Source organism: Cupressus sempervirens, chromosome 2, assembly GCF_028749045.1.
Source record: "Cupressus sempervirens isolate cs-2001-9-10 chromosome 2, ASM2874904v1, whole genome shotgun sequence".
NCBI classification, from domain to species: Eukaryota; Viridiplantae; Streptophyta; class Pinopsida; order Cupressales; family Cupressaceae; genus Cupressus; species Cupressus sempervirens.
The window spans coordinates 572,835,223-572,907,311 of NC_143119.1; the positions used below are offsets into that span (position 1 = coordinate 572,835,223).

General features: G+C 34.9%; 1 protein-coding gene and 1 long non-coding RNA gene across 3 annotated transcripts; one reads left to right on the top strand and one right to left on the bottom strand.

The window, feature by feature from the left end:
- Positions 1-19,173: 19,173 nt before the first annotated feature.
- On the top strand, positions 19,174-46,308 carry LOC149574729 (putative GPI-anchored protein At3g06035). 2 transcript variants are annotated; one of them, XM_089814548.1, is made up of 3 exons: positions 19,174-19,290; positions 19,394-19,683; positions 45,537-46,308. In XM_089814548.1, exons 2-3 carry the CDS (start codon positions 19,602-19,604, stop codon positions 46,034-46,036), a joined length of 582 nt encoding a protein of 193 aa, XP_089670674.1. In that variant the 5' UTR covers positions 19,174-19,290; positions 19,394-19,601; the 3' UTR covers positions 46,037-46,308. The 2 variants fall into 2 exon arrangements, with proteins under 2 accessions (XP_089670674.1, XP_089670673.1); XM_089814547.1 differs by lacking the exon at positions 19,174-19,290 and having other exon boundaries at positions 19,297-19,683.
- Positions 46,309-46,624: 316 nt separating this feature from the next.
- LOC149574730 (uncharacterized) lies at positions 46,625-48,207 on the bottom strand. The gene is made up of 2 exons (XR_016359657.1): positions 47,689-48,207; positions 46,625-47,311 (listed from the first exon to the last, which is right to left on the bottom strand). It is a non-coding gene; the product is annotated as an uncharacterized LOC149574730 (long non-coding RNA).
- Between the last annotated feature and the right edge of the window lie 23,882 nt (positions 48,208-72,089).

Below are 72,089 nucleotides of genomic sequence, written 5' to 3' on the forward strand. Positions count from 1 at the left end.
CTATTGATGATATACTCCACAAAATCATACCCAACATAATGATTTGGATCCTAAATATCCAAAGCAATGATATATATGTAGCTTGGGGCATAATTTGTGCCATCAATTCCTATCATCGTATTTATCCCAAAGATTGTGTATCTGAAATACATGCAAAAGAATTCAAGTGGCATCAAGTCCCCTACCTTCTTTGACATTTCAACCTTCTCTAGTTTTGATTGAGGAATGTGCCTCTTCATGATGTTTCCAGTAAAGAAATTCTTGGAATTTTTAAAAGTTTCATTCATCTTCTCCTTTTCAATTATCTTTGTCATAGGCCCTCCTAGGTCAAAAACCTCAATGAAGATCTCCCAATCCAATCTACATAAAATACTCATCTCTTTTCTATGAAAAGCTTTAGTTGTTGGATTGTAGGATTTTATTAGTGCCTTTATTATATCAACATCCACTATGACTTTTGGCATTATCAATTTCACCACATTCCTAACCCACTAGAAATTTCATTTCCATTATGATGGAAATACTAGGAATAGTAGAAAATTTCATTTCCATTTGTATCTGGTACAATGGCATCTATGCAAAAGGAATATGTATCTCTAAAAATATGTGCATTCAAAGTCCAAACATGAGAAGACCTTGGAAGAAAATATACCCACTCTTCTGCATACATTATTGCTAACTTTGGCTTTTCTTGTTGAACGGTTTGTGAAGATTCTTCCACGTCACCTTGAGCTATGATCTTACCCTCTTCTTGTGTCATTTCTTCTTTAAATTGATTCTTTACAATAAATTCTCTTAACACCAACTTTTGAAAGCTCTAAAAATCTCTGGAAGCTCTAGAAATCTCTTAGTGCTCAAATTTTATCTCTAGATTATGCAAAAGACTGTAACTTAGAATGTCATTATATCAACTTATTAATAAAGAATAATCAATAGAGAAGCATTTATGTCTATTTATGTCAACGTGTGTGAAAAATCTCAATTTATGTAAAAGTGCCAAAACCTTCTTGTATTGCTACCTTTTCCAAATTCTTTATGCACTTTTGACAAGGCATTGCTTTTAAGTCATAAATGAGGCTCTTTAACATTCATTTCTTATATTAAAACCTATCATTGCAACCTTACAACTCCCTTTGATTGCCATTTCTAAGTCATTGTTTGCCTTACCACTCAAACATCAACAACCAAACGATCATAGCTTTACACCTCTTTCTCCACTTCATGGTTCTATCACTGCTTCTAGTCATTCACTACATGATTGAGCACCTTAAACATCTAACATCCTTTTTATCTTTAATCTCATAGTCACTCAATTTCACTAATAGTCATACTTGTTGCTTGTGACCATGCAAATTCCTCTAGCAGTCATAAAGTCATGGCTTTGTGGACCTTTCAAGCTTTTAGGTTTTTATTCCTACAACCATGTGATCAAAATACTACATGTTGTTTGACCTTAAGAATTCGTCAAGTTGCAACTTGCTTTATCTAACAATAACTTTACTTCGTGACTGTGTGAGAAAAGGATATTTATGCTCATTTCATTTGGTCACCGCTTTATAGTCTATCTTTACTAACACTTCTTTATCATTGCAATTGCATGATCTGCTAGATTATGCTTTGATCTTAATTGGTTCACTTGGTCATAGTTTAAACTTTCCTTTTGATCCTTAACCGTGCGACCCTATGAATGAGCATTTTAACCTATTTTGCCACTTTGTAGCTTGTCTCAAGCATTTTCTTCTTATCAGCACAAAGGTGTGATCACATATATCTTTCTTATAAGTTGACCGCATCATTGAGTCACTAACTTAATTATACTTATCTTCTTTGATAGCACAACTGAGCAATCAAACATTTCATGCATTTTATAGTAGTGATCACCAGGTAACAACGTGTTCCTTTGACTACTTAGTTAACATCGTGGTTGCATGATTTAACAATTTCTTAACCCTTTGGCCTAGTCATAGTCTAAGAATTAGATATCTATCTTAACCACACAACTCATTGAACAAATAATTTATGGCTTCATAACTACCTTTTGCTTAGTCACATTCCATTCTGCATAACATGACTTAACTTCCCTAACCATGCAACTACGGATAATCTCAAGTAATTTAACTCGGTCACTCCTTCGTAGTCAAACCTTCTAACAATTTAATTAGGCCTGCAACCATGCGATCAAAGGTTCTTTATGAGCTTCTAACTATTTCACTCAGTTGCATCTATCCTTCAAACTCTACCTTCGGATGCCTCAACTATGTGAACGTAACAATTCACCCAATTGCAGTGATAAATCATTACATCTTTCTTATTCAGGTGACCACATGATTGAGGTTTGATTGATAGTTTCACTCAATCACAATGCAAAAGTTAACTAGACACTTTCTCTAACTATGCAATCAAAGGAAACGTCATTGCTTCGCTAGGTCACACCTTAAAAGGCAATTATATTATGATGAGTTTTAATTGTGTGATCAACCTTGATCATTAGGTCACACACAAAATTTTTTCACAAGATTTCATTAAATGCAAAAGTATTAAGATGAAATACAACCCTTTTGAAATATTTTTGAATTTAAAAGGCTAAAAAAGGGAAAAGATTTAATAAAAGGGTTTTTCACACTAGGGAAAACAATTTTATAAAATTTCAAGGAAACCCTAAGCTTCTAGAAAAGGCTAATTTTATCAGATTTAGGGTTTTTACTAAAAGATTAATAGCATATTTTAACAAACCCTAACTGCATATCACAATTTAACACATTTCCATGTTAGAAACTTGGAATTTAGGCAAAGTAAAAATAAGGGTCAACACCCCCCCTGGTCTAAAATATTTTGGCTCATATCTTCCAGCACTAGAGGAGTCATTCGCACAGTTTCTTGTCCTGACAGAGGTGAAGGAGGTTTTTCTTTTTTCTAGGAATAGGGAGAGGTAAGCCAATTGGGCCCTATGGGAGATGAGGTGTAGTATTTCATTCATTACCAAAATTCTCCTGGCATGTTGTATCCATTATCTCTCCTTCCTCTAAATGTGTCCCAACATGCATCCAATCAAAATTGGACAAATAAAATATATCTAACTTGCTCCCCATTGTTGACTCAGTCCATCCCTCCTATTCTTGATCTATGACATCATCGATATAGATGGGTTGGTCTATAGTTGGGGGCATCTACATAGCACTTCTTATCCTTTCCTTTTCAGTCACCCATGTTGAATGTGTCATCTTATTAAGAGGGAAATTATCAATCTCATCCTCTTCTTTCTCTTCCTCCTTGGCCTCAGGGATTGTATCAAGGAATTGAGGTGAGGTAGTTCTATTCTTCTTCAACTTCCTCCTTTTTGCCCCTATAACCATTGTTTCTATTTCACTCTTCTTCAAAATTGATGTGTAGGTCTCTATTTGTGCTAGGGGTTCTTCAGGTTAAACTTCCTCTACCTTACTAGACTTTCTCTTCTTCTTCCTCTTTACCTTGTCATCTCTCTAGATGTATGCTATCTCTCGTGCATGCCTTTATATAGTCTCAAGCCTTACCGAGGACTTCTCTTGGTAGGTAGGATAGTAACCTTGGCCCCTTTTCCTTTCTCTAGCCTTGGAGGTGCCTATAGGGTTTGGAAGATTTGGTACTTTTTCTAAGTGGAAAGGCTTATTAACCCATTCCTTTGTAAGATCAGTGATATGTCTAGCCCAATGCTAGATATCATAATTTTCCTCTCTCCCTACCTTTGCATTAATAATAGGATGCTCAAAGATCTTATCTTTTTTGTAGCAAGGGTCTACTACATTGGGGTTGTTTTTGTTCCATGCCTTTAGAGGTATGCTCATACAAAGGGGCCTCTCTACAAGTAGTAGACTCATCCTAAAGTAGTTCTTAATCTAAACTTTGTAGTTACCTATAAAGTTCAACTAGTGATCTTCAATAGTAGCATCAAGTATGAACTCATTTCCTACAATGTATTGGATTATCCAAATATTGTCAAAATAAGGGTGGGGTGCTAGACAATCATCCAAAGGGTACTAGTCCCATTCTATCTCATAGGTGGTGATGTCATGTATTTGCTTCACCTTAAAGGGTTATATAGTGATCAACCACACCCATGTCTTCCTATGCATGTTCTAAACTCTATCATATGTAGAAGCCAATTGTCTAGCAATATCCAAAAGCACAAGCCTATATGATGGATAGTGTTGAAGCTTCTTGGGTCATAAGAGAGTTCCAAACACTCGAATGTATGTGAAAGTGTTGAATTGGATAAAATATCCACCCACTTGTGTTACTCTGATTACACCTTCCATAGACAACCTCATCGTATAATCTCCTTCAATGAACCATATTATAGCAAAATTGAAGGCATTATTCACCATTTTGTATTTTGGGCTCTGGTTCAGGAGCTTCTTTCATACCAACTATGTGTACACTACATAGGGCCACACAATAGGTTCTCGCAAGCTTCCCCTTTTGACCAAATCTAGATAATTAGTTGCTTTGGTAGCCAACAAGTAGACCACATATGATGTCATGTAGAATTGAGGATCTGCTTGAACTTAGGTAAGTTTCTCATCTAGGGAACAACTAATTATGGTGCCCAAATCAATCTTAAGGGTCCTTATCGTAATGATCTCTATGAAGTATACCATCCAGGTCTCCAAGTGGTTGGTCATAGGAAGCACCATTACTTGATGTAGTAGTATCCTAGGTGTAAGAGCAATCTTGCATCATCCAAAAATATATCCTTTCAGTTGTTTCAATAAGGGTTTTCTTAATGTAGAGTTGTTGTCTATGGAGGCTTGCTACCTAGTAAGTCAATCATACGAGCTCAAAATGTTCTAATTTCAAATTTGAAGGTTCATTTTAGTCATATCAATTTGTCAATGGAGTTTCATGGTTGTATTATATGTATTTGTGAAGTTATTACTGATTTTTGGTGTGTAATTTTGGTATGAAAAAATTAGGATCAACTTTGAAGGCCTTAGAGGCCCCAGATGAGTCCCAAAAACTCAACGGATGGGCACTTGCACAAACTCGAACCTGTAGAGGTTTCCAAAAAGTGGTGATAATAGCCAATCAGAGCAATAGTTCAAGAGTTATGGTCTTCTAAAGTTGGGCTACCCAAAATTTCTAAAATAAATGTCAAAATTGTATTTGGCTGACTCTATATGTATTGTTAGGGTTTGTTGGCCCTAGGTATTAAGTTTGAGTTCCTAGAACCTTTCTAGGTGGCATAAAATTGCCTATTTAAGAAAGACCCAAACATTGTTTAGGATAGCTTTGAGTGATAATTTGCAACTTTGTCTTGCAGATTACTGTAATGAAGGCACCCATGTGGGTTAGCATATTGTAATTGTGAATTTTGTAATTTCGCATTTGCGACAATAATAAGAAGCCCATATTTTGTTCTTGCAATTATTTTTGTTCTTTGTTTTTGTTATGTGTTTATGGTATTAAGGGGAGCACCCTTCATCATTACTCTACTCAAAAGAATAATGTAGTAGCCTATGTCATCGATCATGTAACTTAGGCCATGTCTACTTTTCCTTCTCTCTAATTGGGTGAGGCCTAGTGATGATATACTTTTCTTGCACCATGTCTATAGCCTCTCGTTTATGCTCTCTATACCACTTGTCTGTTATGTCATAGGTGATATTCTGATACTGATCCACAATAGGTAGGTGAAGAACCTTTTCAATGTTTTCTTGGCAAATGACTAGAACAATCTCTCTTGTTACATACTTCACCACCTTCTCCTTGAGTAAGTAATGTTGAGCCAATATCATAATCAATTTAGAAGACTATATGTACACTAGGTGTGATACCATATTTACTAACTTGCTTAGGATTATTGACAAGATCATATTTGATTTCTTGCATGGTTTTTTGCATAGGACCAAGAACTCATTCCAATTGACGTGTCCCAAATTTGTGTCTCAAATCTCAAAATACAAATCTATAAATCTTGGCTTGTTTGGTAAATCTTGAAACTTAAAGGTTATCAGCTTTGGTGTAATCTTCAATTTTATAGATGATGAGGATACTATGATGACCTACACAAAAGATAAACATCAATTTACTGGTGCTAGGAGGTGAATGCAACACTTCTTAACTAGACCAAATTGGAAAAATTTGATAATAAGAGTTAAAACTAAAGAAAAAAGGACAAATTGTGCACTAGTGCACCTATGCAGGGTGCACTGTGTGCACTAAAGGGGGCCAAGTTTTGTTGTACACACTTGACATAGTTTCTCACCTTTGCGTGAGTTGTTTGGGCATGGACTATGTGTAACATGCATGTGGTACCTAGTGCACTTGCATAGGTGTGTTAAGTGCAATATTGTGCTGCAAATTACCTTCAAGTTGAGTGAAAAGTAGATCTTGTGTAGGTCTAAGGGTGCACTTGTTGGATGCTCACATGAAATAATGAGCACTAATGGGGGGTTGACCCTATTTATAGGCATGCACCTAGTGCACCTTATCAAGGTACACATGTGCTCTCAAAGGAAAAGGGCTAAGGAAGCACACCTTGTTAGGGCGTGTATGTGTGCTGGGTGTGTAGGTGCACACCTTTTGCCTTAGTACAAAATTTGATCTTCTTGGTTGGTAGATTCCAAACAACGCTTGTTGACTTGACTCCTAGACCTAACATATAGAAGTTTTGCTCCCTGAGGCACCTCAAAAGGAACCCTATTATGAGGAATGAGCTTCTGTGAGTTAAAGAAAATAAAGGGGGGGTCCCATTTTCAAATTTGAAAATGGGGCATGTGTTGTGAAACCACAATAGTTGGTTGGGAGAGAAGATAGGTCTTTTAGTGGAAGTTCAGAGGCATTTTTGGGCTGTTCATCCACTCTCCAATTTTGGGAGACAATTAGGAGTGAGAAGAATTTGTGAGATTTGGGAGAAGATTGTTGTTTTACTAAGGGGAATCTCTGCTACAACTAAAATTTGTTAGAACTAAATTCCACCAATGTAATTGAGAAGGGCAGGGGGGGGAGGGGGGGTGGTTGTCAATTATATAACTATTTTAACAATTATCAACCTTATTAAGCCTTAAGCATGTGAACAAAATAATCATCAACCATAACAAGATACTCCTACACAATAACACCAGATATGTTAACTAGGGAAACCTTTGATCAAAGGGAAAACCCCGATGGGGATGATACCCATAAAATGATGTACTAATATAAATGATCCTTGTTAGAGGATGGATGCTATTAGGAGTCAATAAAATACAATCATTACATATTAATACCATGTTAGGAGACTTTGAATCTGTGTTAGGAGATTCCAACCCTATTAGGAGTTGTAGAAGGCAGATGGACCCACTATCCAAACAACTTCAAGGACAAGACCACTAAACTCACTATCCAACTGATTTTTGTATTATTCCTTGTAGAATAATACAAATAAACTATACTTGTACTTCATCTTCCTTTGTCTTGTAAACCAGACTTCTTTTCTTCTGATCTTGATACTAGATCATGAACTTTGCATCCAATAATCCCTTGGATTTCTTACTCTCTTTTACCAAATACTCTACTCTTATTCATACATTTTGCACTTCATCCACACATAGTTCTCACTTTACCAAAAGGAAACTAACCTTCCGTTATACCATGTCCTCAAAATAATTCCTTGAGTTAGTCTTGAGGCTTTCCTAATTAATTATAATAGGACCTCATTAAGATAATTAATTATTTCACAATTACACAACACTGTTGGCTCACAATCTTTACAACTTCTCACATGTGCGACCTCAAACTTTGTGCACTCATTGCTATCATCAACAAACTATCTTTTGTTATTGTCTAACCTCACATATCACAATTCTATCTTAGTAAAGAGATACAAATCAATCATTAGAAACTGCTTTTCAGATACTCTGTCTATATACTAATCTTTGTAAATCAAGCATATCTTTTGCATGTACTTGACTTACTTCATGTAAACTTAACCACATAATCAGAATATAACATCGAACATGTCCTTAACCGCACTTGACTTGATCATTAATTCTCTATCTATACAACCTCAATCTCTAGCTTCTACTTTACTAGTCTTCACATAAATACTACTATGTTGACATCACTGACAAAGACAACCATGAATACAACATGTCAATCATGCTAATAATCTCCCACATGCTCTAGCAATGCTTAGGATACTCCCCCAAAGGAATACCATCAACATTAATTCTAACAATATTGTCATTAGCCTCGACTCAAGGTTGTTTCAATCCTTTTTGTTTCACGTGTCTATTAGATATTGATTTGAATCTAGAACAAAATGTATGTGAAGTTATTATTGTGATTATGTATTTTACGGTCTTGAGTTCATGGATTGTTCTTGGTTTCTTGTCTTGTTGTCTTTCCATGTGATATTTTGGGAGTTCAAGGCAAACTCACCCTTGGGAGGGAAGAGTAGCCTTGGGGGTGAATGACATTTGAAAACCGTTGAGTGTAGTGTCCCTCCTTGTATAGGAGAGGGATAAAGCATAGATGTATGAGCTCCATGTGTCATTTTTCCTTTTGAGCATTTTGGGGGGCACATGGGATGTTTTATGTGAAAGGAAGGAGGTTTTACTATGTTGATGGGTTCATGATATTGTATGGTCTATTAGGACGATTGAATTAGATGGTTATTATGGAAAGATGAATCAACACCCACCCTTATGAATATTACCAATAGTCATAGATGAAGATTGTTATCAAAATTGGATAAGGGCCTACATGGTGAACTCGATATGATGTAATGTAATGAGTTAATTATTGTGCATTTAGTATTAGGTGGATATGTTGATATTCACGAGGATGGATTTTATGGCCCAATAAAATGTAATGGATTTATTCTATGATTGATTTTGAGACTATGTGATTATGCAAATATCCTGATTACCTGACATAATTGATACACCTTATAATGTATTATCTCATTATGATAATGGGATAATATTAGTAATCAAACTATATTTACTTGAATCAAAGGATATTAGTTGTGATGTTTATGTTTCGATGATTTTGGCCTAAGATATGTATTTGGAACTAATTTTCATGTTGGATGACTTAACAGTAAAGATTCAACATTTCATCATTATGATAGAAAATGGATTATGATGTGGTTCAGAATGTTAGTTGGATCATTTGATTAGATATTAATGTTGATATGCATATTCTGATATTTTAATATTTTAAATGCCTTATATGAAAATGATTAGAAAATAAAAGTTTATTATGATGCTAAGGTGAATTATTTAATATGAAATTGTCATGCACCTATATACATGCATTTATAGATTTTTTCATTGGGCTACTGATCTTTGATTTTAGTGTGCAGGTAATTAAACCATGGAAATTAATTGGGAAAACAAGGTCCAAACTTATGTGGACATAGTATAGCCAAGGTGAATCTTTGGAAGGATTCAAAGCCTCATTGTGATATGTTTATTTCATAAATATAAGCTTGCATGTGTGTAATAAATATATATTCATGAATGAATTAGGGATATGTCATTGTGGTGTGTAATGTGTTTTAATGCATCACTTGACACTTGTAATTGTCCATGTGTTGATGACATGTCACCTAGGATTTTGGTCATGAGGTCACTCAATCTTAGTCCAATTTCCATTAAATGTTTAAGACCCACTTGGGAGAGAGTGTTAGGATGGGTCACAATCATATTGAATTTCGAATTCAAACTTGTAAATAATTTTAGGGGGCCTAAATGTAGTCCTAAAGTGTCATTCTTTTTTAAATAAGCCACCCATATAGTAGTATAACATGTTAGAGGCCTAAATTTGACATTTTAGTGTTTAGCTAGCCTAGGGGATCCCTTAACCAATGTATTCTTCCACCAATTCAAAAATTGGAGTTTTCCCATGAGTGTACCTCACACTCCCACTTGGTCAAAGTTTCTTTTTTTTTAAGGGACAACAATGTAATAAATAGTGGGCTTGATGTTTCTACCAAAAATGGGATAGTAGAGAGTCTTTTTAGAGGAGTGGTGACAAACTAGTGAAGTGTTCACCCACTCTCTAAGTTTAGAGGCAATTAGGGTTTGAAAGAAGGAAGGACTAAGGAGGAGGGAGCTCTACAACAACTTTCATTTTGCCTTTAGCTTGGACCAAGGTTGGTACCCATGCCATAACTCTCATTGCACTTGCTCAATGACGTTGTTCTTGTTCATATTGTGTGAAAATCCATGTCATGTGTTTGTGTTGAGATTGTTGGTATGTGCCATTGTTGTGATGGATTTCTCTTGCAAATTTTGTTTCCTTGTTTTTGTGTGTATGAGTGTTAATAGGTGTGAAGGCTTCACTCACCATTGGGAGGGAAGAGATGCCTTGGGTGAAGGGATTAGTTGGGCTCAACATTGAAGTTGAGAGATTTTCCTCTTGGAGAGGGTTTTGTTGTCCATGGAATATGGGCTCCATTGAAGCCATATGTCTTGGTTGATATTATGGGAGGTATAAGTGTATTGAGCTGATGAGGAGGATGTTTTTTGATAGCCTTGAAGAGGCATATTTATTATGGGAGGTATAAGTGTATTGATGTGATGAGGACAATGTATTTGATAGCCTTGTATAGGCATTATGAAATTGCAAATGTATATGTTTATATGGATATGACATTCTTCTCTTTGGAGAGCCAGTCTTCACCCATTGTTTCATTATTCCAATGGTGAATCATTGTGTTGAACCTTAGATGGGTTTGTATATGTATTGTGATGTTATGCTGTGTGCATTGTTAGTTTCTTGAGTGTAAACTGTTTGAGTCTTGTTTCCCCAACTCGATGGGTGGCTTCTTAGAAGCCTAGGATGGGAGGTGAGCCTCCATGGTTCTTCTTTGTGATATATTGCAGATTTTGTGCTCAAGGAAGCAATGGAAAAAACTTGGAATGATCTTCTTGTAGATGTTTCTTGAAGGATAAGACTTTCCATTTGGCACTGTACATGTATTGGAGAATCTCTCTCCATCTTATTCATGTTGTTGAAATGAATGTATACTTAGTAACAAGAAAGGGATATGTCATTTGTGTAATGAATTTGAAAGTTGAAACCTTCATTAATGTCATTAAGTATTGCATTTGCATGTCCATGAAGTAAAGTATTGAACTATCATTGATAGGTGTAGTTGAATGCATCATGAAATCACTTCAAGAAAGTCACTCCATTGTACTCATTTCTGTTGAAAATCATGTAATTGTGTAATTGATGTTATTTCAATATAGATTCATGTAATGTCATGAGGAAGTGCATTCAAGTATGTTTGATTTAGTGGAAAATATTTGTAATGCATTTGGCTCAATAAGTAAATAACTTCATAGTTACAATGAACTTGTGTTGAGATAAACTAATAAGTCCCTTAGATGAATTGTTCATCTGACACATCTTATATAGATCTCTTCACTCATGTAGATAGAAATTCCAAAATTAATCTGCATCATCTTAGTATTACTCTGATAGCTAACTAAATAATATACTTCTTAGCCACTTAATAGAATGTTAGCCTTAACATTTAATTTAAAATCCTAACATCCTACTAGAGAGTAAAATAAATTACGTGATTACACATGAAAAGAACAATGGAAAACTAAGTTGTGTACACCAAAGCAATAGGTTGGGAGAGTGAAATAAACTCTCTAGAAAATGTATGGGGAGTGAGAAATAATTCCACTCCCCAATTACAAAGCAATAAAATAGTAAAAGAAATAATCTTTGATACTCCCTAAGTAGGAAAGTAATAAAATAAGACTAGGTTATAACATACCGAGCACTACCAAGTCAAAATGGGGAATGTATAAAACTCATAAACACTCGTGACTATACTTGGAGAATAAGTCACCATTAACTACATTAAAATAAATATGTCCCATCGATATCATTCCTTGAAAAAGTAAAGTAAAAGACTGTATAATAAGAATAATAATTAAAAATAGACAAAAAACAAAAAAGGGAAGCAAACATATGTATACGTTTTATGTATTGAAGGAGGGAGGAGAGAGGTGGTCCCTACCACTCTCCATCATACACGTCACATTCCTCCCCTCACCCCTCACATCTGCTAAGGTACTCGTGTATGGGAGAAAGGAAAACATATTCTAACCATTGGTTAGATCCACCTAGAGCATAACGCCTCTACTAATGCCTAAAGAGAATGGGAAGGATTAGATACTATGGGAGTTAGTTCACGCGAGTGCATGGAAATTGTAAGGTGTGCCTAAACTTGGGTCTTGCGTTTCATGCCAAGGATATTAAGAGGAAGGGAAAACAACACTTGGGGATATGGAGTAAGCAAATGTAGGAAAAATGGAAAGGGTGGTTAGCCACATGGCCTAGGAGGGAGCAAAGTTGGGTGGAAGTAGATAGGATATTAGGGTCCGTTTGGCTGCGGGAATAGGAATACATATTCTGGTATACATATTTTGGAATACGTATTCTGGAATAGAAAATGGGGCTACATATTCCTATTTTCCATTTGGTTCAGCTAATATTTGATGGGAATTCACGGACCCCAAAATTTATGTTTTCTAAAATTTAAAAAAATGGAATAAGAATACGTATTCCAATAACACCTATTTTGGTGGAATTACAAAACTCCATTTTTGGGCCAAAAATGGAATACGTATTCCATTTTTACTTCGTATTCCAATTCCATTTTGGTGCATCCAAACAAGGAATTCAAAATTTTTGGAATTTACATATGCCTATTCCGCTTGTATTCCACTCGCCAAACGGGCCCTTAGGAATTAGCGCATGGAATGGGATTAGATTAGAGTATAGTGGGAAATTAAGAAGCTCACATGGCTTGGTAAGTGGTGACATGTAGTTTGTGGGGAAATAAGGGTTTTTGGGGAAAAGTGGGATTTAGACATTAGAGGGTGTAGGTAGGGTTGTTAAATGATTATTTTATTACTTGGTTGCATTGTTGGTTAGTGCAAAGTATAGATGGCACAGTTAAGATTTAGGTTATTAATTAGTGATTTGAATATTTTATTAGGGGGGTAGTGAGTATGTTTATGTGCATTAGTTTAGGGGATAAAGTAAATTGTTAGTTTAGTTATTAAGTAACACCGGTAAAGTAGTTAAGAATAGTTTGGTGTTAAGAGTTAGTGGAAGCTAAATTATAAGTTAGAAATAACATAATATTGAAATTGAATATTAGATAATGATTGTTGACAAATGATGTATGGTGAGTTAATTAGTAAGAGTAAAAGATGGATGGATAAAAGTACATACTTGTGTCACCTTTTTATAAAAGAAAAAGGCTAACAAAAGTATAATTGTTCACCTTCAATGACATAAAACTGATATTATTATTTAAAATTTAAAAATGAATTAAACTAATGAAATGTGTAGAAATAGATGGAGTTTAGGATTATAATTTTTAATAATTATTTGGAATAAGAATTGATATATTTTCTTAATTTTTTAAGACAAATTTTTAGTTGCTAAAAAATGTTGAAAATTAGGGGTCTAGTTCCCACCACAAAATTATATGGAAATATAATCATTTCCCTTTGATGTCAACTTTTGTTATAGATAAATATATAGCTAGAACAATCAAAAATAAAAATTGGCTTTAGACCTATATTTTCTCTTTTATAACGATTCAAATTTCAACTCACTTAAAATTCATAGTTTTCATCTCCCACCACATTTTTAAAAATTAATCTATTCTAACCAAAACAAAAATTATACATTCTGGAAGAGGACTCTCTCCTCTAGAACGTCATATAATTTTTCAATTTTTTTGATATGATTTAATATTTTTTTCCTTCTTAAAATCAACATCTTCTTGAGTGTTAATATATGTACTTGTAGAAATTTTTGATTATAATGTACTATATCTAATTAAAATACTATAAACTCTATATGGGAATATTCTTGACTTTGAGCTCTATAAAATGGTGTTTATATGTTATTAAAAAAAAATCATGAAAAATAGTAAGATTATTGAAATGCCAATTTTTTGAAATAATTTTATTTCTTGAGTAATTGGATACAAACTAGTATAAAACATGCATTTAATAGACGTTTCCAATTGGAAAAGTGTGAGACCATATATAACTTAGCTATAATAAATTTATCAAGATCATATGTTTGAAAAAAATGATTTTTAGATAGAAATACTCAATTTCAGTCGTTCTAATAAGTCAACCTGAAATGTGACACAACTTTGTACTTTTACCCAAATAGTTGGGGTTAATTAGTAGCATAGATTTGTGGGTGATTATTATCCAAATCTAATTGTTTTAAGTTATTGGTTAATATAAATAACTAAGTTAGCAATTAGATAAGTTGGTAAATGAGTGAAATAAATGATAGGTGAAAATAGGTTTTGCTAGTCCATAATGCTAGTAGTAGTGGTTGTGAAATAATTAGTAAATAACTTCCATAACACAACTAGTAGGCTATTAGTGTGGTTAGAGTTTCATTAAATAATAAAGTGTAAGTATATCAATACTAGTAGACATTAGTAGTACATAATTAAAGGGTTGATAGCCCTATAGTAATGTAAGGGTTTATATCATATTGTCTTGATGTAATAATTAATCTATACACTAGTGTCATAATGCAAAATTTGTATATGAATACTATACATGCCAATATCCTATGAAATTCATACCTAGAATGTAAGAGTTCATTAAAACATTTATTTTGAGATATGAAATTTGGAATGGAAAAATAATGAATTGAGGTTGCCTTATAAATGTTGGAAACATATATATGTACTAGAGCAAATATGATTATCTATCATCGATACATTGCCATAATTAAGTTGTGAACTTATATAAAGAATTGATATCCCACACTTATGAATACAATGCTATTTCCAAGTTAGGAGTGATATTGCTTATCAACACGTGCACAATGAGGCCTTAGGACAAACCTATTGCTCTAGAAGCAATTATAATCTAGCCCATGTATCATAACCTAAACTCCAATAAAGGGTATATGATCTCCCATTAAATTAGCTATGTAGTGATACAAAAGTATTGAATGAGTGAATCATCTAACAATGTCACCAAACTATTTGATGATCTAGTTGCAACATGCACACATCAATATGTGATACCTTAAGTATAGCTTTAAAAATAATAATAATAAAATTAAAAAAAATAAAAAAAATTAGTTGTGTTTTTGCCCTATAAATTTGGGTATGACAGTTCCATGTGTCATTTTTTCTTTTGAGCATTTGGTGGGGTGTGCATAAGGGATGTTTTATGTGAAAGGGAAAAGGAGGTTTTAGTAGGTTAAGTCTTGTTGAAGGCTGTGTTGTGTGCATTATTGACCTTCTCCTCGTAGATATTTGGTCCACCTTCACCCTATTTTTGGGTCACATTTAGAACCTTTGTGGAAAGCCTTGGGTGGGAGTCTTGTGTGTTATAAGATTTTTGTAGAACTTATGTTTGGTCTGAGTGTAACTTGTTCAAACTTGATTCTCCAAGTTTGGGGTTGGCCTCATAGAGGCCTAGGTTGGGAGGTGAGCATCCCATTGTTAAATTTTGTTTCATTGTAGTTCTTGTGAAGATTGAATCATTTGGGAAAATTGTAGAAAGAAAGAATGAAATTGGGTCTTGTATATGATGTTCTTCATTATAAATCTTAATGTTTTGAGAGACTTGTGTAATATCCAGTAAAGTTATTTTGTAGATCATAGTAGAGGAGAGTCTCCTCATATAGTAGTTATTACTTCATTAACTTGTTTATTAAAGAGTAAGTGAAATAGAAGATGTATATGTTTGTAAGTAAGTTAAAAATGTGTTTGTGATTAAGCATGTATGCATTTATTTTTCCCATTAATACAATTACCATTTAGGTAGATTGAACACAAATAAAAGATTTGTTGTTTAAGTTATTGCTTATATTGTTCTCCTAAGATATAATTGAATTTCAAAATAAGAAATAAATCTTGTTTACTATATTTATTTTAATAAGCTGTTATAAAGTTTATGAAAAAAGAGGTTCTTTAATATATTAGGAAATCAAATATGTTTATTATGTTCATGCATATATCATCTTAATTTGTTACTAAGATGAATTCCAATTTTATTATTTAAAACATACTTGGTTATTTATTCTAATTTCCTTTATATATATATATATATATATATATATATATATATATGGAAACATTCATTTATAATACTCCAATCTATTTTGAATATTCTTTTATAACATTCATTTACATTATAAAGCTGATTGTCTAAAAAATATGATTCAATATTATAAATCTTTTTTATAAATGTCCTATATATATATATATATATATAAAATATAAAAGAATTAACTGAACTCATACAAAAACTTAATATATATACTATATATAAAACATAAATCATTTTTTGTTTACATTAAAAAATAAAAATAAAATTATTTTATAAGTTTTAGGGGCAAAGTCTTTGGTTGTTGTGGGGCCACAACCTGCTGCAGTCGTGCCTTCCTTTGAGAGGATGATTGCGGTGAGACCACTTCATCCACTACAGTGCCATCGTCCTTAAGGTCAAGGCCTATAGTGCTTGCAATGATGATATCATAGTGCAACCCGTGACCCTCTCCTTGCACTCTGCACCTTGCACTTTTCCTTGCTAATGAACCTATTGCGTAGGTGTCTCCAAACATGCCGCCACCTAAAAATGACACCTCGCCTACCAAGAAGCTTTACAATGCACATGTACAATTAAACACTACCACCCCTCCTTCGCCAAATATGATGCTTCTATGACACACACAAAAAATATGGTTGTACCATAGTTAAGTATTCATGACTATGACTCTAATAAAATATGAATGCTAAAACTATTATTGTATAGGTTTTTAATTAGATGATTATGATTAAATTAATGTGCCATTAGTTAACCAACTTCGAGGGGTAACTTATGGATAATAGATCACCCCACTTTGAGAGATATACCTTTCTTATAATTTTATATATAAATATGAGTTGTATCAAACCTATTAGCCAACTATCATTTTATTCAAGATTTAACATCCACTGTCTTTATGAAAAAACCTAAGCAAGTTAGCAATTTTTATTTTATTTTAAAAAATTAAAAAAAACAACAACTAGTGAACCCTAGTACAATCTTGATATTTGTCTTTATAAGGAAATTAATTGGAGATTACCCATTGCTATGTATGAACAACCTTTTAACCCATGCTAATCAAATACAAGGTAATTAGTTAAACTAAACTTTGTTGAAAACTTCAACATTAGACACTGATGAGAAAGTTTAATTACCACTTAAATTTAGCAATTTAAAGGTTGGATTAGTTTCAACTAAACCTAACCTAAATTTATTGAGGGATGTTGACTAGGTCAGTCATGTTAGTGGGACAACCACATGACTCACACTAGTCATGATGCTCCTCGTATTGTATACTGGTCTTGTCACATTTTACCTTAATAACTATATTATAATCATTGTCACATCAATTGTAATGTTTAACACCATAAATTTAGTACATCAACAAACAAAAAAAGCATGTTTTTGCCCAAAATTTTGGGCATGACATCATAACTCAACTCATTTGCTTCTCAACCATCAATAAGACATTTCCTTCCACATTTTTGACTATATGCTCTATGCCAACCAATTCTAGATTGCTCCAGACCACCCCATCACAATTGACCTTGATCTAATGTTGCTTTGGATTGCATTTTACATCCTTTTTGACACATTTCGACATTATTCCTTAGTTTCTAGATTTCACCTTGTCGATTTTTTTTCTTCTGCAACACTCTCATCATGGTAGTAGATCACAAACTTTGATCTAAAATGTTGATGCATGAAAACAAAGACCTATATAGTGGAATCTAAAAACCAAACAACAATCTTAATAGACTATTGACATCTAATTTGTCTCACCCTTATATACATTAGCCAATACGACCCCATAAGGAAGGAAAAATGAAATATTTTTTAAATAAATAAAATACCTCTATATTGTAATCATCTTTTAATAAATTAAAAACTCTTCCCCCCCAAATTTAAGGCAGGGTAATCTTTAAGAAACCCCACTCCCAAAAAAATTTAAAATATTAGCGAATCTTTATTATTTTGAAAAATAATATTTATTTCTATTCATAAATCTTTCAAATTTTTTAATTTTAAATATCATTTATATTGGCAATTATTTTGGAGTCATAATTTTGTATAGAAAATATTGGTTCATTAATCACCAAATAATATTATGAATAGAAATTGAATATTTTTTCATCACCATTTAATATTACAAATAAAAGTTGAATATTTTTTAACTCATAGAATTATATTTTAAATCAATAGTGAAACTAAATATTGGTGATATATCCCTAAAGTAACTAATAATCATCATAATTATTGGTGCATTAATTTTAATTTCTCAAATAATATGTAACATTTAGGCAAATCAAATCTAAAATCATATATCGAATATAATGGCGAATCTTTAAATATAACTATTTAATAAAATAAATTATAGAGCAATTTTAAATATTTTAGAGCTAAAATTTTAAATAAATGACAGTTGGTTTAAATCTTAAATTATTAGCCAAATCACTACCCAAAAATTTCAAAAAATTAGCTAATTGACGAATATTAGCCACTAAAAAAACTGCCAATTGACAAATATTACCCACTAAAAAATACCTTAATTTAAGACATGTCAGATTTTCTAAATATCTTTATAATTACCATTCAATTTCAAATATTCATTAATATCAAATAATAAATTTAAAATAAATTTCTTTAAATTCTATCTCATATTTTAAAAATAAATACATATAAAATATAATTTTATTTATTTATTTATTTTTTACATATAAAATATTTATTAAAAGCCCTCTCTTCATATGTTCTATTAATTAGTTTTTATAAATTATATTTACAATGCTCCTTTTATTTTTAGTCTTATAAACTTTAAAGATGCACTTTACCACTTTATTTATATTTTGATTAATTAAAAATATTAAATAAAACTTTTAAACCAAACTCATCAAACATGAGTCAATAAAAGTTTTGCTACTTTTATATATCAAAAACATAAGTCAATAATTTTGACTCTAACTAAAAAATTAAATCAATCACAATTTGACTTTTAAAATAAAATAATATTTTTCAAATATATTTGTACATAAAATATTTCTATCTTCGAATAAATTTAAAATGTTTTATTCTTTCCTCATTTTTCTTTTCAGTTCTCCATTTGAGAAAAGACAGCTTCTTGGTAGTTGCACAAAATTAAAACAAACCCAATCAAATTTTGAGGGCATAAACAAAAAATTCCGACTGTTTTAGCACGATATTAAAACCGCCGGTAAGTTCTCTTTCTTGCAGTTTCGGCAAGAACATTCATTCTCGAGAATGCTTCTTTTGGTCGAGGAGGATTCATAATCCAGTAAATCTCTGATATGCTGCAGTGAGCGTGTCACCTGCTTATGCGGGGCCAATCCCACGATAAATTGTAGGCGCTGTCTCTAAAACAATACAGCTTTATCGGTTCCGAGGATGCAAATTGGCGTGGAAATTTTTGGAGAGTAGTTTTATATAGATTCGTGAAGGTGCATTGTTGATAAATAGGGTACTAACATTTCAACCTCTCTCAAAATAATAATTGCCGCGTCAGCAATGAAAGCTTTCAATCTGAGGCAGCAGCTGCTGCTCCTCCTGTGCACCCACATAATCTTTCTGAGTCTTTCCATGGCAGATGGTAGGTACCCATGTCCTGCCATTTAATTTTCTGTATCCCTGGTTGCATTTGGTTTCTCATTCTTGAATCTCGTTTTGAACTGTGATACGATTTCAGCATTTTTATGGTCAAATGTTGTTGATAACTTATGACTGGAACATGGAGATGTCCACATATTTAGATTTTGCATTGTATGCAATCGAGGCATGTTTGGCATTGGCTTAGCTTCACATAATGGTTCTAAGCTTCGGCCTGGTTTCGCTCAAGGCTCTCCTGCATTACTTTTGGATTGGATGCAGTGTGGCCGTAGTTTGCATTTGATTAATTTCACATAATGGGCTAAAAATTGACCTGGTTCAGCTTAGAGCCCTCTAGGTGATCTAAATGTTTGAGATTTGCTGCATTACTTTTGAATTGGATGCCATGCCGGCATTTTTGGCATTGGCTCAACTTCATATAATGGTACGACGAATCGACCTGGTTTAGCTTAAGGCTCTTCGGTTATTTAAGTTCGAGAGTTAGGGCATTACCCAATAACCTGAACCTGGAATACAAGTGAATCTTTGTATCTTTGCGCAAATGTAATCGTTGGTCATGGTTAGTATATGTTTCGATTGGGAATGTGTTGAAGAAGGATTGGGATCTGTTGAATGGCATATATGAGATTAAAGGAAAGGTTCGTTAGATTCTAAGGGATTTTTTTGACACTGGAAGCTTGCTACGTATTTGCAATTCTGGTCTATAATTCTCCACAATGGTTTTAAATTTTTAATAGGTCAATGTTGACTAGGGATCGCGGGTCCAGTGTCGTATGAAACTGGTTTTTCGGTGCTCTTCAGGGTTATATGGTACACCTTGACAGATCTAGGATGTTACGTTGTTGAAGAAATAGACTAGCAAGGGCTCGAACTTAGCCCTTCTGCGCACGTTACCCATTATATCATCGGCTATTTGGTTTACAACCTGGCATATTCATTGTGAGGCATTGAAGTTTTGTTTCTCAGGCTTACAGTTTTATTTCGAACAGAATTTTTTTTTAGAGTTAAAAATTCTAGACCCGAATGAGGTTCCTGGTTTTTCTTTTGATTTATAGGGTATCCTCATTAAAGGGCTTAGCCGAATAACTTTGGGCTCCTATGAAATGACAGCGTGTGACTTATGATATTACTATTATAAGTGCCTATTGTTTAGGACCTTTACCTTGCTTAACTTTATTGAAGGACGTTTTCCTCTTTCTTAATTGGAATTTTAAGTTTATGGTTTTCTTTGGTAATCTCTATGCATTACCTATACTTGACATGAATTTGAAATAAAAAAGCATAAGTTTTCATAATTATTATGGATATTTTTATATTTTTATTATGTTTTGCTTTTCTTTTTTCCTATGTAGACCTACGTGACCCTTCACACTTCTGCCATGCAATATCAATGACCCATAAATAGAATGCTATTATAGTTGGAGATATAGATTAGAACATTGAAAGGCAGATTCTTGATTAAGAGTGGAAATGAAATTTGTGTGGGCATGTTTCGATGCTACAAATATAAAATTCTAGAAAAGCTTTTATATAAGATAGCTCTGGTTACGGTTAATTTTAGTATGTTGCATAGGTATATGATGTTATGAAAAAATTTCTAGAGGTGATTTTACATTCTGTGTTTGACCACTCTCCTTTTGCTGTAGGTCACAAATCAGAGGTCTCTTGATGCAGTGAAAGTATCATTGAGTCTGCAGTGTTGAGTCAAAGGTGTCCATCTTTAAACTGTACTTCTTTGGATATGGTTCAAAGTTCAAACAGTCCTCTTTACAAAGTCATTCTATTTCTTTGGGTGTAGATTTCCAGTTACTTGTTGGATCCAATTACAATGGTGTGGTGTAATAAGAGTGATACAAATATTATACCATAAGAGTAAGGAGCTCGTCTTTACCTTTCTTAATTTGCTGAATTAAAAAAGAAGATTTTCTTATGTTCACCATAGAACACACAAAAAGTCTTTCAGAGTTCTACCAAGGTATAGAACTTAGATTATTGAGAGCTTTTAAGTAAATATTTAATAATGTAATTCCACAATCCAGTCACTGAAACAATAGTCTATGATAAAAATACAATCCAGATACAAGTATCTAGAAGTCTAGCTCAGCAATCTTCTATGGAACAAATTTCTCAACAAACGTAGTTAGAAACTAGAGTTTATAATCAATTGCCTTACCTCCCATGAACTAGGACATGACCCCATGCATAAAACATAGCTGTCGATCAACAGAAAATTCAAGAAACTTAGCAGTTTGCTTTGGCCAGATAGTATTTCCCTCATATATCCATGTCCAACTCCCTTGTAGAGTGCTGAACAAACCATGAATGGACTCAACTTGAAGATAGCGGTGTGGCGGAAACTCAACTCTTGGTTAACAATACCAGTATTGACATATCTCCCTGCATTCAGCATCATCCAGTGCAACCTCACATCAAAGAGGCCTTCTTAATTCTGTGATAAGGGTCTACCAATATGGTGTAACCTGTCATGGGTGGGGTTTTGGAAAATCTTGAGAAACTGAAGGAGTGGCTGCTGGGGCTGTCTGTAAATAAGGCTACATCCTTCAAGGCTAGCATAGCCTTGCCCTGATAGCAACACATACAATCAAGTGTGACCTTGCCCCAGATGAGTACAACACTTTGCCCCAGCTCAATACAACACATTTTCTGCAACTGCTACTCCCTGTGCAAAGACTCCACCATCCTAGTTGTGATGTGTTAGAATTTGAGATCTGTCTTTTTCTCTAAAACCCATAAAACAACCCTTTATGAGGCCATTCAACTTAAAACGTGTCATTTAATTTTTTTGTTGCTCTCAACTCTTTTTGTCTCCATTCTGGCATTTCAAATGGCAGGTGGTTAATTTCGAAAGAGATCGTTTGTGAAGTGCCAAATAGTTTTGACAAAGAAGATTTAAGCATCTAAGGCAAGCATTGAAACCCAATTCTTTAGTTTTTGATGAATTTTTTCAAGTTTGTTTCTTTATTTTTTATTTTCTTTGATTTCAAAAATGTCGAGTGGTCAGAGTTCAGTAAAATTGATAAAAGGATCTCCTTTATGGAGACATACCACTAGGATTTCACAAGTTGTTGAAGGTGGGGCTTATGTTTGGAAGTGTAATTTTTGTAATATACAATTTAATAGCTCTTATTCTCTAGTGAAACTTCTTTTTAGGGGCACTACTGGTAAAGGGATTGATGTGTGAGGGCTCAAATAAGAAGGGGCTGTTTAGTAGGATTCATACAAGAACAAGAAGATGGTGACCAATTAACTGCAGAAGGAAAACAAAATGCTTATAATTTCGGAAAGAATAAAAAATGAATTTACCCATTGATGCAACAGCGGTCTCCAAACATCACTTCTTGCTTATATCCTTTGTGGGAGTGGAAAATGAAGTAGAAATTTCCACCTTTAACAGAGGTCCATTGGACATGGTAGTTAAAATGGAAGCAAGAGATATTGCTGAACGAAGAATTGCATGTTGCATCTATGCCAGTTATTTATCCATTCAACTTGGTGAGCTCACCATATTGGCAGGAGGTGTCAATCATCAATAGTGCACCTCCTTGTTTCATAAGTCCTAGGTATGAAAAGGTACCCTTATTGCAAAGAGAGAAGAAATCTATAGAGACATCACTAAAACCAATTAGAGATGAGATCCAAGAAGCGATCCCCAAGATTGCGGAGCGCCTTGATATCATACATAACCTCGCCGAAGCCAATCCTGCACGATACTTGAGCTGCCAAGAAACACGCATGCCTCAAACAAAAAGAAGGATAACTTCCACATATGATGGAATCAACTTCCGGGAACATAGGACAAGGATCCATGAGAGGTCTAGACTAAGATGCCTATTGCATGGAAAGATAGAACACAAACAGAAAAGGCCATTCAATGAACAATAGACAAGAACACTAAGTAGGAAATCTTTTTCGTTGATGCAAGATTGCCAGAGTACCCAAGATGTTCATGCATCATACACCTGGGGTAAATAAGGAATGATGTCCACATCACGAAGCTCTGATAGTTTGAGAAGCATTGTAAATATCCAACTCATATTGAGATATCCAAGAACTGTCGTCAATTGGTTTATTCTAGCACTCAACAAGATATTCCTTGTAAATCTCTTTCTCTGGTGCTCTTGCTGATTCTAACATCCAAAATTTTATCAATTCCCTCTGTCTTCTTCTTAGGATAATCAGAGTTATCATGTGTCTCTTCATTAGATTCATAATACTCAAAGATGTCGGAAATATTGAAAACAGGTGAAATATCCATATCCCCAGACTATTCCACTTCAAAGGCATTTCCATTGTCATGTTTCTTCAAGATCTTACAAGGCTCAAACTTCTTCATCATCAACTTACTATATGTTCCAATGGGAAATATGCTTTTCTTCAAATGTACCATTATCTCCAACCTCAAAAGTTCTACGTCTTCTCTTCTTATCTTCTCTTTCCTTATACCCTTGATTACTATCATTCAAATTACTCTTCACTTCTTCATGTAAATTCTTCATTATGTCCACAAATTCTTCTGCTTCAACACTATTCTTTACTTCAGTATCTAATTTTCTCAACTCAGTTGTTCCTCTAGGACTCGTGCCATTTATAATCTCAAAAGGTGTCTTCTTAGTACTTCTGTTCACTGAATTGTTATATACAAACTCTACTTGTGCCAAGATCAAATCCCAATTAGAAGGTTTATCCCCAATCAAGCATCTCAATAAGTTATCCAAACTCCTATCTACAACTTCAGTTTGTCCATTTGTTTGTGGATGAAATGTAGATCTAAACTTAAGCTTAGTATTCAGCTTCTTCCAAAGTGTTCTCTGAAAATAACTAGTAAACTTAGTGTGTCTGTTAGAAACAATCTTAGGAAATCCATGTAGTCTCACAATCTCTTTGAAAAATAAATCTGCTATGTGTACTGCATCAAATGCCTTCTTACAAGGTATGAAGTGTGCCATCTTAGAAAATTTGTCAACCACTACAAAGATAGAGCCATTCTCTGATTTCTAGGTAATCCAAGAAACAAAATCCATACTAATATCTTCCCAAGGCTTACTAGGAACAGGCAAAGGTGTATACAATCCAACATTCTGACTACAATCCACTATTATGACTAGTTCCTTTAGCTACTTGACAAATTCTGCAACTTCTTACCATTTTGTGAACATCCTTATACAATTTTGGCCAAAAGTTTCTTTCTAAAACCAACTTCATTGTCTTATCAATCCCAAAATGTCTTGCAAGTCCACCACTATGCTCCTCCTTTATGGTATTAGCATAGAGCCTCTTGGTATGCATAACTGAGTTCCTTTAAACAACATATCTTCCTGAATGAAATAATCAATCCACTTATCTTGTTTATCTATTATGTGATTCTTACAAGCTTTCCAAGGTTTTGCAAAATCAGGGTCAGGTTCATACAAGTTTTTCGAATCTTTAAATCCAAACACTTCAATTCTCATCTTTTTCAACAAACTTCTTCTTTTGCTCAATGCATCTGCTACCTTGTTTGACTGTCCACTTCAATGCTTCAACACGAAAGAGAAGTTTTACATGTACTCAACCCATTTTATATGTCTCTGATTCAACTTATTTTGACTTCCCAAATATTGTAAAGCTTTATGATCGGTGTATAATACAAATTCTCTAGACGTCAAGTAATGTCTCCATTTCTTCAAAATTTGATTAATTGCATAAAACTCTTGATCGTCGACTAAATATTTCCTCTTAGCATCATTCAATTTCTCACTATAGAAAGCTTTAGGCTTACCTTCTTGACTCAAAATAGCAACAACGACATTCCCACTGACATCACAATAAACTTGAATTTTTTTGTTAAAATCAAGTTAAAAAAACACTGGTGATTTTGCAACCTTTTCTTTCAATGTTTCAAAGCCTCTATTTGCTCAATGTGTCCATCTGAATTCCCTTTTGTCACCTCTCATTGTCTCTGTCATCGCATTACATAGTAAACTGAAATTTTTGATAAACTTCCTGTAGAAACTTGCCAAGCCTTGAAATGATTTAACTTCTCCAACATTCCCAGGTGTAGGTCAATCAAGAACAACTTTTATCTTTTCAGGACCCATCTTATCCATCAATAGAAATCACAAAACCAAGGTACACAATCTCCCTCTTCATAAATGAACATCTCTTCCTTCAGCCTCTATAGCACTTGTCTAATATGTTGGAATCACCGTTGCCATTACACCAAAAGCTCGAGCTGTCAATGAATGTCACAACAACTAGAAACAAGGATCCATGGGAGGCAGTTAAGCACATGTCACAAATCCATCGGTCTATGTTGAACAATACCTTCACATAGAGGGGACAAAGGCACCAACCTCCCAACAATCCCCCCCCTTAGCATGACCCAAGGGATTTGAACCCGTAACCCAATGCTCTGATACCTCTTTTTGGAATCACTGTTGTCATTACACCAAAAGCTTGAGCTGTCAATGGATGTCACAACAACCAGAGACAAGGATCCACGGGTGGCATTTAAGGAGATGTCACAAATCCATCGGTCTAAAATGAACAATACCTTTACTTAGAGGGGACGTAGGTGCCAACTTCTCAACATAATATGTATCAGGTGTTCCTCTTTAGTCTTACTATAGATTAGTATATCATCACAATATACAATCACAAATTTACTCAAGCATTTCTTCAGAACCTCATTCATCAATCTCATAAATGTATTAGGTGCATTAGTTTAACCAAAAGGCATAACCAACCACTCATACAAACCTTCATTAATCTTAAAAGAAGTCTTCCATTCATCCCTTTCTCTGATCCTAGTCTGATGATAGCTACTTTTCAAATCAATCTTTGTAAAATTCTTTCCTTTCACTCAAACGATCCATAATATCATCCATCCTAGGCAAGGGAAATTTGTATGCAAGTGTTATTCTGTTTATAGCTCTAGAATTAGTGCACATTCTCCATTCTCCATTCTATTTAGGTGCCAATACAACATGTACTACATAAGGACTCAAACTTTCTCTGATCAAACCCTTCTCAAGTAATTCTTGCACTTGTCTATTCGATTCCCCATTCTCTAAAGGTGTTAGTTGTTGTAGTCCCACAATGCACGCCCTATTTATCCTAGAAATGGGGACCCCCTAGTAAATTTTTTCTCCCAAACCCCTAGTCCCAGGCCTGGGCCATTTTTGGACTCCTCCAGGAGTTTGGGGTCAATCCCCAGTCTTTGATTGAGAAGTTTGGAGAGCTTGATGTTTGAAAAAATGAAGTTTCTGAAGAAGTGCTTAAGTGCACACTAGTGCACATGCACACCTTCTCAAGGTGCGAAGTGCGCTTAGTGCGCAAGTATGCACTAATCTCCTTTCGGAGATGCGCCCCTGAGGAGGTGTGCATTGGGGCCCAGGGTCTATATAAGACCCCATAACCCCCTCTTTCATTTCATTGTACTCCACACTTTTTGCTTTCTCCGCACCCTCACACCCCCTCGACCTATGCTTCTTCGCTCCTGCAACCAACACACAAAACACAAGGTCAACTTAACACCAAGAAGGTGTGCACATGCGCATCTCCTCAAGGTGCGCATGTGTGCACCTTCTATCAAACCTAAAACACAAAAAAAGAAACCCTAAAGAATTAAGATCAAGTCACCAAGAAAAGGTGCGCACCTTCTTAACCAAAACATTACTAATGCAAAACACCTAAGGCAAAAGGTGCGCACATGTGCACCTCCTCAAGATGTGCATGTGTGCACCTTTGCGCCTTCCAAAACTTAAGTTAAAAAACATAAAAAAGTCAATTCCACATTTAGCACTTGCATAGCACATGTGTTCACCTGACCAAGGTGCGCAGGTGTGCAACTGCGTACAAATGACCAACTAGGGGCCATTTTAGTGCACTAGCATAGCTGTAAGGGTGCACTAGGTGTACTAAACAATATAACATGGCATTTGGAGGGAATTGACTGGATTTTGACTATTTTGGGTTAATTTTGCTCGGTTTTGATCTATTTAGGGTCAATTAGGGTTTGTTTTGGGTCAAACTTTAGCTTTCCAAACTAGTGTCTCCTTTCTTGTGCAGATAAGATGGTGTCATCATCCTGTTCAATGGCAGAAAAGATAGCTCCAAAACCCATTGTATTCATGTACCAAGGTGAAATTACGGTTTCAAGACGGGCATGTAGAAATCAGAGATACTAAGCTTGGTCATATAGATTGGAACACATTCCTTACCATCTGCAACAAATCGAAAGAATGATCTGCGATAGTGTCAGCTCTTATTAAATCAGGTCTTGTTAATGCAACATCACATTTTACATCCGTTTAGTCTTCACAACTTATAATGGCTCTTGCAGAGAATTACGTGACTGAGGAAAAGGTTGTCAAGAGTGTCACAGGGGAGATAGTCTTGGACCTCCGATTGAGAAATATTGAGAAGGTATTCCATCTTCCTCGAGCTGATCAATATGTGAAGATAACGTATGACTGAGTAGAGAGATGGTATCGGGAGAAAGAAAAGTAAGCTAGAGAGACAATGCAATCATCCTTCTTGATTGATAGAACACCAATGGGTTGCAGAGTTGGCGAAGTAGACATGACTAGGGGTTATATGAAAGATGACGTTGGATACGCCATTGTGCTTTTGAGCATGGTCATGGGACTACTAGCAGCAGGACACCTTCAAACCTGGATGGTCCACTTTATAGAACCCATTAGGACAACAAAGATGCCAATAGACTGGGCTACTATCTTTTAGTGATAATTTGCATGAGTAGCTCATAGCCGTGAGAGTCGATCCGAGATTTTATATGACATCATACATGGTGTACTTATTGGTGGCAAGGACCACGAACTACCGAGGACTTCAGAAAGGGGAGCATGTAGGATGCTAATGCTTGGCCCTATGTGGTGTATACACAGCTGGTGAAAAAGAAACTCTTAGAGCAGAGCATAGAATACAGGGTGGTGAATGATGGCTTCATATTTGCAATCATTAGATTCCTTGAAGGTGATTATGCAAAAAGGATGTCAGTTGAAGCAACGGTTAGGATCACAGAGATCGGTGCATACTACATCCAATTCAAAACATTCACCTACGTAAGGGTGGCTGGTATGTTGGAAAACCCGAAGAAGCTCCCAAGATTTCCGTCGGATAGGCTCATTTTGCTGGAGATTGCCCGTTAGTTTGCATATGACAGAGTGAGAAGACAACACAAAAAGAAATGGGTATGGCCTATCACGATAAGTGCTTTTGAGGTCAAGCAAAAGCAGGATATAATGACTTCTGATTCAGAATGGGATCAGTATCCCTTGGAAGAGTATAACTCCCCTCGCCTCTACTTTGACACCATAGGGATGGTGTAGCATCTGGTAGGGAAGCAATTTGTACATGAAGATGTGTTAAAAGATCATTGGATGAATGCAGTAGACGACTATGATATCCGGAGAAGGAATTATTGTAAGATGACTATATTTGGCAGAGAAGGTGCTCGAAATAAAGATCCCACTTAAGGTTGTCGAGAAGGATACAAAAGATATCTTGGATCCTCTATACAATAGGGACAAGATTTATGACAGGCCCATAATGAATGTAGAGATTGAAAGGGATGAGAATGCCAACATTAATCATCAAGCTCGACACATAATCCAATTGACGAAAGAATGGATCAAAAAGTCATTTAGAATGGATCCAATTCCTTAGGCAATCCCCCTACAAGCCATTGCATGGCCAATCAAAGGAAAAGGCATGTTAGTTATAGTGCCAACCTTCCTTGCTCAATCTCCAGTGAGGTCGGAAACGGTACACCAACATGAGGGGGAGGTTGAGTACTTCAAGGCAGATAAGAGAAAGAACAAAAGGAAGAGAGTGTCTACAAAGGAAAAGGAACAAACATCCCAAGCAACTCAACAGAAACAAGAGCCAAAAGCTGAGCCTAAAGCTCAAGAGCCAAGCCAAGAACCACAATTGCTACCACAACCAGAAGCAACAGAGCAAGAGCTAGAGCAAGAGCAGAGGGTGCCACCAACAACTACACAAGAGGAAGAAGCCTCCCCCTCGGCTCTAAAAAGAGCAAGAATTGGATCACTAGTAGGGGGAACAAGGAGGAGAAAGTTAAAGAAGAAAACTACTCTATCCCCTCAAGTTCTTGAAACAATCCTAGAAGCAGAGGTGGAAGAAGAAGGGGAACATATGGAATATGTCCCCTTGAGCCAAAGGACTCGTGTAGCTAGGGCAACAAAAGAGTAAAGGAGAAGAAGCTCAACCTTGACGCCTCCATCTGTTCCAAAAGAACCTATTTGGGTTCCAACATCAGAGGATGAGCAACAATAGTGGATAGCTGATATGGAGGGTCAAGAAACATATGTTTTCGACCTTTCCGATTTTGACTTCATGCCAATAGGCATTGAGATGGTGAGGGAAAAGATAAGAGATACTCCCACGAGTCAATCCTTAGGAGAGGACTGGAATCAATTGCTGCCTCTACCTCAAGGACCTCTGGGCATTTCGCCACCACCATCTTAGGATTTATCATTCCTGGATAAAGGCTTAGTAACTCCACTTCCTCCCGCTATAGAAACAAAAGAACAAGCAATGGAGGAAGTCGAGCCCTAGCAACTACATGCCGATGAAGTATCAGAGGAAGGGCAAATACCTGAAGAGCCTCAACAAGCTCCTCACGATATAGAGGCTAGGACCTTAGCCCAAACAAATACAGAGACTCCAACTAGTGATCTTTCTTAGCGGGAAAGACTCTAGAGAGGACTGAGAGGGGAAAGGGGCCTGTAGTGGAAACCACTTGTTTAGTTAAGTACATGTCTCCAATGGACACCACATTGACATGGCTGAAGAGGGAGGTTATGTTTTGACAAAAGAGGCTTGGATCTAATCACTGAGGAAGGAATGACAAAATTGGTAAAAGCCATCAAGAAGCCTGAGCCAACCACAGGTGATGCACGAACACTGGCCTTCATTATGAAGAATCAAGACCATGACTTGCTTGCACACAAAGCTATTTCTCCTTCGCATGCTAACATCGAACAACCAACTCCTTAGGATTATCAAATAAAGGAGGTCATGTTGGGTAAACCCATGATAGACACTACAAAAGTGATGATCATTATGGGGATGAAAGAGGTGTTTAGACATACGGACCAAGATGAGTCTGAGTTGATTGCGCTGCAGAAACAAAACGAGCTTTTAAGAGGCTATTTGCATGGAGTTGTGGGCCTTATAGACCTGGATAATCTAGAGATCACTCTTGCTGCGACATTAGAGAGGAAAGAAAAGGGGAATGTATAATTATATTCATTTTTGGGAGCATGTTAGCAATGGCGCGACAATTTTGAGGAAAGAGGTGTACGAATAATACAGGGGAACTTGAACCTGTTGCACCACATTCAGTCGAGTGCGGATAAGTTGGTATCCATAGTGAACTAGGATTTTGGATTGATGGATGAGGTAAATACCTAGGCTAAAGACTTACAGGTGCTCCAATCAATAAAAGGTCAAAGATATCATACACTCATCGAGGTATTCATTGCTGAGAAGCTTGATAAGCTTGATGATTGAATTGAGAAGATATTTAACAGCAATAAAGTCATGGAAGGTCTACATGCAAATATTCAGAAAATAAGAGACCAAACACGAGCAAATTTTGGAAGCAGAAAGGTACTACAATGTTGCTTGCCTTGAGATTTTTGAAGATGAGTCAAAGACTAAGCTCAATACGGTGCAATCAGTGGTCCAAAAATTCTGAGGAACTTTTGAAGATGCTTCATAAGATGAAGATATCAGGCAAGCATTCAAGACTGAAGAGGTATTATTGGAGCTGAACACTAAACTTGATTATTTTGTGGCAACCCAAATAGAAGTCAGCATCTATCGTCGATTAGTAAGGGATAAATATGGAGCTTTGGATTTGCCAGAAGCTGCCCATGTGATGGAGATAATAGAGAAATTCAAGAGCAAACATCTAGACATCATTTTGTTATAAAGGGGAAGAAAACCTAGATGCTGGAAATTCAGTTTTGACATTTGGGGAAAATTTTGCATTTTAGGAACCTATCATCAAGGTGTACAGGTGCGTTATTCATAGAGGTGCGCCGATAGTTTTGAAGAAGAAGTAGTGTGCCGACAATTAATTGCCAGTTGCTATTTGAAAGCATTTTATGCATTGGAAACACATTTTGATGGCAATTCAACTCCCATAAATGCCTAGAGAAGGCCGAGCTTCCATTTTTAGAGCTTCCAGAGACTCTCATATCCTGTTATAGCTTCTTTTTTTTTTATTGTTTTAAGTCATGTAAAGGCTCATGCACCCATTAATTGATAAAAACAAGGGTGGAAACTACTCAGCACCATTTAGAGAGTCAGTTTGTATATAATTAGATTTGTTTTATTAGTTTTTAGCATGTGTTTGCATTTTAAGAGCTTTCACTTCTAACACAAAAGGAGATGTTTTCTTATAAATACATGGATGTAATATGTACTCGAGGCCATTATCTTGATACAATAATATATGCTATTGGTGCTTTCATTCTAAGTGTTGTTATTCTTGTCGGAGTGTGTTATTTTTGTGAATGTATGTTCATGAATAATAATGGAGCCAATGGTTTTATTGTGTTATTATGATTGAGCGACCTTTTAGTTCTGGTGTTTGCCTCGTGTTAACGAATTCCACTGACGTATAGAGTTGGAGAAGAGATCACTTATTGTTCCTGCATGGCTCCTTGTCTTGCATGAGCACACTTTCTGTGGACTTGCGATTTGATGAGAAGTGAAACCTCTTTCAGTTATTATTGAGTTCCCATCGACGATTGCATCAATGGAATTGAGGAAGTGTTGCTCCCATTTTCATTGGTTTCCTATCCGATCTTTTTGATGATTTAACTCGCAGATGTGTTGTTACTGTGGTTTATGTCTGTTAGGAATTTCCCTTTCAAGTTATTTGCTTTAATCTCTCATCACCCTATCTTGTTATTTGCTTTTCTAACACTTGGTTAAAATAGGAATTCATATAGTTGCATTGATAAATTGCATTCATCATAAAATAGAAAATACCAAAAATATATCTCTTTTGTGGTTACTTTTCAAAAATAGCAAGTAGATCAAACATCTTATCCAAAATTGGTTCGAACCAGCAAATGCCTCCTTGTGAACATACACATTTATCTTCAATTGAGCGGATTTTAGTAGGTTGCAAGATCGCCTAGAACCTTGGAGTTGATCCTAGATTAGCTTTTTCAAGAGAGGAGTTCGAAAGGATTCCTGCAGTTCAGTGTCGTGCAAAACGATAACTCAACATTAGTCTATGCAGTGCTTTATTAGGCAAATTAGATTTACGTATCAAATCCATACAAATACTAATACTTTTCACAGGAGGTAAACCATCAGGCACAATCTTGAAATTCAGTCAACAAAGATCTCATCTCAGGTGTGTGTTGAAGTCCATCTCTCAATCTTCCTAGGGATCAAAGCAAAGAAAACATTCTGTTTCTTTATGTCTTCCACAAACTAATTTCCTTCAATCAAGCAGACTCTAATTGTAGTATAGTGATTTTCTTCAAGTTTATCTACCAAAGGCAAGAATACTTGTCTCTTTCCATTAGCTCAAATAGTTTACTGATTCAATCTACCTTCATTCAAAGCTTGTTTATCATACTACTAAGGTCTTCCCAAAAGAATACGACAACAATCCATAGTCATAATATCATATAAGACTTCATCAAAATAATTTCCAATCTTAAATTGCACAAGGCATTGTTCACTTACTAGTAACTTGTGCTCATCCTTGATCCAAGCAATGTGATGAGGGTTAGGATGTCTCAATCTTTGCAACTTCAACTTAGATACCAACTCCTGAGACGCCAAGTTATTAGAACTGCCACTATCAATGATCACTTTGCTACATTTTTCTTCAATCTTACATTTGGTCTTGAAACGACTCCTCTTCAAAACAGGTTCCTCATTCATTTGCTCATTCCACAAGGTTTTTCTAACCATCAGATTCTCTCCTTTGGTGCATCAACTACTTCTTCTTGAATCAAAACATGCTACTACTTCTTGTCTTCTTACTAGAAAATGTACATTCAAACGCTCTATGTCCTTCTCCACATTTGAAACAAGTACCTTTAAACCAAGATCTATCTCCTCTTTTACCAATACTGTTACTCCTAGAGTAACTAGAATAACCGCCTCTAGTGAAGTTACCTCTTCCTCTGTTTCCATTGTCTTCTTTCCATTATGATTTACCTTTGTCATTAGATACATTATCAGGTTTACTTCTTTCTCCATTCCCTGAAATCTTCCACCTCTTGCTCTTTGTCTATGTTCTTGTTTCTTTGCCAACTTTTCTTCATCTTTCAAGGCATACAAGTATGCTTCTTCAACACTTTCCATTTTCACAAAACTAATCTCATCTTGTATATAAGTCCTCAAACCATTCAAGTATCTAGCAACCTTTTCAACCTCATCATCAAATGTCTAGATCTAATGTCCAACTTATAGAATTCCTTAGCATAATCTTTTATATTAATGTTTTTCTATCTCAAATTTTGCATTCTTCTTAATAAATTAACTCGATAATCAATAGGAAGAAAATTCTTTTTCAACTTACTAACCATTTTCATCCAAGTCTTGATCTTTTCTTTTCCTCGTCTTTGTCTATTTGTCTGCAAATGTTCCCATCAAAGAGAAGTACGCCTTTTCAACTCTGTAGCTGCTATCCTCACCTTATCTTTAGGGATACTTTCATAATCAAAATACTTCTCAATCTCAGAGATCCAATCCAACAAAGCATTAGTATCAAGCCTTCCAAGAGCATCAGTATCAAGCCTTCCAAGATAAGTAGAAAGTTCAAAAGTAAGTCTTGCATTTTCTCCAGCTAAAGCCTTAAAAAGTCTTTCCTCATCTTGTTCTTTAGGTTCAGGGTTAGGTGCTGCTGCTTCTTCCTTATCACTAAGATCCTCAAGATGTACTCCTCTTCTCTGGCCTGTTTCAACAGCTTCGAGTCTATCTGCAATTTGTCTCAACATGTCCATTATAGTATTATCTGCATTTCCTCTACCTTGAACCATTTTAACAATAGCTCCCACAAGAATCGTAACCCTCTGCAAGTTACAAGTCAAATACCAGATTTGCCACCCTACAACTAATTCAATCAGGATTTTCTACGATCCCAAGACTTCGTAAGGAAAGAAACCTTCGCTTTGATACCACTTGACACAAGTCAAGAGGGTCTAAAAACCTCTCCCAAGCTACCCTTGCTAGAGTTAGACACGTAAGCCAACTATATTGGAGAAACCACAAGAAATTATGTTGATTCCAAAGGTAGATATGAGGAGACAATCTTCGTACAACATGCAGCTGATTGAGTTAGCTCATCATAGCGATCCTCATGAGCTGACAGGGTGTTTTGGGGGTCTCAGTTGATTGCTTACTATTTTTAGAAAGTGTATTATGGGCAGTTGCTATTCTTAGTAGCGCAGTGGATGACTTGGCAGTTGGTTGTCACTTGCGGTTGATCAGGTTAATAATTACATGAGCTCTTATTTATTTATTCATTGAATTGCATTATTATAATAATGTTTATATTATTATAAATAATGATTTAAAGAGATTTCTAAAAAGTAAGTTGGAAGGTTTCTAGTGTTGAGTTCTTTTGGGAAACTTCTATGTTTTTTGAAGTGAAATTTTATGGAAACTTTTGCCAACGAAAAACTTATAAATGAGAGCACTTTTCATCGGGAAATAGCACGCTTGATTATATATTTGATTTTGTGCCTTTGTGGCTTTTTCCTGGGTTTTGAACTGTATGCCCTTGCTGATGTATAAGGGTTAGAAATTCTAAGAATTGCTTTTGCAATTTAGCTACTGGGGTATAGCTAAGATTGCCCAACTTCTCTACTATTCATCACTGTATCTGAGAAGTGTTTTCAGTCCACCGTTGAAGTATAGTGGATTTGATATTTGCTAGATATTCTCCTACTATGTCTACTGTGGCTTGGAGAATTGTGTTACTAATTAATTCTAGAAATGTGGAAATTTATGATTTCTTGTTAAACGATTGTATTGGATGTCAAGATAGACATTGGGAGTTTGTTTATCTATCAATATCAGCGGCTTAGGTTAAAATGCAGGCAGATTACATTGAAAGGGGGTAGCCGTTAACAACATTGAGGGCCGTTTCTTTCATTCACAGCCTTGCATTGAGATTGGATGACAGGCAAGAAGCCGTATAACCATTACTGGAGTCTGTGCAATTATCCAGCAGCCCGTGCTAAGGAATTCTAGGAGTCACTCCATAATTGCCATTATTCACTCATCTATCCAACATTTGCTGTGAGTTATTCAAAGCCGGCTATCATCTGCAAAGGCGTGGCATTAAGGAGTCACTGTAAACAATAGGAGAGCAGCTGTGGTTATTGGCTTGACACAATAAATTGCAGTGTAGGTGCTACATTCAGATTATATGAATTTGTTTTATAAAGAAATTTGCAAATAAATAAAGTATTAAGGAAGTTTATGTGGCTATTATCTATTATCATTTCAAATTCCTTGAAATTGTTGATTATGATTTTCATACGAAAAAAACAAATACATTATTAAATTGTTCAAATTGCAAAAACAATAAGTTGTGCTCAATATTCAAGTTGGAAGCCAGTTGGGGATTTTACAATGCCAAAGAGGGAGATTGTTGGAACTACAATTGGAACAATTGTTATGTTGTCATTGATGTTAAAGCTTACTGATAAGACATTTGCTAACAATGTAGAGTGCTATATCATTTGATTGATGAAGAGGATTTGAAAAGAGAGATAACAAAATGAATTAGTGAAGTGGTTGAGTAAAGAGGAGTAAGTGTGATGGAACTACAAAGGGCACTTGATTAGTTAATATTTGACAAGATTATATGTTGTTTCATCATTGTATTAAGTGACAAAAAAGATGAGCTAAAGTATAGAGGAGATGATTGATGCAAGTCAAGAAGTTAAGTAAAACACGAGTTTGACCGAGCAACAGATTTCTAGGTCAATGAAGAAGTTAAGCATTACCAAGCAGAAGATTAAGGAGCTTAAGTGTTAGCCCAGCAAAACAGTATTAGCTAAGTGATGGTAGTGATCGAGCAAGATGAAGGAAAACAGAAGTAGTGATCGAGTACAGTGATGGCTGAGCAAGCCAGTGCAAGCTGAGTGTGACAAATTAGTTGTGATTGAGTTACCTAGTGATGACCAAGTTGAAGAACATAGTGATGACTGAGTGTCAACACGTTAACAGTTTGAGAAATAATCAAGATTTGAGGCCGACACAGTTGAATTTACGGAATAGTTAAAACATGTTAAAGATGAAGAATGATGAGTTGACATATTTTAATGTATGAATTAAGTTTGATAAGTGATCTAAGGCGAATATTCAATGAGAAGTTGATGACTGAGTGTCAACACATTAATAGTTTGATAAAGAATCAAGATTTGAGGCCAACATAGTTGAATTTACGTAATAGTCAAAATATGTTAAAGATGAGGATTGACGAGCTTGAATATTTTAATGTATGAATTAAGTTTGATAAGTGATACAAGGTGAAGATTCAATGAGAAGTTTCAAGGAAAGAAAAAGAAAGATGAAATGATGAATAGATTCAATGAATTTGATCAAACCCTAAGAACTATGGTTATGTTTAAGTGACAAAAGATTGAACTTGTCTATTTAAGGAGGCATAGGAGATGTTTTACATGTTGGCTAGCGAATTTGTGAAGAATAATTGGTAGGACAAGAGTTGCAGAGGAAAAGTGAGAAGTTCATGAAAGTGAGATTGCTTGAGATATTGCCAAGCACATCAGAGATGGAGAATCTGATGAAGACTAGTCAATGAACCAAGAATGAGTTGAATGGAGATCTAAACATGCAAAGTGAGTTGTAATTTATTAGATCAACCTAGTTGTTACTTTCTAACTATTGTGGCAGTAAAAATCCTTTAATCAAGGTTGACCTAACGGTCATGTTGTAAACCCTTTAATCAAGGTGACATTTTGATGGGGGTGTTTTTGAAGATCTCTAACAAGGCCACTCCTAATAGGGTGTGATTAAATTCTTTAACAAGTTCATACTTAATAGTGTGTTTTGTAACCTTTAACATGGTTGGCTCTTAACCGAGCTCACTTCAGAAGAGTGAAAAAGTGGTAGCATGTTACTTTGTGGTTTTTCCCAAATTGGGTTTCCACGTTAAATCTTGGTTGCATACTTGTGTGAATGTTGTTTTCATTTGTTATGTTGTTTATTGTTATATGTTTTTGCAATTCGGCTAACACTAAAACAAAGAGCTAGGTGTTGATATGAATAAGTTGAATTATTGATGATTATTTGTATTGACCGAGTGTATTTATGAGTTTGATTAAGTTTTTAAAAGTTGAATTGGTACATCTAGACATGAGGATAAATGATTTGTCCCCCTCAGTTATTCTAAACATTCTAACAGTCGTGAACCAAAGAACATATGTTGACACCAATCACAAAACCTGTAATCAATACAACATCTGTGCAACTCCCCCAAGTGCTAACAAAATCTTCTATTTCCAATAGTTCTTTGGTGGACAATGATATCTACACACTTCTCCCTAGAGATTTGGTTCCCATGGTGGGGGTAGTTCATGGAATCAAACGCTAGATTATGAGGGCATACCATTTCAATGCTTCTAACATAGCGTAGCGGCGTTGCCACTTGGTGGAAAGATGCTAGCAAAAAAACATTTGACTATCCCTTCGTCCAATACTTCCTTTGACAAAGAGTCCTATGCTGATGATGAGGATGAAGCTCCTTTTGCAAATGTGGGTGATATAAGTTTGGGTGATGCTTTTTTTGTTAGTTGGGTCATGCATGTGAATACTACTCTACCTCCACCTACTGAGGTGGCCAACTCCAACTGTGATGCCTCTTCTTCATGTATTGCTTTTGTTCTGGGATAGTTCTCAAACGATGTAGGAAAAACAATTCTTTAACCTCACATTCTTCTCTACATGTTCTGGGTGAGTTGCCTTCCCACCCTTGAGTTGGGCATTTAAACTTCATGCTAATGTGTTGTTTATATTTCATATTTGCTAGCACGTTTACTATTAGTGTGTTTCTGAACACCTTTACAACTTGTGGGTTGTGGTTGTGTATGGGTCAACACCTTTGTGATGCTGATTTTAATAAAAAACATAATCCTAGGTGGCCGAGATCTAGCTTGTATCTCATACAATTGTTATGAGACAACTTGTGAAGGTGCAAAAGACATTGGGTCAAATAGTTATTAGCAACCAATGGGGTGTATGGAAGCAATCAAATTTAGAGAGGGCCCAAAAGGTCAAGTCATTGATCTTGAATGATAATTGGTGGGCTCTTGTGGAATATGTATTTGAAGTTACCGACCCTATCATGGCTATATTTTGGTTGGTTGATACAGATGCACCATGCTTAGGGGATGTCTATGATAGAATAAACACGATTGTAGAGAAAATAAAAGTGGTATTAAAAAAAAGAATGATCCCAAACTTGAATAAACCTTTTACAAAAGGGTGGAAACAATCATTCTTCATCATTGGAATAAGATGACCATGCCATTGCCCCTACTTGCATAACCTTATCTGTGAGGTACCATAGTATTGTTGTACTTTCTATCCAAGGAGATTACCTCCGTATCGAGATTTTGATATTGCTAATGGGTACAAGCGGGCATTTAGTAGACTCTTCAAAGACCCAAAAGTGGAGACAGTTGTTAGGAGAGTATTTGGCTTGTTTTTCTTAGGAGGGAATCATACAGTTGTTAGGAGAGTATTTGGCTTGTTTTTCTTAGGAGGGAATCATACTCCTTGAGTTGTTAATAATTTATAATCCAAAATGAATGCTACTACATGGTGGTACCTCCAACCTCTTGCAATCAAGATCCTCTCTCAAGTAAGTTTTTTTTTACCACATGCATTGTAGATTTTAGTACTTAACATTCTTTAATTTATTTTACATTTTTTATTTTGTTGGTTTTCTCTCTAGGTTGCAAGATCTTCTCCCGCTGAATGGAATTGGAGTACACACTCCTTTATTAAATCAGTGAAGTGTAACTGGTTGGCTGCAAAAAGATCTTAAGACTTGGTTTATATCACTCCAATCTGCGTCTTTTGTCATGTAAGGATCCCCAATTCAAGGAGGGGGAAATGAAGCTTTGGGATATAGTAGCAGTGTATACCAACTTGGATGTAACCGTTGAGGATCTTGCTAAAGTCACTATGGATGATGATGATGACAACAACAACATACCTACACATGGTGCCTCTAGTGCAAGTGAAACCAATTTGGGTTCAAATAATTTTGAACTTTCAGTAGTTGAGAATTTACTAGATAATGATTTTTTTGAGGATCTTTTTGATGATTGATGAATCATGAACTATTTGTTGTTGTAATGATTTTCATGGGAATTGTGAATGTAGACATTATGATGTGGCTTATTTGAATATTTTTGAACTATTATTTGGCATTTAATTATTGTCTTTGGCATTTGGCATTGATCAATGATGAGGTTTTGTACTATCAAATGATTTAGTTTTACAATTCTATATATTTCTTTAGTTTTTGTATATAATATGTACACATACAAGTACCCAAACACATCCAAACCCCGAAGATAAATTTTTCATGCATCCATGTACAAGTAATTCATGTACCCTGATCCGAACCGGTAACTAAGGTTTCAAGGGGAGGAAGAAGCAGAAAAACATTTTTGTGATCTAGACAATGGTACTTTAGAGTTTCAAGTTTCAATTAACTCAATTATCTTCTTATTTGCTACACATTACAGTGAGAAATAAGACAGAACAATAAGCTAACTATAAGGATTGTTATTACCCACATGTGCATCAGGTACTTCAGATGTTAACAATCATTTTTAATGTGCACAATCATAAGGTCTTAAGCTTAGTTGTCAATTGGGGCATGTGAATTGGATCCGTGGATTTGTGAAAAAAAAATTCCTATTATGATTCGTAAGGATTCATGTGTATATATATAATATATACATATACATACATACAAAACTATATACATATACATATACATACATACATACATACATACATACATACATAATGTATGTATGTATATGTATTATATATACAAAAAAACAAGAGAAATATACAATGAAAGCAAAATGAGAGCAAAATAGTGAGCAAATGTGAGGTGAAATGTGTTTGGATGTTGAATAAAAGGGTTGTTTTAGGGTTAGGAGGCAAAAAATACATTAAAAAAGTCATATTAAATAAGTTGGACCCACTTAAAACCTTAGTCTACCCGTGGATCCTTACGGATTTGTGCTGGATCCTCAAGGATTCACGTGGATTTGCATTGGATCCTCTAGGATTCACATTGGATTCATGTGAATCTAGATACAATTCTTGTTTTACACAGTGGATTCATCCGGATTCACAGGTCTGTGAATCCAGAGGAATCCACTGTGCAAAACAAAGATCCTTTCAAGATCCACACAAATCTGGGCACGAGTCCGAATCCGGATCGGACCTAGACCCAAATCCTGCCTCTCGAGCACGAATCAGGTAACTAGGGTTTTAAGTATTTTTGAAAAGGTTTTTTAAGGCACAAATATATAAGTAATGGGCCTAGAAAAGTCGATTGACTAAAATCACGTGGAAATGACATTTAGCATATATTTTGTCTGGTAAGAGATGATATATTCATAGGTAAAATAAATAGGACCGCATTTTGTTAACTTGTTTGATTCAAAAGCCATTAAAAGAAGTTCAGGATCAGAAAAGGTGAAAAGAAAGTCAAGGAAGAGGGGCCATTTGATTTAATTTCACTTAATGGAGCTTTAAAAAGTTCTTTACTTTCAAATTTGAATAAATCTACAAAGAGGTAAAGGCACGTGAATGGTTACTAATTAACATCTTAAGGCTATGCTAATAGAATATAATCAAAAGTTTGCATTCCCACAGAACATTATAAGATTTAGAGACTCCTTATCTCCGTTTGATACATACTTGACAAGGATTTATTTGAAGATTTGGCTGTAGAGCAAAACTTCAGCAGTAGAGAAGCAGAGATCACTGACAGTGAGATTTGCAAATAGAAAAAGAGAATATAATTGTGGAAAATAAGGTTGCCTCTAGTAGCCTTATATTCAACAAGATTTAATGTTATTGTTCACTGCTTGTTGTCTAGTAATTTTAAGGACTAGTGATCTGAATTGATGAAGTGGGCTGCAAACACGATATTTGGTGAATCAATTACCTGCAATACCAATGTTCAAGTTCTGGAAAATCTTGCAAAACTCGAAAGAGTTGTATGCAAACCAAAAGTCATCTTATTCATTGAAAATGAAAGAATATATACAAAGATGGAATATCAATAGCATCATAACCATGAATTCGAAATGTTTATGTGGCTAAATAAAAAACAACAAAATTAAACTAAACTATTCAAAACTAGGTGTCTAATTACTCCAACTTGTCGGGGCCATAACTTTTGACCCAGAGCTCGGAATTTGAATCCGCTTACGCCATTGGAAAGAAAAACTAAAACTCTAGTTTCAGTCCCTAAAACAGTGAGCCTACGGCTGCCCAGTTTTAGGGACCGATTACAGTTTCAGCTTAAAGTTTTGAGCAGAAGACCTCCGAAAAGGCCAAACAAAGAGATACAGAAAAACTTTGAAAAATACTTTAAAAAATTAGATCTTCTATATAATCTGGATCAACTGGACTCCTCCGTGGCCAATCCAACATGGAAGGTCATAGTACTCAGTCACCTTGTCAGTTCATGCTCTATCATTACAAATACACTATCACCTTTCTATAAGTTGCTTGATAAAGTAACATGCTTCAACTCTTATAGCTCAAGATTCTTCCACAATATCACATGACAGGGGAGACCAAAGGACATGGTCAACCGTCCTCTCATCCCCCTCAGATGCAGTTTACTGCTACATGTGCAGTGTGCTCTTCATTCAAGGATTATGTGCACATTCCTTGAGAAGTATGACTGCCGACATACCATTCCTTCTCATCATGAGACTAGGAACATTCAATACACAATTTAATGCTTGCGGGCTTTTAAATTCTACCAAGTTGTAATGTTATATATTCTTTACATGTACCACACTTGCATTAGTACATAATCTTCTTTTCTTTATAAGGTAAGATCTTCAATTCATTTTCTCTCATTCTCATACTCCTGACTATGAATCATTAGGTGTGCAATTTAAAATGTCGAAGTAAATAAATAAACACAGTACATTTAAAAAAAGATTACAGCTAACAGACTGTGGAAGATTAATCCCTTCAATTAGTACATGATGATTATATTTACAGAATTTTTCTACAATTCGACTCTTTTGCACCACTTGAAGATATCAATCCTGCAAATGTTGTGTGTTCCCTATTGTGCATCATCTTTCTAGAGACAAAAATGGCTAGAAGAATGAGTACACCAAACAAGAACCCTTGGCACAAGTAATTATATCAAACAAAAGAATACTGTACTGAAATTATGAACAAGTTTCAACCAGATTTGTCCATTAAAGAAGAAATATTGCCTATACTGCAGGGATAATGTGAAGAGAAAGAGTATCTTGAGTTGGACTTCTTCTGCTAAGCTTTTATGTCTAAGAGAGTGCTAGAACTCCCATTGGCAGTTGAGGAAAGGAGATGGGAAGAGGAATCAATCAGGTTCAAATTTAAATGATTAAAGTGATCTAGATAACAAGATAATGCTATGGATATCTTGACTTATTACCATCAAGCCGGTTATTTTGTATGGCTAAAGATCTCAAAACTCCTCTGCGACATTGGCTATATGGTCCATAAATTGAGAATTCTAGTGGCATTCCTCTTGCGAATGAATAACACAGCACTTTACTGCTCAATGCGCAAACTCATAAAGTACTATCCATCATGGCCCCTAGCATGGCACCCATGTCAGCTTCTATATTTGTGATTTTTCAAATAACCCACACCTGATATTCACAAAGGCCCACAGTGCTCCAAGCATGGAGGCACAGAACGGAAGGCCAAGTTTGAATGCAACACTGAGAACAAATCAGTCATGGCATTAAATCTGCCTCCAAGGAGTGGATTTTACAGTATCCCTTATATTACTAGCTTTCTATAAATGCTGCCTCAACATACAGTTCAAATCAAGTGATCAACTTGCACTTTTGCGATTGGCAATCCTTGGGAAGGTGCAGGCTAATTGTTACCAACAGCAGTCATCCATTATGTCCATGTCATATTTAATTCATCTACTGTGCCAATTAAAAGGTCTGATCCTTAAAGAAAAAACCTTCTTAAATTCAGTGATATATAGGGAGCAAAGGAAAATGCATAACCAATTGTTCGTGGCAAGGGCCTCCAATATGTTATATGTGGCATAGGTCAGTTGGGATGTCTACAATATTAGCCTGGGCCATACCATCTGTATTCAGCTCAACAAAAGGGTTTGAAGCAAAGAAATCCATCCTTTCTAGCTCAGTGATATACATTGCGTGTTTCATTATCAAGTACCTAATGCTTTGAGTTACTGCTTGACATGTGTATTCAATGGTTAGAGTGCTCGAACTTTAACATGATCTTCTGTTTCTGAGGGTTTCTACTGACAAACCCTTTGGTAACTTTTTGAAGGTAGGGGTTATCTTTATATAGTCCTTGAGAATCTTCACGATCTTTTTATTCCTGGTAGTTGTTTATTTTAGAATGAGCACAAATTGAATTCAGTGGTAATATGATTCGCTTAAAGAGATAAGCACATTCTTAAATTTCAAAACTGCAAGAAAATTCAAAATTGGGTGAAGCAAATTTCATTTCATTGTTATTGTTGCAATCTAGATCTAATGCAAGTTGCAGGAACCTGAGTTGCTTTAGATAAGCAGACAGGAGATACTTTACTCAATCCTTTTCAGGATCAACAAATTGAACTCTACCAGATGTGGAAAATGAGACATTCACAGATTACTTATACTCGTTAGGTACAAAGGAATACAACATCGTGCACTATGATTACTGTCTGATGATTGTGTTCAACAGCTTGATGGTGAATGTTTCAGATGCTTATTGTTTAGTGCTATATCCGATAAATTAAATACATGATGTAATAATAAAGATAACAGTACACACCAGATACAGGAGTAAAATATGGCTTTCTCCTATCATGAAATTATTACAGAGAAGAACAAAGATGGTTGCTCAAGGAGTACAGTTCATCCCACTACACCAAGCTACCTTCCTTGATGATACACAATATATTAGAAGACTTGGCGGTTGCCAAGAGGAACCCAACCTCCAACCAGCTGACACTTATTACTACCTGGTAGTGACAAACAACTTCACACAAACAATCAATATGTTGTTGGATAACCAATATTTTCGAATATAACACTAAACAGTGTACGCTGACTAGACTTATCTTTGGAATCTTAGTAGTGTATTTATGGTGTTTTCTGATGTACTTGAGATGAAACCCGCAGCTGCAATAATTTTAGGCTACCTTATGAGTGCTATCACTCTAATTTAGTTTGAGCCTGCAGCTGCAATAATTTAAGCCTAACTTATGGTTGCTATAACTCTCCTAATTTAATTCTACCTTGATTGCTCCTCATACTATCCTTGCTGTTGACTAATAGTTTGCCAATGAAATCCATCTCTTCAAACCAAGGAGGTCTAACAATTCTGTAAAGCTATGTGGTTGTTGATTTTATCTGGTCCATTCCTTTTTTTTTGGCAAAAATCTACGTCTAGAATTAAGAAAGAAAAGCATATGTCAATGATGGTTCTATTATACAAGATTTTTAACAATAATCTCATTTTTCATTGCAGATTTGTCAGAGGAATTATTGGTCAACATTAACAAGTTTAGGCAAGACATGAAGCTCCCTGTTCTGACCAAAAATGAAAATGCCGCTTGTTTGGCAGAGCAGTTAGCGGATCAGTTCAAAGGCCAAGTATGTAGTAATTCTACGGGTGAAGATACTGTGCCTGGCACAGAACCTCAATTTTCAAACTATCCACAGTTATTGGAAAATTGCCACCTGAATATATCTGATAGCAAAGATGGAGTAGTTATTCCAGATTGTGTGCCTGGTTTAGATCCAGAGATAGCATTTCAGAATTATACTCATTCACAATATCTTCAGTATGTGAATGACACAAAATTTGTGTCAGCTGGGGTTGCTTCTGAAGATAATTGGTTTGTGCTGGTTCTGGCTACCAATACAACTGGTGGCAATTTCCAAACTTTTAGTAGAGGCATGAGACATTATGTTAATAAGTTGCTGTCCTTACTGGCAATCTTGGGGGCTTTAATTCTAGCAGCCTGAAACTCCAATTGGTTGATTTCAATTATTTAAAATCCATTTAGTTTGATAATGGTCTAAACATCACATTCCATGTCTTATGAACAATCCCAATGCCCAAATCCACTGAGCCCGGAGCCCACATTTTAGTTGCTTTGGGCATTGTGGTCTGTCCACTTGTCCCAAATTTTATTGGGATGACATCGTTCACATAAAACTTACTCATGTTCAGTTTCCAAAAAGCTTTGCTATCAAATTACGCTGTCTAATTTTAACATTCTAGAAGTTTGGTTTTATTTCCTTTCTATTTACTAATTTAATTGTGTCCTTGAGCATCCAAATTTTCAAATTCAATCTGAGATTTCTATTTTTAGTATGCCCTAGTTTTCCCACAAAAAAATAATGAATTCTACATTACAAGACATTAACAATCTTTACTGGTTTAAAGGAACCTCTTACCTTTTTGTTATGGAGGATGAATGCGGAAATGCAGGTAAATTAGAAGACAAGCAAACCACCAAAATACAATTTAGAAAGTTGGGTATCTAATAATTGATTTTTAAATATTGAGCATTGCAAACTTATTTTTTGTTGTATGAAAAAAAATTAAGCTTACAAAACAAGTGAAATATATGCTATTTTATTTATGAACATAATTTCTAAGAGTATGACATTGGCTAAGACATTGAAGATTTCTAGAGCAAGTTTATGTACTTAGAAACCTTGTGACCTCGTTGTAGCATGTACCCAAATATCAAATATGGTATCACGTTTCAATATAAGCTAAAGGGTAGGGGCGATGAGAACATGACTAACATAAGATATGACAATTACACAAGTGACAACACACATAGAACACATGATTTATGTGGAAACCCTTGTGGGTGAATACATATTTAACCTCCACATAAGCCTGTTATAAATCTGCCCTTAGGTCTGCTCCAAATCTGCTGTAAATCACCTTTCATATCTGCTCCAAATCTTCTATAAATCACCTTTCCAGTCTGTTCCAGATCTGCTGTAAATCACCTATAAGTCTTGCTCCAAATCTGGTATAAATCACATTTTAGGTTTGTGCCATATCTGCTATGAGTTACCTTTTAGGCCTGCTCCACAACGTACTTATGTATGCTGCATCATTCTTCACACGCTCTCCCCAAATGCAGATCTTTCACATATATGTGGCATCTGTAAAATAACCATAATAGGGGAATAACTCAAACCTGTGGAGCCAAGTGGAAAAAGAACTTTGCACATGTATCCACCCAACACATGCCAAGCACATCGTTCTGAACATATCTGTAGTTGAAGCACAAGAAAATCATTGAATGGAGTTCAGTCATATGAGACATAGAATCAAAATCATCAAATGGAGCTCAATATCATATATGGCATAATCATAAAATTTCAATAACCCATTAAAAATCTATATACCAAGGTCATTAATTCATCACATCTATGAACAGAGACAGTCAAATAAACCATGCTTAAAAAGACAATAGAAGCACTTCAACTTATATGGAATAACATGTTGATGAATCTCATCTAAAAACATGCAACTGGTTGACACACAACACTCAGCAAGAGCTGGAGCCGTAAAAGCTCACAATGAAAATGGTGAAGCTAAAATATCATTCAACACTAAGGAAACACGCACAAGATTGAGCTATACATACCTTGATACATAGTGAAAAAAATGATGCCAACATTCACATCTGAAGGCTGCAAAGGGGAAGGTCATTATAGAATGGACTCAAATGTATACTCACCATCAAGGCATTAGCCATATTGGTGTAGTGAGATCTAAGGCTTCTATCTATTTAAGTTTCCTTCAAAATCTTGAAGTAAAGGTTGCAAATTTATCGTGCATTATCTTTTGTGCATGTTTTGTGGCAAAATGAAACTGCTTCCTCTTCCTTGATGTTTGAGAGTAATTTGCGAGTTATAATATCTTCATCCTTCCTGGGTCAATCATTAAAGGGATGGAGGCCATCCAAGACATCAAATTTCAACAATTAGACGATTCTACTGGTAGTTCAATTCCATGCTCAAAGGGCGAGGCTATGAAAATGATGTTAGTGATGATTATATTTCCAATCCTAAGGGTTCTTTGAGTGGAGCTAGCAAATAAGGAGTTACCATATTTGGAATGATTTAGTTGCTCATTTTTGTTGGCCAACAAATGAAGGTTACAATCTAGCTTATTTTTGTTCATATTTCTAAGTCAGAGCTTAGTGCCCCTTTTTTCTACCATTTTGATAAGCTTGTGTAACCTGAATTATTTGTTGCGATTCGATAGCCATTTTTGGTTGGCCACTACATCTCTTTCAGATTATCATAGAAGATTCCTTAAACAAACTTCCTCATCTTTCTATCTAAAAACATAGCTAGTATCACATTAATTTAATAACCATTTCATGTGAAGTATGAAATTAGTTAGTTTTGTGGGCTTTGAATATTTAATTGAGAGGATTAAGATAAATATGGTCATGTTTTACTTTTTGTGGAATCTTTTAGTCAATAATTTTCACATGGGATTTTGTTCATGAACAAATAATGCTGTTGCAATGCTATAAATGATTTATTGCTTATAAGATTATGATGATGAAGTCTTCCTTGGTAGCGAATGAAGGAGAAGATCAATCTTGTGAGCAAAGAGTATCATTAGAGTGAGAGAAAATGGACACGTGAGGAAAGTCAGAAATACCATATGAGTAGGAATCCATAAATAAGTAAATGGTCTTCAAGTCTTAGGTTAAGTAGTTGCCTTGGTCTTCCTAGTCACTGTGGGTTTAGTTGTCATTTCTTTACCCTTGACTAAATTTAAGAACAAATGATTGTTGTTAATTAGAAATATTCTTTTTGAGAATCTCTTTATATATTAGTACATCATTTATTTGGTGTTATTGTGTATGTGTATCTTCTTATGGTTATTGTTGTTATTGATCACTTGTTTGAAGTTAATAAGGTTGATAAAAGTTGTATTGATCATATAACTGATTCACCCCCCCTCTTAATTATCTTGGTGGACTTTAATAAATAATTAAATAAATATATCATTGTGTGTAATATTCATATCTTCATATTAAATTAATTACAATCTTAATTTGTATTCATATTTTTCGGCTATAGACAAAAAAGATCCGTTAACCATATATAAGAATTAAACATAAGCCTCAAAAATCTTATCATTGATAAACCTTTAATTATTTCTAATATGTGTACATGGATGAGTTTGACTATGTGTGTGTGAGAGAGTTTACCTTTTGATGTTATATTAAGCAATAACAATTAAACTCTCAGAATGGAGCTTATGGTTTTTGAAAATTGAGTATTCCCTCTTCCTTATCATGGCATACTTGGTTTTGTTTAAAATTCTTGAGGTGGTAGGGGTGTGTAACTTCATCTTGCCACCGTATCTTATGAAGGGGAGTTATATTACTTTGTGGAAAGATCACATTAAGAATAGGAAATATTGAGTTTGTGGATAAGAAAAAAGGATGAACCATGGGATTAAACATTGAAGGGGAATTACTCTACTACATAGAAGAAATCCAATTTGAGGGGCATAGAACTTAGATAATTTCTCCTTTTGATGTTCTCTTGGAATTTGTTCATTCCTTGAGCTCTTATCATGCCATTTTGGAGGATAATCATAGAGGGGTATGTTGGAGTACAATTTTTATTGGGGTTAATCAATGATGTTAAAAATAATGGACAAGTTTTTAAAGCCAACTTAACAAAATAATTCAATTACGACAGTTGAAACAAAGAGAGAAAGACAAGATTAACGCACAAGAGAATATCAAAAGATATTTCCTGAGTGGAAAGTCCGTCTAGTAAAAAATCATTGGAAATGCTTGAGTGGCTTAATTTGAAATTAATTTTACATTGTCGCATTGACACTTGCTATCTCGTTAACAATATTATATGGCTCATTGAAATGTCTAAACTTCTCAATTTTCTTACATATAAAGACTAGAAAATCTTATTGCCATTTAGACTCTAGAACTCTGTCCTACACATCATTAAACACAATACATGCTTTTGCATTTAACATTGCATAGTATATAATCATAGACCCTATGTCAATCATGGATTTCTATCAATCTAATTGTGCACAAATACTGTAAAGATTTAAATAACCAAAACTTTAATATCTCTTCTTTGTCTGTGCATTGAATCAATAAACTCTGCAAATATATTTACTTCTAAAAATTGATCAACAGATTCAAACTGACCCAATGCAATTGTTTGCAAAAACCTTGAGGAATGTTTCCTTGTCATTCATACAGTTCAATGTATATATTTCTAATTCACCAATATAAAGATAAATGCATAACCTTTAATATTATTTTTTATAAATAAAACCTTATAGCACCCTTTTGAAAATAACCAATAATCTTTACAAAGTAACATTCAAATCTTTAAATGCATATCTTTGTCATAACAACAATATTAATAACCTTCATTTACAAAATTGTATGTCAATATTTGAATCCATCAATGATAACTAAAATGATAAATGCGCCCTTAAAGAAATGCCATATTACCAAAAACATCTTCTATCATATTTCCTGCCGATGAATGTAACCATGCTGAAGTAAAATTGTATAACATACATACTAATGCAAATGCTTGTATTATGTCATGTTATGTTTTAGTGAGTGCATCATACCATGACAATACAAGACAATGCAAGATACCATGAAGGCATGAAATAAAAACTCGATCCATTAAACCATTGACCTAGCGTTTATGATAAAAACCAATAAGATTTTTTGCAAACAAAAAATATAATACACACGTAATGTCGATTGTGCTTTATCTGAGAATATAATATGTGTGCTTTAGATAGGAAGTTTTACACTTGGTATAAATAAAACATAATCATGCAAATACACGCAAAAAATTTGCTTGACTGAAATGACCTCCAAAACTATTAGAAAATAATACTTCATATACTTTAATATGACTATGCATAGCAGAGACTAACTTTTATAAAAAATAATAATGGATACCATACATACAACTAAGATAAAACCAACATGGCTTTTGTATGAATGATAAAGGAATGACATTAACATAACTCCAAGTTAAATACTTTTTGAAATCATATGAAAGAAATAATCCCAAGTATAGGGGGTTGATTATTTTGTTTGCCCTTGATGACATGTTAATAAAGCTTGTGGGGAGTGTGTTTGGTGATGTATACTTCTTACATTGGCACTTAAATGATTCTAAAAAAATGTGAAACATTAAAAGGGAAAGTTGTAAAGAAAGACTTAAATGTCTCATTGAAATTTTTATACTTTTCAATTTTCTTACATATAAAAGACTAAAAAATCATATTGTCATTTAGACTCTAGAACTCTATCCTACACATCATTAAACACAATACATGCTTTTGCATTTAACATTGCATAGTATATAATCATAGACCCTATGTCAATCATGGATTTCTGTCAATCTAATTGTGCACAAATATTGTAAAGATGTAAATAACCAAAACTTTAATATCTATTCTTTATTTGTGTGTTGAATCAATAAACTCTACATCTTCTAAAACTTGATCGACAGATTCAAACTGACCCAATGCAATTGTTTGCAAAAACCTTATCATATATTAAGGAGTGTTTCCTTGTCATTCATTCATTTCAATGTATACATTTCTAATTCATCAATATAAAGATAATTGCATAACCTTTAATATTATTTTTTGATAATAAAACTTTATAGTCACCCTTTTGAAACTAACCAATAATCTTTACAAAATGTAGTGCCTGCCTCTAGTTTACACTTTCCTAATTTACATTTTTGCTATCATTGTCAAACTCTTTTAGGCTAGTTTTATGTTTTGATGATTAGTAGCATGATTTTGGGATTATCAGATATTGTTTCAGATTCAGTTGATATATGATGAAATTACTTGCTACTCTATACTTCATGTGTGCATGATGATTACTACAATGTTTTCTAGTTATTGATGATGTTTAGTTAGATGGATTATCATATGTGTTTTCTTATGGATACTTACACCATACTGCATGTGTATGGTGTGCCTGTTTGTTTTCTTTTTGTATGATGTTTCTGATGTGGTTAAGGAATGGAGTCGTAATCACCTGCTACTCAGGATCTACACGATGCACCACTTCCTGCCATTGCCTATTTAGCTTAGTATATATTGTGTTGTACATGTGTGGATTTTATGCAGGTTGCAGGTACCAGGCATCGACTTCCCTGAATTGCCAGGATGAGCATACCCTATCGCATTATCTCAATGGTAAGAGAGGGGAGATAAATTCTTAAGTCCAAATTCTAAAACTTTAAACCATTTGTCCTAATTGATAATTAGGACAAGTATCTGAGTCGTGTACCCTCTGAATTCATCAGATGACATTGTACTCTCTGAATGCATCAGATGACACTAATTCGTGATTATAACCCTTAGCTTGATTTTGTATGTGTTTTACTATGATGGATTTTCGTATTTTACTTTATGAGTCTTTGGTGAATTTTCTATTAATTAAGTCTAATTAAAAGATTAAATTAATGATTTAAGTTAATGGGAAATTTTAATGATATTTTGATATTTAATTATATTTAATTAATTAAGAGATTAATTAAATAAAATAATTAAATTTGAAGATAAAATGTCATAAGTATAAATTTGGAACATGATAATATTTATTTAATTTAATAATAATATATTTAGAGTTCATTTTTAAATAAATGCTAAATAATATTATTATTTAAATTTATAAATAGTTATCAAATTTAATGTTCGAAAATAATTTTAGAAGTGGAAAAGAAATTAATTTATTAAAAATTTCATGATCGCATGATGTGTGCACGAGATTAAATTAAATAAATAAATTTAAAAGAGGTCAAGTGAAAATAAAATAAAGTAATTTAATTAATTAATGAATATGCATAGAAAAGATAAAAGAAAGAAAAAATAAAAGTTAATAAAGAGTGAAGGGTTGTGAGCAAAGAGTTCTCTCGGGTGAACGTGTAATTAGTGCCCCAATTTTAGGGAGAGAACTCCTTATCACAACTTGGAGGTTCATTTTTGAGGGACCGCGAATTTTGGAGGAAGGGATTTTCGGAAAGGAGAAGGTTCTGAGAGGAGGGATTTTCTTCTCTATAGTTTTTTGAGGCGTAGCGAATTAGCATTAGTGTCCAGGTAGATGCTCGTGATTTTCGCATATTTAATATGCTCTTTTCTTTCCTGTCTTCATGTGTCTATTGAATATTTTCTGATGAATTCTTGTCATGAATGTTTTAAGTAATATGCATTCCTGTTATGAATATTAAATCTTCTGTTTATTGGAAAATCAAAAGATCTGTATAACCCTCTTCAGTAGATTAGAGGAATGAGAAAATTTGGGAATTTGAATTATATATATATTTTAAAAGAAATTTCCTTTGTGGTTCTGCGTGTACAAAATTTCACAAAGTAAATTATTTAAAGAAAAAATTAATATACAAAAAATGTTTAATATAAAAATGTTTTAAATAAAAAAAATAATAATAAAATATGAGATGGGGCGGGGAGGGAATAACCCCATACCCCTACCCCTCTCTGCATGCTGTGTTGGCAGTCGCTGCTACCGCAAGCACTACGGCAGTAGTGTTATCGCAGGCTTGCGTCAGTAGGCGGTCGCCCATATGAAGGGCCGACAATAATAAGAAATTGCACGATGTTGTAAAGTTTGATTTTTAAATTTGTTTTGTTTTAAAAATTTAGAAAAAATGTTGTGTTTTAATAATTATTTGTTTTAAAATATTAATATTATTAAATAAATTTTTTATTAATCATTTTAATATTTTCTATAAGTAATTAAAAATATAGTTATTTTAAGCATTTAAATATTAATTAGTTTAACAAAATATATATTTTATTTAAATATAATTAAATTAAATTTGTTTAAAAATGAAGGGTAGATAATAATAAGGGAGATTTTTTTAATATTTGCTCTTATAGAATTTCAATTATTCTATTGGAAACACAATGGGGGTCATTTTCAAAAGAAAAAAAAATAAAAAATAAATAAATAAATAAAAAAAAAAAATTAAAAAAAAAAAAAAAAATAAAATAAAAATATATATATATATATATATATATATATATATATATATATATATATATATAAAATTATTCTTAGAACACTTCAGAAAATTGTTTTAAAAAATTATGGGGGTAAATCTTTGATCTATTGAAACAAATACATGTGTTAATTATAAGGAAAACGAAGAATATTTCTCTTGATAACAAACTCTGAAATGGAAACTAAAACGCCACATTTAACTCAATTATGTGATTTCAACAAACTGAAACATGTACTTGTATCTTGTTTCTATATACTATGTGTATTTGGCGTTTGGGGTTGACTAGATTGTTAACCAGTTATAGGACATCTACTAGAGGCTCGGGGGCTTTGTGAGTGGTATCATGCTGACTCGATCTTGATTACTTTTACTTAACCATGGTATGTGATGGTATGCTCTATGTTGAGTGTGTTTATATTGTTGGTAACTATGTTTCAGTGTCTTTGTGGGATAGCAAGATTTATGCTATGAGATACCTGATTTAACCATTTTGAGTCATTGATCAATATTGTTGGGATACTTTGTGGTTGCTTGTTGAGAACCGATGGATATTGTGATTTATCTTTGATGCTTTCCAGTTGCTCGCAGAGAACTAATGTGATTATTATGATTATTTTTATGATGCTTTCTAGTTAGTTGTATAGGATTGAAGTGATTTTACTACGATTTTGTGATTTTTGATTTCATGAGTCTAGGGTAGGAAATCTATATATAGTGTTGGGAAGTGGCTTGCGATGGGGGTCGGGGCCCTAAGTGGCTGCGAGGGTAACTCATTGTAAGTTGTTTAGTAAGTGAAAACATTACACTAAATGAGAGTAAAATGAACCTAATAAGAGTCTTTGTATGTTCTCGCCCATGCCTCAAGTGCTAGTACAGACTAGGATGGGAGTAGAGAGAATGCTTTGTTGCGACCTTGCATTCTGTAGTATGCCTTGTTAGTGGAAGAGGATACTAGTGGCCACATAGGAATCACTAGGGGGCCGAGATCCTGAGTCACTACTAAGGTAACTCTAGCGTGATTCGTGTGATGACACTTGCTCACTTACATAGTAGGTTTCCTACGTGTCTTGTGTGCCACTGGGTATAGATGTCAACCTATTTTAAACCCTTTGAGTTAGAATACTTTTAAAATTTTCTAGACTTAGAGTCTACTTTTGAGATGTTGTTTGATATCCTGTTTGGGACTTGAGACTATCTCCTCAGTGTGGCGGGAGTGGGGCATTTAGGTTCCATGCGGTTGGGTGGTAGTGCTTTTTCACTCTTACCATTGAGATCCGTCAGTAGTCACCATGGCTGGAGCATTCTATGTTAGCATTTATTTCCATTCTTTCTATGTATCATTTGATGGATGGTTATATTTTATGATGGATGTTGTATCTTTTATGATGGATGGATGTATCATGTATGGTGGATGGTTTCATTTATTTAATTGTACTTTGTATCATGGATCCGAGGAGGATGATGTATTTCTATTTTTACATATGTATACTCTTTTAAGCCTTTCATACCCCGTGACATGTGTAAGGAAACTTGGCAATAAATAATATAACCGTTTCCACATAACCCATAATAGATCTGAAATAAATACGAAATTAAAATCCATATGCAAGAGAATAGACAACATACCCACAAAATTGTGACACAAGATATACCCTGGGAAACCATCATTGAGGGAAAAACCTAGCCTCCAAAAGCATCCATCACCATGTATTATTCAGAAAAAATACCATTGCCATACAACCATGGAAGCCTTCATGGCCATAGCCACAACCGAGCAAACTATGTGAACAAGCATGAATCCACACATCCCATGCCATGCTTTCAACCTTCACAAATGCTCCCTTGGCTAACCTGCCAAGCCTTGTCCCGCTCGACTCTTGCCTTTTGTCTTCTCCTTGTCACTCTTTCTCTCTCTCTACAACAACTACCCTTGTGGCTGCTTATATAGTAGCAAGTCCCACAAAACCACCAAGTGGTATTACATAAACCATGTGCTAAAACCATGTGCTACCTAACCCACTGACCCCACATTTAATATTGAGCATTTAATTCTTTTCCCCAATATTAAATAATTACATGAAATATTATCACAATGTTACAATACAACTCATCAAGAATATTTCATGGGAATCTTTACATGTTGCACGTCCATCTAGGTACAACATTACATAATAAAATAAAATAATAAAATAACAATATTATGTAATGTGTGCAACACCCATTATCTCAACAACATGTACAGTGGATGATTGAGCATTTCGAATTTAATTTGCCAAGAGGCATTCAGAACAAATGTATATTATTTAAATGGACATTGGACTTGATAATTATTCTTTCATATGGATGTGGTATTTGATGGACTTAGCATTAGATTAAATTTATATGTAATTCAATGTCTTGGGATCCTTAAGAAATGTACCCTGTTATGTATGCTTTTAGTTGATTGTATGTTATTGCTTTCGCTACTATGTGTTTGATGTGTATGTTATTCTTTCTTGTTTAAAAAAAAAATGTTGGAAAACTTAGTAAAACTTTAGGTCATTTCTTTTGGGTCCCTTGGTGGGGCGTTACATCTGGTATCAGAGCTGAGTTTCTACATTGGGAGCTTTGGGTATATTGGAATGCCACTAGTTGTTAACTAGTTGAACAAAAATGAAAAAAATATAAAACTGTTATATGTACCTATATCAAATTGAAACTTGAACTAGTTGAACAGAAACAAAACTTAAACTCTCAGTTGTATATTTTTCATACTTCAACACTTAGTTGTCAAACTAAAAAATTCTACTTAAACCTGAACATAGGCAAAGTTGAACATTGAAACTTATTTTGTTTTCAAAACCATGTGTCTTTTATATACATGCTTATAGTAGTATGCTTTATGGTTGTTTTTGTTGTTTAGTGTGGAGCCTGATTAGTCCCCAAGTGGGAGATTGTTAGATTGTGGTGACTGATCAGGAAAGTACTGTACATAAATTTTTTTGGGCAGTAGCTGACATGGTAGCCGACATATTATGGCCGACATATGGCCGACATGTTACAACCCTAAAGCGGTTTAATACTTGTATAAAAGGACTTAGGGTTGGGTATTTTTCATTATGTTGTGATGCAAAATTGGTTCTTGCAGCAGTATTGAGCTGTAAGGGATTACGGATTGTAATCAGGTTGTAATCACTGGATTGTAATAAGATCAGACTTGCTGTTTGGTGGACATAGCCCAGGGATTGGGTGAACCGCGTTAAATCTTGGTGCCTTGTGTTCATTTCTGTGTGTTCTATTATTTTATGTTATTGGTTATATTTGCATGTAGTATTTATTTCTGTCCGTGGTTTATCCTAACAGTTTTAGTATCTTGTATTTTGGATATTATTGTAGGATGGTATTTGGGACGAGGTCTTCCCTTAGAGGCCATAGCCTTGGCTGTGGTAGAGGCTATGGATGAGGCAGAGCTATTACTGTACTTGAGTCTATCCATGAAGGCCCCATTCAGGAAGAGAATAAGGAGCAGCATATCAGTGAGCATCAAGAAGAGAGTCATAGAGAGTAGCATGCCGACTCTGAGCAGGTGGATTTGAGGAAAATGATGCAAACCATTATTGATCACCTACGTCCTGTTCATGATCAAGATAGAGCACATCAGGTAGGACATGAGCATAGACCTAGGTCTAGGAGCCCTCGAAGGGACCATCATAGATCTATAGTATTTGCTCAGATGAAGGACCTTATGAGGACCAAGGTCAAGCCCTTTAATGGGCATGGTTCAAGATATGTAGCTAAGTAGTGGCTTAGTACTCTTGATAGGATTTTTGCTATGCAGAACTTTGATAGTAATGTCAAAGCAAGGTTTGCCATTACCAACTTGGAAAACTTTGGAGCCACTTGGTGGACTATCGAGGAAAAAAAGATGGGCATAAATATGAACAGTGTCACATGGGAGATATTCTTGTAGAATTTCTATGAGAAATTCCTACCAAAGGAATGGAAGCAGCATAGAGCATATGAGTTCCATAACCTGAGGTAGTACACTATGACTGTTGTAGAGTATGAGTGCAAGTTCTATGAGCTCATGCCCTTTTCGAGATTCATTGACAACCTAGCATAGTTGGCACAACATTTCATTAGAGGCTTGAACAATCGCATAGTTGGGGGTGTTAAGGTATTTAAGCCTAAAACCCTCAAGGATGTGGTACATCGAGCCATCCTTGTAGAGCATAGTGTTAACCTTGGACATGGAGGTTCTATGGGAGCACCTACAACATTAGGATCTAAGGGAAACCACAACTTAGGTGAAAAAATATAACCTCCTTTTCCTAAGGGGAATCAAAATCAACAACAACCTCAATAGTCATAGCAACAGAAGGGATCATACCCTCAGGCATAGAGTGGTGGCAGTGGTTCTAACTCCAAGAACAATCACAATGCTTAGTGCAATAAACGAAATTAGCACACTCAGCCTACATAGAGCAACCAGTCTTTACTAGTAGGGATAACCATCAGTGGTCGAATGCACCACCTTTAGGGAGAGGATCTAGTAGAGGCACATGATGTTATACGTGTGGCTAGATTGGACACATTGCAGCTCACTATCCATAGCAAGCACCTTAGTATTCAGGCCCTAGGCTAACAACATCTAAGCCTACAGTTGGAGATGTAGGTAGAGCTCATAGGGTTTTTGTAGTAGTTAATCACCGTCAGATAGACCATTAGTGGATAGTGGTTGAGACTACGAGAGCTATCTAAGGTACACCTCTCTCTGTATTGTTTGATCCAAGTGTTATAGATTCTTTTATTTCTCCATCATTAGTTGCTAAGTGTAAGCTGGAAGCAGTTAAGCAAGATTGGGGTTGGCAAGTGGAACTAGCCTTAGGCACTAAGGTTTCCACAAATTTTGTAGTTCATAAGTGTGGGCTTAGCATACGAGGGTTTGAGACATTAGTTGACCTTCAAGACATTCCTCTTGGCTCCTATGATGTGGTCTTAGGTATGAATTGGCTTGGCTCTCATAGAACTAGTATAGACTGCAGGAAGAAGACCATTATGTGTCAGGATGACCAAGGGAAGGATGTGGAGATTGTGGGGATACTGAGGCCTATATCTCTATGGATGATTTTTTCTATGCAATTGAAGCAGAGCTTTCATAAGGGATGTCAGAGATTTTTTGTTATGGTAAGTGAGCTAGATGAAGAAGATCCTGCAAGAAAGACTTTGGACCACCCTATTCTACAAGAGTATGCAAATGTCTTTTCGAGTGAGATTCTGGGCATGCCCCCAAAGAGAGATATTGATTTCAGCATTGACCTCACTCCAGGAGCAGAACCTATCTCTAGAGCTCCTTACCATATGACCACTCAAGAATTGAGTGAGTCGTGCCTATAGCTAGAGGAACTCTTGGGCAAGGGTAGTATCCGACCTAGTGTTTCACCATAGGGAGCTACTTTTTTCTCCAAGATAGACCTTAAGTTTGGATACCATCAGCTTCACATCAAGGAAGCTAACATTCATAAGACAACCTTCCAAACTTGCTACGAGCACTACGAGTTCATAGTGGTACCTTTTGGGTTGACGAATGCTCCATTAGTTTTCATGAGCCTGATGAATGGAGTGTTCTATTCCTATCTCGATAGATTCGTTCCTTGATGATATACTAATATATTTTAAGTCTTGGAAGGAACATGAGGAGCATCTACTTTTGGTTTTGTAGTGCTTGAGAGAATCAACTTTATGCCAATGCGACAAAGTGTGATTTCTTTCAATTAGAGGTACAGTACTTAGGGCACGTCATATCAGGTGAGGGTATCTTTGTGGACCCCACGAAGATCTAGGCAATAGTAGATTGGCCTACATCCACTACTATGTTAGAGATTCTATAGTTTCATGGGTCTAGCTGGTTATTATCATAGATTCATCCAAAAATTCTATAGAATAGCACATCCTATCACTTCTCTTCAAAGGAAAGGAAAGAAGTTTTTATGGATGGAGAAATGCGAGGAAGCATTTCGAAAGCTCAAGGAGCTTTTGACTAGTGCACCGATCTTAGTAGTACCTGATCCTATAGGTGATTTCATGGTGTGTATAGATGCTTCCCTTGAGGGAATTGGAGTGGTTTTGATGTAGAATGGATGGGTGATTGCATATGAATCATACAAGCTCAAGGATCACAAGCTGAATTATCCTACACATGATCTTGAGTTAGCAATGGTAGTTCATGCCTTGACGAGATGGAGACACTTCTTGTTGGGACACATATTTGAACTACATATTTCTCATCATAGTCTTCAGTACATTTTTACATAGCCTAATTTGAATTCTTGATAGAGGTAATGGATGTAATTTCTATGTAAGTATGACTTCGAGGTGAAGTACATTAAGGGGAAAGAGAATGTGGTAGTAGATGCTTTGAGTTGTAGGAGACATGTGATATCATCTATGACTCTTAGTGTCGATTTGAGGAGTAAGATACTTCATGCACTCCCTACCGATTCTTGGTATTACGAGGTGTGTAGAGAGATAGATTTAGAGAGACCTTTGGAGGGTAAGTTTTTAGACTATGTCCTAGAGTCAGATGGCCTTTTGAGACATTCAAGAAGGATTTATGTGCTGCTACTAGATGAGCTTCGCACATTGATCCTATCAGAGGCCCATAATGCACTTGCTTAGCACATCCAGGTGTCAATAAGATGCATGCAATTTGTGAAAGTTATTCTATTGGATAGGGATGAAGTGTGACATTGCTGATTTTGTGGCTAGGTGCCTTGAGTGTTAGAGAGTCAAAGCAGAGCACCAACACTTAGCATGACTTTTACAGCCAAATCTCATTCCTTCATGGAAGTGGGACATCATCTCTATGGACTTCATATGAGGATTACCTATGACTGCTCATTGTCATGATGCTATCATGGTCACCATTGATCAGTTGAATAAGGTGGTACACTCTTCACTAATAAGGTCTTCCTACACTATAGCTTCTATAGGTAACGTCTTCATGCGCAAAATTGTGAGACTACATGGTATTCCCCAAAATATCATTTCAAATAGAGATCATGTATTCACTTCCACATTTTGGACATCATTGTAGCATGATCTTGGAGAACAGTTGAATTTCAGTTTGGCATATCACCCAAAGACAAATGGATAGATAGAGAGAGTGAATTAGATTCTAAAGGATATGTTGAGGATGTATGTGATGGATAGGTAGACTCATTGGGAGGACTATCTCTACCTAGTGGAGTTTTCTTACAACAACGGGTATCAGAGTTCTATTGGCATGGCACCTTTCTAGGCTTTATATGGTCATCCTTGTCATACACCTTTGAGTTGGGATAGTCTTGAGGATCACATCCTATTGGGTCTTGAGATGCTTTGAGATATGGAGCAATAGATAGTGCATATCCGAGAGCACTTGACTACAACACAAGATAGATAGAAAAAGTATGCTAATGCACATAGGATAGATAAACAATTTTCTATGGGAGAGAAGTTTTTCTTGAGAGTGCATTTGTGGAAGAGTCTGATCCATTATGGAAAGGGTTTGAAGCTAGCATCTCACTTTGTGAGAGCATTCAAGATACTTGAGAGGATTGGTCTAGTTGCCTATTGTCTTGCTTTACCACCCAACCTAGCTCACATTCATGATGTTTTCCATGTTTCACTACTTAGGTAGTATATCCCTGATATGGTACATGTTCTTGATTGGAATACATTGCAGGTAAAGTTTGGGCAGCTGGCTTTGGAGCCGGTTCATATTTTGGAGCAACGGGAGTTGACCCTCAGGGGTCGAACCATAGAGCAGGTAAGGGTCTAATGGGACCCTACTGACGACTCTTTAGCTACATGGGAGGATGCTTCTAGATTACAAGATTTATATCCCTACTTGTTTATAGGCTTCAAGCAGTAAGCCTAATTCTAGGGGGGTGGATGTAGTGCCTGCCCCTAGTTTACATTTTCCTAGTTTACATTTTTGCTATCATTGCCAAGCTTTTTTAGGGTAGTTTTATGTTTGATGATTAGTAACATGATTTTGGGATTATCATATATTGTTTCAGATTTAGTTGATATCTGATGAGATTACTTGGTACTCTATACTTCATGTGTGCATGATGATTATTATAGTGTTTTCCAGTTATTGATGATGTTTAGTTAGATGGATTATCATATGTGTTTTCTTATGGATACTTACCCCATACTGCATGTGTATGGTGTGCGTTTTTCTTTTTCTTTTTGTATGACATTTCTGATGTGGTTAAGGAAGGGAGTTGTAGGTGCTTGCTAGTCGAGATCTACACGATGCACCACTTCCTACCATTGCCTATTTAGCTTAGTATATATTGTGTTGTAGACGCATGGATTTTATGCAGGTTGCAGGTACTGGGTATCGACTTCCCTGAATTGCTAGGATGAGTGTACCCTATCACATTATCTCAATGGTAAGAGAGGGGAGATAAATTCTTAAGTCCAAATCCTAAACCCTTAAGCCATTTGTCCTAATTGATAATTAGTACAAGTATCTGAGTCATGTACCCTCTGAATGCGTTGGATGACACTAATTCATGATTATAACCCTTAGCTTGATTTTGTATGTGTTTTTCTATGATGGGTTTTCATATTTTACTTTATGAGTCTTTGGTGAATTTTCTATTAATTAAGTCTAATTAAAAGATTAAATTAATGATTTAATTTAATGGAAATTTTTTTATGATATTTTAATATTTAATTATATTTAATTAATTGAGAAATTAATTAAAATAAAAGAATTAAATTTGAAGATAAAAAGTCATAAGTATAAATTTGGAATATGATAATATTTATTTAATTTAATAATAATATATTTAGAGTTCATTTTTAAATAAATGCTAAATAATATTATTATTTAAGTTGATAAATAGTTATCAAATTTAATGTTTGAAAATAAATTTAGAAGTGGAAAAGAAATTAATTTATTAAAAATTTCATGATCGCATGATGTGTGCATGAGATTAAACTAAATAAATTAATTTAAAAGAGGTCAAGTGAAAATAAAATAAAGCAATTTAATTAATTAATGAATGTGCATGGAAAAGATAAAAGAAAGAAAAAATAAAAGTTAATAAAGAGTGAAGGGTTGTGAGCAAAGAGTTCTCTCAGATGAATGCACAATTAGTGCCCTAATTCTAGGGAGAGAACTCCTTATCACAACTTGGGGGTTTCATTTTCGAGGGACCACAAATTTTGGAGAAGGAAAGGATTTTCGGAAAGGAGAAGGTTATGAGAGGAGGGATTTTCTTCTCTACAGTTTTATGAGGCGTAGTGAATTAGCATTAGTGTCCAAGTAGACGCTCATGATTTTTGCATATTTAATACGCTCTTTTCTTTCCTATCTTCATTGTGTTTGTTGAATGTTTTCTAATGAATTCTTGTCACGAATGTTTTTAGCAATATGCATTAGATTAGAGGAATGAGAAAATTTATTGGGAAAGGGTTTCTATATAAATGGAAAAAAAAATTCTAGGAAAAAAATATATTAATTGGGAAATCGCAGTAAATTTTCCATTAAATTAATGTTGGGAATTTGAATATATATATATATATATATTTAAAAATAAATTTCCTTTGTGGTTCTGCATGTACATAATTTCACAAAGTAAATTATTTAAAGAAAAAATTAATATACAAAAAATGTTTACTATAAAAACATTTTAAATACAAAAAAATTATTAAAAATATTAATAAAATATGAGATGGGGCGAGAAGGAAATAACCCCATACCCCCACCCCTCTTCGCATGTCGTGTTGGTAGTCACTACTGCCACAGGCACTGTGACAGTAGTGCTGTTGTAGGCCTGCATCAACAGGCGGCCACCCATATAAAGGGCTAGTGATAATAAGAAATTGTAGGATGTTGTAAAGTTTGATTTTTAAATTTGTTTTATTTTTAAAATTAAAAAAAATGTTGTGTTTTAATAATTATTTGTTTTAAAATATTATTATTATTAAATAAAGATTTTATTAATAATTTTAATCTTTTATATAAGTAATTAAAAATATAATTATTTTAAGCATTTAAATATTAATTAGTTTAAAATAATATATATTTAAATTAAATATAATTAAATATAATTTGTTTAAAAATGAAGGATAGATAATAATAAGGGAGATTTTTTTAATATTTTCTCTCATAGAATTTCAATTATTCTATTGGAAACGCAATGGAGGTCATTTTCAAAATAATATATATAATTATCCTTAGAACACTTTAGAAAATTGTTTTCAAAAATTATGGGTGTAAATATTTGATCTATTGAAACAAATACATGTGTTAATTATAAGGAAAACTAAGAATATTTCTTCACTTGATAACAAACTCTAAAATGGAAACTAAAAGCCCACATTTAACTCAACTATGTGATTTCAACAAATTGAAACATGTACTTGTATCTTGTTTCTATATGTTGTCTGTATTTGGGGTTTGGGGTTGACTAGATTGTTGATCAGTTATAAGACGTTTACCAGAGGCTTGGGGGCTTTGTGAGTGTGGTATCATGCTGACTCGATCTTGATTACTTTTACTTAACCATGGTATGTGATGGTATGCTCTATGTTGAGTGTACTTATATTGTTGGTTACTATGTTTCAGTGTCTTTGTGGGATAGCAAGATTTATACTATGGGATACCTAATTTAACCATTTTGAGTCATTGATCAGTATTGTTGGGATACTTTTCAGTTGCTCATTGAGAACTGATGGATATTGTGATTTATCTTTGATACTTTCCAATTGCTCGCAGAGAACTGATGTGATTATTATGATTATCTTTATGATGCTTTCCACACACTTATATAGGACTGAAGTGATTTTACTACAATTCTATGATTTGTGATTTCATGAGCCTAGGGTAGGAAATCTATATGTAGTGTCGGGAAGTGGCTTGCAATGGGGGACGGGGCCCTAAGTGGTTGTGAGGGTAACTCATTGTAAGTTATTTAATAAGTGAAAACATTACATGAAATGAGAGTAAAATGAACCTAATAAGAGCCTTTGTATGTTCTCGCCCATGCCTTGAGTGCTAGTATAGACTAGGATGGGAGTAGAGAGAATGCTTGGTTGTGACCTTGCATTCTGTAGTATGCCTTGTCAGTACGAGAGGATACTAGTAGCTGCATAGGAATCACTAGGGGGCAAAGGTCTTGAGTGACTACCAGGGTAACTCTACCGTGATTCATGCAATGACACTTGCCTACTTACATAGTAGGTTTCCTACGTGTCTTGTGTGCCTTTGGGTATAGATGTCGACCTATCTTGTAACCCTTTGAGTTAGAATACTTTTAGGATTTCCTGCACTTAGAGTGTACTTTTGATATGTGGTTTCATATCCTATTTGGGACTTGAGACTATCTCCTCAGTGCGGTGGGAGTGGGCCATTTAGGTTCCACGCGGTCGAGTGATAATGCTTTTTCACTCTTACCATTGAGATCTGTCCATAGTCATTGTGGCTGGAGCATTCTATGTTGGCATTTATTTTCATTCTTTCCATGTATCATTTGATGGATGGTTATATTTCATGATGGATGTTGTATCTTTTATGATGGATGGACGTATCATGTATGGTGGATGGTTTCATTTATTTTATTGTACTTTGTATCATGGATCTGAGGAGGATGATGTATTTCTATTTTTACATATGTATACTCTTTTAAGCCTTTCATACCCTATGACATGTACAGTGGATGATTGAGCATTCCAAATTTATTTTGCTGAGAGACATTCAGAACAAATGTATATTATTTAAATGGACATTGGACTTGATAATTATTCTTTCATATGGATGTACTATTTGATGTACTTAGTATTAGATTAAGTTTATATTTAATTCAATGTGCTGGGATCCTTTAGAAATGTAACCTGTTATGTATGCTTTTAGTTGATTGTATGTTATTGCTTCTGCTACTATGTGTTTGATGTGTATGTTATTCTTTCTTGCTTGAAAAAAAAATGTTGAAAAACTTAGTAAAACTTTAGGTCATTTCTTTTGGGTCCCTTGGCAGGGCATTACACAAAATAACATTGAAATCATTAAATACATATCTTTTTCATAACAACAATATTAGTAACTTTCATTTACAAAATTCTATGTCAATATTCGAATTCATCAATGATAACTGAAATGATAAATGTTCCCTTAAAGAAATTCCATATTACCAAAAACATCTTCATCATATTTCCTATCGATGAATGTAACTATGCTGAAGTAAAATTGTATAACATACTAAAGCAATTGCCTGCATTATGTTTTAGTGAGTGCATCATACTATGACAATACAAGACAATGCAAGATACCATGAAGGCATGAAATAAAAACTCGATCCATTAAACCATTGACCTAGGGTTTATGATAAAAACTAGTAAGATTTTTTGCAAACAAAAAATATAATACACACGTAATGTCATTTGTGCTTCATCTGAAAATGGAATAAGTGTGCTTTAGATAGGAAGTTTTACACTTGGTATAAATAAAACATAATAATGCAAATACACACAAAAAATGCTTGATTGAAATGACCTCCAAAACTTTTAGAAAATAATACTTTATATACTATAATATGATTGTGCATAGTGGAGACTAACTTATATAAAAAATAATAATGGATACCATACATACAACTAAGATAAATCCAACATGGCTTTTGTATGAATGATAAAGGAATGACATTAACAAAACTCCAAGTTTAATGCTTTTTAAAGTCATATGAAAGAAATAATTCCAAGTATAGGATGTTGATTATTGTTGGTGTAAATACATATTTATTATTTACACTTACTTAAGTTTACTTAAGTTAATGCATTATTTTATTATTTTTCATTATTTTATTAGTTTATTTTGTGAGACACTTAGGAGTTTGTGCACCTTTTTGAGTTGTCATGTAGACAACACAGGAGTACACAACTCTATTTTAGCACATGGTGTCTACAACACTAATTTGCATATCACACCCTTGTATGCCTATCCTCTCATCATCACACATACTTTCATGCTTAATGTTGGATAATCCATATCTGGTGGATATGTGCCTGGTTGTATGACATATCATGATGCTGATTATGAGGCATTCTAGATGTATCTCAGAGGCTTTTATATATAGGCACTCCTAGTGCACTTTCACATCGTATATTGAATATATCGTCATTCTGATCATACTCTCTCTCTTGGTCTACAATTGTGCTTGTGTTTGAATTCTTAGTTCCTGGGTGAATTTTGTCCTTAGGAAAATTCTTACATGGTATTAGTGCTTGGAGATTTTCTCATCACATAGCCATTCAAGACCACACTTGCTTCAATAGCTCAGCCCGAATCTGGAGTACTATAGAAATTGGGAGCGTCTAGAGCCAGATCTGACCTCACCATTGCGTTTGGAACACTGATTCAATGAAAGTCGACTATAAACTCAGCTACCTTGGCCCAAAGTCAACCATGAGGCAATTTTTTTTTGCAAATCAGACCCCGGAGGCTCCGATTTGTAGTTCAGGTATGGTCATTATTTTTAGATCTGTGATTTAAATTTTTGTATCTGTGTTATTTCTCTGCTATTTATTTTCATTAGAATATTTGTAGAAATTCAGGGAAAATTGTTTGAGTAGAACTGAGTAGTGACACCATGGCTTTGCCATTTGGAGATTTATTATTTTGTCATAGGGGGATATTTTTATTTCATAGTGGAATACTACATACAGATCGACAACCTCTACAATTTTTTTGATGATTGCCCCCCTTAACCGATAGTTAAATTTGACAAGTGGACTGACTGACCCACTCAACGCATAAGCGACCAAAGTACCTTATGACCTTTGTTGGCTTGGTCGGCTCTTTTCTTAGGAGTATGTGATAGTTGTCTTTTATACAGTGCTTGGAACCCACACCGAATGCATGTGGGATTTTAATTTCCACATCCAGCGACAGTGACTGATATCCCTAGTGAAGTCTTTTAATTTTCTAGTTTTGGACATCCTTCCCACTGCTACACTATTTTTCCAGTGATCCACAGGCGATCAGTCTCTTTCTGGCATCATCATTGATTTTTTTGGTGACCATTTTTTATAAACCCTGCATGCGATTCTCCAATGGTCACACTGTTTTCTCGGTGACTCGTGCTCATTTTTGGTATTCTATGTGATGACTGTAGCGTGACATGCATGTAGGGTGTTCTATGTGGCAGTCATTCAAATTTGATGAGCTTGCACTTTTTTGACATCCACTATTCTTTCAAGAAAACACATGGATCAATGACCCCAATAGATTAGCCACACAGACAAATTACATTTTGACACATGGACAACCTTAGCATACAACTATTTAGCCACACAGGATAACTGTACCTACCATGCAATTGCCACATCAGCCAAAGACATGTCACCTATGATTTGCCACATCATTCGTATGAATTTTTCCACATGTACGATCTGTAGTGTACGAATGCCAACTCAGCCTGCCATGTCAACCTAGGTGCTATTTTTTCGCTAACATCAACAGGTCACTAGGTTAAATTTTATGGCCATTTGACTGTCAAACCTAGTCATTTTATAATTGCTATGATGATCATTTGATTGTTAAATTTAAGATCACAGTTTTCCTTCTAGATCCCTCTCTAGATTGCTTTTCAATTTGGCAGCCTAACTTCACTAGCCCATAATTTGGACATTTGGACTCTGATTCAAGTGCAATTTTTTTAAAAATTAGGTAGAGTTTCCTAAATTTTCTAGTGGTAGTGTTGTTTTCTAGTTTTGGTGCATAAATTGCAATTTTTTGGCGATTACACTTGCATAGTGCTTCTTTTTGTAGCTTCAAACGCTCCATACAGACACATCTGATCACTTTTTTAGGTTTCATTCTTTTTGAAAGTGCATATTTTTTTGTCTACTTTCTAGATGTAAAGTTAGATTCTAGGGTTGTGTGGAAAAATTTCTTACTTTTATAATTAGGCCTTTTTCAACATTGTAAATATTTGATTCTTTTTCAAAATTGTTGTACATTTGAGCTACAGTGCTTAGTGATAGATTTGTGCCTCATAAGGTAGTTGTAAAAGAAAAATTAGAAAGTCCATTTTGTTCATTTTGACAAGTGGCCTATTGTACATGCACTACTTATAAAGTGCCAAAAGCATCTTTTTTGGGGGGGTCTTTTGATTGAGTGAAAAGGGGGTGTGTTTACTATGTTCTTGTGTCTCTCTTTTGTGCTCTTTTCATTTTCTACATCATGGGTTTTAAATGTCCTCTTCTAACTTCACGCAACTATTCTACATGGAAAACTATTACATGGAGTAGATTAATAGAAAATGATATAGTCTTTATGTTGATGGTAAAATTCCTAAACCTACTGAGCTAAAGAACTCATTGAATGGAAAAAACAAGACCAATAGGCTTTAGAACCTTTCAGGAATTGTGTTCATAAAGATCTCTTGTTTCACATTGCTAATTGTACAAAATCCAAAGAAGCTTGGGATAAACTTAAATCATTGTATGGTAAGGTGGATGAAGAAAAGGGATTTCAGATTAAGGATAATCTCCTTCTCTTGGATGCAATTTTTTTTGACACAATTCAAGATTACATCAACAAAGCCAATGAGTATAGGGCACTTCTTATAGATTTTTGAAATCCCATGAAGGATGACAAGTTGATTCATCACATCTTGAAGAGGCTACCCTCTGAGTATGCTCTATTTATTTTGAGTTTTAATACTCATAGGTTGAACATGGGATTTGGTTACTAGAAGCCTTCCTTTGGTGTATTTTTAGACATGTTGATTGTTGAACAATCTCACTTGATGGATTTAGGACTTCTCAAGTCATCAAAGACCAAATCCTTAGTGGCTAGTGATGAGCACCAATCAGGTCAAGGAGGGAAAAGCAATAACAAGAAGAAGAAGTAGTGGAAGTAGAAAACATAATCTGAGACATAACAATCCTCCTCACAATAAGGCGATTCTTCTTCTAACAAGAAGGGAAGTAATGAAAAGAAGGACAAACTTTTTTGTGCATACTGCAAAATGCCAAATTGTGACGAGCATCATTGCAAGACTAAAAGAATTGATAAGTTGGAAAATATACTCAAGAAGAACAAGATTCAAGTGCCAAGTAATTCTAAGGATTCAACTCCAACCTCTTCAAATGGTAAAGGGCAAGAAATTATGGCAAACAAAAGTTCTTCTTTGGAATGGATACTTGACTCAGGTGCCTCCTACCATATGATTTCTTTTAAGGGAGACTTTTCTTCATTGAGTAGTCAAAGGTACCACACATCTTCATGGGAGACGATACTAAAATAGAAGTTGAAGGGAAAGGACATGTGAAAATGGAAAATGGGGAATTCAAAGATATTCTCTATGTACCAAACATTAGCTCCAATCTCCTACCATTTTACCAAATCACTCACCTTGGAGATGGTCATAAAGTTGAGTTCCTTCTAAATTTAGTGATGGTGCAAAGTCTCATAGATGATTCATTGGTTGTAGTGGGGAAAATAAATGATGTCAAGAGGCTTTATTCCTTCTCCCACTTTGTGCCTAAGTCTCCTTCTCAAGCCTTGTTGACTCACTCTAATTCACATCTCAACTTATGGCATGAGCAGTTTGGTCACCTTGACTTTCACTCTCTTCAACAACTTTTTCAAAACACATGGTCAAAGGTCTACCTAACATTAACTTTTCTAAGGGGGAACGTTCATCATGTTCAGTGGATATGCATCTCAAGGAGAAGTATGATAAAGGGAATTCTTCTAGAGCTCTAGTTATTCTTCAATTAGTTCACATGGTTTTAGCAGGACCCTTTGTGGTGACTTCAGTCAGCCAAGGCCACTACATCCTCACATTTGTTGATGACTTTTTGAGATTCACTTGGGTCTACTTCCTTCATCATAAGAATGAAGTGGTTCATAAGCTTCAAGACTTCAAGACTCATGTTGAACACACATCAAGGAAAGCCATTAGGGTTCTAAGGGTGGACAATGATAACATATATGTAGATAGAAGACTTAAGAACTTTTGCAGACTTAAAGGAGTTGATCTTCAAAACTCACCAGCATTCGGTCCACATAAAACAAATGTTGCAGCTATGAGGATTAGGACTCTCAAGACCATGGAAAGTTGCATGATAAAAGCCAAGTCTTTTAATCCTACATTAGAATTTTAAGCCATTAGTAGTGCTACTCACATACTTAATAGGTCTCCTGATAATGCCTTAGATGGGAAGATTCCTTTTGAGGCATGGTGTAGTAGAAAACTAGTTGTGAGTCATTTCAAAGTCTTTGGTTGTCCAACATGGGCAAACCTATCTTCCAGGGGTTGCAAGGCATTGACACCTAGGCCATGTACTTTTATCAGATATGAAGACAATGCTAAGGCATATAGACTAATGGATCTAGAAACTCATGAGATTTTTGTGGAGAAGGACGTTCACTTTGAGGAAAGTTTACTTAGCTTATCCTCTAATCCTCTCTACACTTCATACACATTGGAAACTAATAGTGACACCAACGATAGTGCTTCAATAGGTTCAGACATGTGGGGTTCTATTCATAGTTGTAGTGAGAGGTCACATCATTAGTCTAGTCCACATGTTTACATTGCCACAGTGAAAGGTCCAACACAATAAGGTACATCTCATCTTCTAGCTCCAGCTTCAGTCAACTTGGGAGATAGAATTGAGGAATTGCATCTTCTAATTGATGAAGGTGATCCTTCTACAGTTGTTGCAAGGGCTCACTCTAACCCTCATGTCCATTCTCTACATGATCAATCTTCACTAGTTGGTGTGATTATGGATCCTTATGAAAAAAAATTGGCAGAGGTCTCTTTGTGATATAGCTATGGAAATTATCTCCTACTTATCAAGAGGTCTCTTTGTCAGTAAAGGAGACAGATGGCTCATTGGAACAGGTTCAATAGACATCCTTGCCAGATCTGTATTCATTCTTTTCAACATAGTTGGAAGGGGTGAACATCGA

Coding starts and splice junctions, on each gene's coding strand:
- LOC149574729 (XM_089814548.1), top strand. CDS start 19,602: ATGAAAGCTTTCAATCTGAGGCAGCAGCTGCTGCTCCTCCTGTGCACC. Junction 19,684..45,536: donor GAGTCTTTCCATGGCAGATG/GTAGGTACCCAT, acceptor TTTTCATTGCAG/ATTTGTCAGAGGAATTATTG.